At 33.6% G+C, this 72,089-nt stretch overlaps 1 long non-coding RNA gene across 1 annotated transcript; it reads right to left on the minus strand.

The window, feature by feature from the left end:
- Positions 1-24,965: 24,965 nt before the first annotated feature.
- Positions 24,966-46,997, minus strand: LOC104001882 (uncharacterized). Its single transcript, XR_673878.4, has 5 exons — positions 46,926-46,997; positions 30,641-30,666; positions 29,676-29,814; positions 28,343-28,402; positions 24,966-25,446 (listed from the first exon to the last, which is right to left on the minus strand). It is a non-coding gene; the product is annotated as an uncharacterized LOC104001882 (long non-coding RNA).
- Between the last annotated feature and the right edge of the window lie 25,092 nt (positions 46,998-72,089).

Here is a 72,089-nt window from a genome sequence, read left to right on the forward strand (position 1 = left end):
TGCAGAATGGGAGAAAATATTTACAAACCATTCATTTGACAAGGGGTTAATATCGAGAATATTTACAAGGAACTTAAACACATCCACATCAAAAATAACAAATAATCTCATTAAAAAGTGGACAAAGGATCTGAATAGACATTCTTAGAATAAGACATACAAAAGGAAAAAAGTTTATGAAAAAATGCTGAACATCACTAATCAAGGAAATGCAAATCAAAACTGCAACAAATAACAAATAACAAATGCTCATGGATTTGAAGTCATATTATTACTGAAATGTCTATACTAGCATAGCAATCTACAGCTTCAATGTAATTCTTATCAAAATATCAATGACATTTTTCACAGAAATAGAAAGAAACCCTGAAATTTGTGTAAATTCTCAAAAGACCCCAAATGGCTAGAGCAAAATTGAGCAAACGAACACATCTGAAGGCATTACACCATCTCATTTCAAATTACACTAAACATCTGTAGTAACTAAAACAGCATAGTACTGGCATAAAAACAGAACATAGACCAACAGAACAGAATAAAGAATCCAGAAACAAATTCACTAATTTATGGCATGATTACTACTGTCAAAGGTGCCAAGAATATAAATCGGGGAAAAGACACACTTCAATACATAGTGCCCAGGAAAACTGGCTATTCATATGTAGAAGAATGGACCTAGTTCCTCATCTTTCATCATATAGAAAAATCAAGTCAAAATTCATTAAAGACTTAAATGTAGGACCTGAAACTGTGAAATGACTAAAAGAAAATATCAGGGAAACACTACAGGACATTGGTCTAGACAAAGCTTTTTCGGGTAAGACCACAAAAATACAGGTAACAAAAGCAAAAATAGACAAATGGGATTACATCAAGATAAAAAGCTTTTGTACTGCAAAGGAATTAATCAACAATGGCAGAGAAAACTTAATGAAAGGCAGAAAAATTTGCAAAGTATCCATCTGATGAGAGATTAATAATAAAGCTATGTAAGTAACTCAGTTCAGTAGGAAGAAAAGCAAATATTCCAATTTTAAAATGAGCAAAAGACTTGAATAGACATTTTCCAAAAGAAGACATACAAATGGCCAACAAGTATATATAAAAATACTTAATATCACTAATCATCAGGTAAAGGAAAATCAATAGAATGACTATTATCAAAAAGATAAAAAATAACAAATGCTGGTGAGGATGTGGAGAAAGAGAAACATTCCTACATTGTTGGTGGAAATGTAAAGTAGTAAAGTCATTATAGAAAACAGCATGGTGTTCCCTACAAAAACTAAAAATAGAGCAATTGTATGATCTAGTAATCCCACTGCTTGGCATATATTCAAAGGAACAGAAATCAATATATCAAAGAGATATCAGCACTCCCATGTTTATTGCAGCATTATCCACAATTGCCAAGATATGAATCAAACTAAGTGTCCATCAAAAGATTAATTGGTAGAAAATGTGATATAGATACACAATAGAACATACTCAAACATAAACTAGGAATGAAATCCTATCATTTGCAGCAATATGGGTGGAACTGGAGGCCATTATGTTAAGTCAAATATGCCAGGCACAGAAAAACAATTATTGCATAGTCTCACTCTTATATTCAAGCTAAAAATGTTGATTTCATAGAGATAGAGAGTAGAGATGTGGTTACTAGAGTCTGTGAAGGATAAGGGGAAGGAGAAATAAAGAGAAGTTGGTTCAGGGATACAAAAATGCGTTTAGACAGGAAGAATCAGCTCTAATATTCAATAGTACAGTAGAGAAATTATAGTTAACAATAATTTATTATATACTTTAAAATAACTAAAAGGTTGGAATTGTAATGTTTCCAACACAAATAAAAGATAAATGTTTGGGATGATGGATAAACTAAACACCTTGATTTGATCATTGCACATTATATGCATTTACTGAAATATCACACGTATACAATAAATATTTATAAATATTAAATATCAATAAATTTTATAAAATGAATTAAAATTTCTGAAAGGATATAGGAGTATTTAGTTTTTGTATTTCCTCTTGAGCCAGTTTTGGCAAGTTGTATTTATCAAGAAATTTTCAAATTTCTTCTGAGTTTTAATGTTTTCGTTACACAGTTATTCATAGTATTCTATTTACACATTTTTCTATCTGTAAAATCTCCGTTGATAACCATACTTTGATCCCATTTATGGTAATTTTTGAGCTTTGTTTTTTCTTTTGATTAATCTAGCAATTAATCCACTTTTTAAAAGTTGTTTTTAAAGAATCATCTTTTGGTGTTGCTAAATTTCTCTGTTTTCTATACGTATCTCTACCAACTCCTTCTTTCTACTTATTTTGGGATTGTTAATTATATTCTACATATATTTTTCGAGACAGGGTCTCATTCTTTCATCCAGGCTGAGGTGCAGTCATGGCTCACCGCAGCCTCAACTTTCCCAGGCTCAGATGATCCTCCCACCCCACCCTCCCAAGTAAATGGGACTACAGGCACGCACCACCATGCTGAGCTAATTTTTGTATTTTTTGTAGAAATGGGGTTTCACCATGTTGCCCAGGCTGGTGTGGAATTCCTGGCTCAAGTGATCCTCCTGCCTCAGCCTCCCAAAGTGCTGGAATTACAGGTGTAAGCCACTGTGCCTGGCCATGTATTGTATATTTTAAGACTGAATGTAAGATCATCGTTTTTTGATATTTCTTCATTGCTATTTTAAGTTTTAAAGTATGTTATTAATTGCTTCATTTCTCTTTTAGGCTTTATAGCTTGCTATGTTTCCAAATAAGCACTACTTTAACTGCATTGCATAAATTTTCATATATTATCTTTTAATGATCATTCAGATCTAATTATATTTTAATTCCTCTTTTGATTTAACCTATGAGCTATTAATTATTTAAATGAGAATTAATATATGTATTTTTAGAGTTTCCAATATAGCCGAGTATCATTTATTTTTTGAATTTATGTCTGTGTTGTCAGGTAATACACATCACATGATTTTTATATTTTTAAAATGTATTTAGGAGTTCCAGTTTCTAAAACGTTTTATGTCTTTAAGTGTATCATGTGCACTTGAAAAAAAATCTGCATTCCGTAGTTGTTGGATGGAGCATTCTGTTTGATATATGTCAATCAAATCAATAATTTTTATTATTTCATTTATATCTTTTATGACTTCCTAAATATTAGTATAATGGTTCTGTCAATTGCTGAAAGATGCATAATTTATTGCTATCCTTCCATTCAAGTCTGCGAATTTTTGCCTTGTATATTTTACGGCTCTACTATTAGCCTTATACACATTCATGAATGAATATTCTCTTTTATCACTGTGTCCCCTTTATCTCTAGTAACACTGTTTGTCTTGCAGTCTATTTTATCTAATAATGACATAGCTTCTGTATTCTTAGGCTTTTTTTGTTGATGGCACATATTTTGCATCCAGTTATTTTTAATTTAACTCTGTATTTGAACTAAAATATGCTGCTTGTATACAGTATGTATAGCATGGATGTGCTTTTTATGCACTCTGCCGATCTGTGCATTTTAGTTAGTTGTGTAGAAAATGTAATTATTTATAATGTTAGATTTACATGTATTATTTTATATTTGTTTTTTATGCATCCATTTGATTTTTCTCTTCTGCTCACCCCGTCTCCTTTCCTGCTTATTTCAGGATTATTTAAGTATTTTTATTATTCAATTTAAAAATTATCTTTTTGGACATATCTCCTTTTGTTGCCTTTTTTGGTTGTTCAAAACATTACAACTACGTAATCTTTCATGATCTGCATATAGGCAATAAATTCTGCTTCACATGATGTAGAAATCTAGTTATTTAACCCCTCCCTAAATTGACATGTGTCTTACTTGTCATGCAAATTAGATCTAGGGATGTTGGAAACTTCGCCGGACACTAATTTGTGCTTTAAATAATTAAACATTTTAAATTATTTATTTATTTATTTATTTTTGAGACAGAGTTTTGCTCTGTCGCCCAGGCTGGAGTGCAGTGGCACGATCTAGGCTCACTCTAACCTCTGCCTCCCAGGTTCAAGCGATTCTCCTGCCTCAGCCTCCCAAGTAGCTGAGACTACAGGTGTCTGCCACCATGCCCAGTTAATTCTTTGTATTTTTAGTAGAGACAGGGTTTCACCATGTTAGCCCGAATGGTCTCGATCTCCTGACCTTGTGATCTGCCTCCCTCGGCCTCCCAAAGTGCTAGGATTACAGGTGTGAGCCACCATGCTGGACCCATTTTAAATAATTTAAATGAGAAAAAGAAGTGTATTATATTTATACAGATAGTTACTATCATTATTGTTACTACTTCATTTCCTTTTGAGAGTATAATTCTCCATCTAACAGTTTGTCTCTGGCCTGGAGAATTTTCTTCATAGCACTTTTTGCAGTGTGTCTCATGATAAAAAATTCTATTAGATTTCTTTAATCAGAGGATGTCTTAATTTGGCCTTTATTTCCCCATGTGAGTAAATTCTTCATATTTGATTACCCAGCATAGAGTACCCTAGTATTTATTAGTATTCGCATTCATGTTAGGTATTATTATTTTGTTCAGAGTTTTTAGTTGTAATCAGTGGAGGGGATGATCTGTATTGGGATTCTGCTATAGCAGAATCTGTTTCTAGTATATTTGAATCTCTGTATACCTGTTTAAAAAATGCTATAGGACACATTTAAAGCAGTGTGTAGCGGGAAATTTATAGCACTAAAGGCCCACAAGAGAAAGCAGGAAAGATCTAAAATCGACACCCTAACATCGAAATTAAAAGAAACTAAGGAAACTACAGCAAACAAATTCAAAAACTAGCAGAAGGCAAGAAATAACTAAGATCAGAGCAGAACTGAAGGAGATAGAGACATGAAAAACCCTTCAAAAAATTAATTAATTCAGGAGCTGGTGTTTTGAAAAGATGAACAGAATAGATAGACCACTAGCCAGACTAATAAAGAAGAAAAGAGAGAAGAATCAAATAGACACAATAAAAAATGGTATAGGGGATATCACCATGATTCCAGAGAAATACAAACAACCATCAGAGAATACTATAAACACCTCTATGCAAATAAACTAGAAAATCTAGAAGAAATGGATAAATTCCTGGACACATACACCCTCCCAAGTCTAAACCAGGAAGAAGTTGAATCCCTGAATAGACCAATAACAAGTTCTGAAATTGAGGCAACAATTCATAGCATACCAACCTATAAAAGTCCAGGACCAGACAGATTCATAGCCGAATTCTACCAGAGGTACAAAGAGGAGCTGGTACCATTCCTTCTGAAACTATTCCAATCAATAGAAAAAGAGGGAACACTCCCTAACGCATTTTATGAGGCCAGCATCATCCTGATACCAAACATGGTAGAGACACAACAAAAAAAGAAAATTTCAGCTCAATATCCCTGATGAACATTGATGCAAAAATCCTCAATAACATACTGGCAAACTGAAACCAGCAGCACATCAGAAAGCTTATCCACCACAATCAAGTTGGCTTCATCCCTGGGATGCAAGGCTGGTTCAACAAACACAAATGAATAAACGTAATCCATCACATAAACAGAACAAATGACAAAAACCACATAATTATCTCAATAGGTGCAGAAAAGGCCTTCAATAAAATTCAACACCCCTTCATGCTAAAAACTCTCAATAAACTAAGCATTAATCGAATGTATCTCAAAATAATAAGAGCTATTTATGACAAACAGACAAACACACAGCCAATATCATACTGAATGGGCAAAAACTGGAAGCATTCCCTTTGAAAACCGGCATAAGGCAAGGATGCCTTCTCTCACCACTCCTATTCAACGTAGTATCGGAAGTTCTGGCCAGGGCAGTCAGGCAAGAGAAAGAAATAAAGGGTATTCAAATAGGAAGAGAGGAAGTCAAATTGTCTCTGTTTGCAGATGACATAATTGTATATTTAGAAAACCCCATCGTCTTAGCCCCAAATCTCCTTAAGTTGATAAGCAACTTCAACGTAGTCTCAGGATACAAAATCAATGTACAAAATATCACAAGCATTCCTGTACACCAATAACAGACAAACAGAGAGCCAAATCATGAGTGAACTCCCATTCACAATGGCTACAAAGAGAATAAAATATCTGGGAATACAACTTACAAGGGATGTCAAGGACATCTTCAAGGAGAACTGCAAACCACTGCTCAAGGAAATAAGAGAGGACACAACAAATGGAAAAAACACTCCATGCTCATGGATATGAAGAATCAATATTGTGAAAATGACCATACTGCCCAAAATAATTTATAGATTTAATGCCATCGCCATCAAGTTACCATTGACTTTCTTCACAGAATTGGAAAAAACTACTTTAAAATTCATATGGAACCAAAAAAAGCCTGCGTAGACAAGACAATCCTAATCAAAAAGAACAAAGCTGGAGGCATCGTGCTATGTGACTTCAAACTATACTACAAGGCTACAGTAACCAAAACAGCATGGTACTGGTACCAAAACAGATATATAGACCAATGGAACAGACCAGAGTCCTCAGAAATAATACCACACATCTACAACCATCTGATCTTTGACAAACCTGACACAAACAAGCAATGGGGAAAGGATTCCCTATTTAATAGTGTTGGGAAAACTGGCTACCCATAGGCAGAAAACTGAAACTGGACCTTTTCCTTACACCTAATACAAAAATTAGCTCAAGATGGATTAAAGACTTAAACGTAAGACCTAAAACCATACTAATCCTGGAAGAAAACCTAGGCAATACCATTCAGGACATAGGCGTGGGCAAAGACTTCATGTCTGAAACACCAAAAGCAATGGCAACAAAAGCCAAAATTGATAATGGGATCTAATTAAACTAAAGAGCTTCTGTACAGCAAAAGAACCTATCATCAGAGTGAACAGGGAACCTACAGAATGGGAGAAAATTTTTGCAATATATCCATCTGACAAAGAGCTAATATCCATAATCTACAAAGAACTTAAACAAATTTCCAAAAAAAAATCAACAAGTGGGCAAAGGATATGAACAGAAACTTCTCAAAAGAAATCATTTATGCATCCAACAAACATGAAAAAATGCTCATCGCCACTGGTCATTAGAGAAATGCAAATCAAAACCACAATGAGATACCATCTTACACCAGTTAGTAAGGCGATCATTAAAAAGTCAGTAAGCAACAAATGCTGGAGAGGATGTGGAGAAATAGGAATGCTTTTACACTGTTGGTGGGAGTGTAAATTAGTTCAACCACTGTAGAAGAGAATGTGGCGATTCCTCAAGGATCTAGAACCAGAAATACCATTTGACCCAGCAATCCCAGTATTGGGTATATACCCAAATGATTATAAATCATTCTGCTATAAAGACACATGCAAATTTATGTTTTTTGTGGCACTATTAACAATAGCAAAGACTTGGAACCAACCGAAATGTCCATCAATGATAAACTGCATAAAGAAAATGTGGCACATATACACCATGGAATTCTATGCATATATATACCATGGAATTCTATGCAGCCATAAAAAAGGATGAGTTCATTCCTTTGCAGGGACATGGATGAAGCTGGAAACCGTCATTCTCAGCAAACTAACACAAGAACAGAAATGAAACACCGCACATTCTCACTCATAAGTGGGAGTTGAACAATGAGAACACATGGACACAGGGAGAGGAACATCACACACTGGGGCCTGTCAGTGGGTGGGGGGATAGGGGAGGGATAGCATTAGGAGAAATACTTAATGTAGGTGACTGGTTGATGAGTGCGGCAACCCACCATGGCATGTGTATACCTATGAAACAAAACTACATGTTCTGCACATGTACCCCAGAACTTAAAGTAAAATAAAAAATAAAAATAAAAAAGCCCTAGACCTACAACCTAGATCAGCCACCACCCAGTACCAAATCATTTGATGCCTATAACTTATAAACAATGTACATGACTACTTCTCTTTCCCAAATAAATAACCACTTTAAAATAATATATTTTATTCATGATCGATATAACCAGACATTTTGATTAGCTTTGCAAGTATGTTTTATAATCTTCATATGTTCTTTTTTAAAAAGTAAGATATAGTATACTCATTCTTAGTTATGTAAAATCTGAGGCTGATAAGATACATCTTTACTAATAACATATACATTTATAATCTTCCAAATTATACATATATTCGTTATATATTGTAACTTAAATATGTTGAAAAATTGTTTCTTAACATAATACGATGATTCAAGGCACATAGTCAGAAGTGTTTATTTTAACGTTAATTAAATTAAACTACATTAATTTTAGAAATTATCAGATTATTATCCATTGCTGTATAAAATTGTATGTAAGAAAACTTTTCATAATATTAAATATTCTGATTTATATATTAAAGGAGGTTTTTGGATATGATAAATCTTCATATTTTTAAATAAAATAAGTCTATCAGCTTATATAAAATTATAGGTAGACATAAAAATATATTTCTTATATACATATTGGAAAAATCTTTGTTTTATACTATAATTTGAATTACAAAGTATATATTTCTTTTTAAAATAAGTTTATTATTAAGCATATATATGAATATAAATGAAAGACCCAAATAAAACTGCCTGGAAAGTGACTTCAATTAGAAATGAAGAGGAAGGGATAAAACCTGAGGAATTTGACTGAGCCGTGGAGAATTCAGTGAAAAGACAAGAAATAGAAAAGGAGGCTGAGGAATAAGTGACAACGTTGAGAAAAGCAGAGGGGTTGGTGTTCTTAATAGCTATTAAATAAATAATGTCTGACAGGAGGGTGGTAATTACCTTTGACAAACATGGGTCCAGTAGGGTAAAGATTAATACTGTCTATAGAATTTTAGGATCAAAGAAGACATGAGACTTTTACAAGAGCTGTGTTTGGTACCATGCTTCAGGCAAAAGCCTGATGGGACTGTGTTTGAGAGAATAGGAGAATGGGAAAGAATCCACATATATATTTGTCAGACAGATATTTAGGTTTTAAGATCAGCAAATCTCTCAACCTGTGTTCTTAGGACAATTCTGTGCCTAGAAATACTTTCTTAGGTATTCACAAACTTCAATGTGAGTTGATAAGTTTATTGTGTCCATAAATTCCCCTATGAGTTTATGCATATATTTTCATTACAAAATAATATAAAATTATATAAGCATATGTTCTATCATCTGAATGAGCAACTTATAATTTCGTACTGCTCTGCAATTACAAGACTCAACTTGCATTTCCGTTTACAATCACTTTAACAGGATGTTATTCATCTTTAAATAGTGATTTAATGTGAACAAAAGCAAGGGGCACTTAGAAGTAAAATGAGGCATTCTAGAACGATTGATGATCACATGAGGTAATGTACTGTGCTGGATTAACATAGGTTTTAAAGTAGTCTGATTAGACAAGTAAAAATGGAAAATATGCATTCAAAACTGAAGTACATGTAGACTATATTAGTCAGAGCTACAAACATTAGGGGTTATCTGTTTATCTTATGTGCTCTTTACAACCAAGACTTATACTGTGTTAAGATACAGAAAGTAATACAAAGGAAAGAAAATGAATTATGTCAACACTAAGCAAAATAAAACTGACAGCTATATTAATATCAGAGAAAATTGGCATTTGACAAAAAGCTTTAATAAAGAGAGAAATTTTGTAATAAGTTTCAATTTACCAGAAAGAAATTACAATTCTAAATTTATATAAATTTAAAACAAATTTAAATAAAGAAACAAAAACTGTCAAAATTAAAAAGAGGATGAATCAAAATTACATTCAGAATGAGCAATAACACACACCTCTCAGTAATTGAGAACTGCCAGAAAGTAATTACTAAGTAAATATAGATTTGAAAAATATAATCAGCAAACATATATATTAAAATAATGGACATACATAACTAGCCTACAATAAATATATTTTTAAGTACATATCATACGCTTATAAAAATTTACCATAATGGGCAAATATGGATCAATTACAGGTGGATGAACTCACACTTTTGTCAGAGATCTTTCCTTAAAATTATACTTATATATTGTTTTAAAGCAGGGAAATTAGTGATCCTAAGTGATCCTCTCACACACACTCTCATGCACACAAATCTGAAGTAATGGTTATCTTTAAGGATAGAGAGACAGTGATTGCAGGGAAATTCTAGGAAATGTCAACAAGGTCCTATTTTTTAACCTTTGTTATTGTTACATGAGCATTTTATTTGTGATAAATTATTGAGCAGTGCATTTTAATTTCATAAAATTAATGTGATTTGCTATAATTCAAAATAAAATATTATGCAAATCAAACAATAATGGGAGAATGTTCAAAATTTTTAAATTTTCCTATTTTTAAGGTTTAAATTATGAACAGTTTTCATAATGTTTCCTAAAGTGCCATAGGAAAGCACTCTCTAGAAAATGAGTGCCTCTTTATTTGTGATAACTTCTAGGCTTCAGATAGTGTAGTCTGCATTATCTTAAGCTTAGTCACTGCATCATTTACTATAAGCTTGTTTCTTCCTCCAACTCCTTAATATGCTGCTAACATCAGTTTCAACAATGACCTCCCAGATGTTCATTACAATAAACAATTTCTAATGTTCTTACTGAACTCATTCTATTCTATTCTAGACATTATTATTATTATTATTATTATTATTATTATTATTCTATGAGACATGATCTCGCTATGCTGCCCAGTGTAGTGGAGTGTAGTGGCACGATTATAACTCACTGCATCCTGGAACTCCTGGGCTCAAACCATCCTCCTGCCTCAGCTTTCTGAGTAGCTGGGACCACAGTTATGCACAACTACACTAGGATAATTTTTTATTTTTCTTATTTTAGTAGAGACAGTGTTTTGCTCTGTTGCCTAGGATAGTGTCAAACTCCTGGTCTCAAGCAATCTGCCCTTCTTGGTCTCCCAAAATGCTGGTATTACGGGCGTGAGCCATCACACCTGGCATCATCTACACTCTTTCTAGAATTTGAAACTGTTCAAACTCCTTGCTTTTTGCTGGTTGTTAAGATACTATTTTTTTTCCTCCTTTTCTCTCTCTATTTGTGTTACTATGACCACCTAAAAAGATTGATCTTCTCCTGCTCCTATTTACACTACCATTTAGAGTTTCAGCCTAATCTTTTCTCCTCAGAGTCCACACTCTGCCTCGTCAGGAACAGACAAAAATTAAGCAAGCCCTCTAAGCAAGGTGCTACTCATGAAGTCCGAGTATGTGCCCGAATGCCTTCAAGACATCTCTAGATGGCTTTCCCGTAACAGCAGTATGTCCACATGTAAATACCTGTCTGTCTTCCAAGTCAAGTCCCCAAGATAGAAGACTAGGTAACTTCCCCTTCTCTTCTTAGATTATTGCTCACCCCTCTATCAATTTTATCCTTGAGATATCACACCTCATACTACTTCTTAGATGTGTATATTAGGGAAGTTATAGTTTTCATTTATTTGTGTGATTACTAAAAGAGAGTAGTGAATGATATATTGTTTATTTATGCAGTATTCCTTCCAATCCTTCTACTAGCAAAGCTCCACTTTTTTATATTCCAACCATGAAGTTTGAACTATTACTATATGCTTTACACCCTTCACTCTCAGATTACAGATGATTAGCTCAGCATTTAAACAAGCTGGGCAAATACAATAACTTCCCTGAAATTTTAAAGAAGATTTTATTTAATTATTGTAATAACACTTAACATGATATCTACCCCTAATGCACTTTAAGTGTACCATACAGTGTTTTAAGTATAAGCACAATATTGTTTAGCAAATCTATTAAATCTCTCTTTAGCCAAACAGCCACAGAAGATAAAATAAGCTTCCTGAGCAGTCTTCTTCCCCAAGGAGGAATATCACACATTTTTCTTTAAGATTAAGAATATGCAAGAAGAAGCCAAGAAGAGGAGAGGAGTGCTAGGTAGATATGTAGATAAATAGATCCTTTATTTATGTAAACCAAATGTTTCCTGTAACTGAGCTGTATGGCTGATTGTTCCCCATTCGATCAAAACATTCTGTGATTGAACATTATACTTTTATTAAGTTTCCTTGTTATTTTCTAATATATGTTGAATCTGGCTTCTCTGTTTTGCACCCAAAGTATTACTGACTGATCCAACTTCCTATTGTGTTTGCAATCTGCCTTTTTCTAGCATAGCTACTTTGTTAACAAAAAAGTTTGCTTTAAAAATACAAATCTGATGGTGGAATTTTCCTAAGCAAAATATTGCAGTAGCTTGTTGATACTTTTATGCTATAATTAAAAATATAACTATGACATAAAATGATATGAATTCGGGTTCCTGCTTGTTGCAGTCAAATTTGTTTTTGTTTATTCCCTGTGCAACAAATATTTAATATGAAATTTATAGTATAGCAGGCACTGTCCTAGTGCAGGGGAGTCCCATGTTTTTATGAAGTTTTGCTCTAGTGGAATGTCCCATTTGTGTGTATTTGGCATATGTGTATGTGCATGTGTTATATGTTTATGTATACACATGCAGGCCTGTATACGCACATATATATGTGTATACATGTTTGTATGCATACATGAACTATATATGGATTGTGTGCATAAATACATGCATGCATACTTCTATGTATACATGTACATGTATGAGTGTATGCATACTTGTATACATATATGTGTGAGTAATATAGATGACAGTGTTTCTTTCACTTGTCCACGTCTTATTCTTTGTCTTTTTTTTTTTTTTTTCTGAGACAGAGTCTCACTCTGCTGTCCAGGCTGGAGTGCAGTGGCGTGATCACAGCTCACTGCAACATCTGCCTTCTGGGCTAGGGTGATCCTCCCACCTCAGCCTCTTGAGTAGCTGGGACCACAGACGTTCATCACCATGCTGGGCTAATTTTTGTATTTTTTTGTAGAGACAGGATTTCACTGTGTTCCCAGGCTGGTCTCGAACTGTCATAAGCTCAAGAAATCTGCCTGCCTCTGCCTCCCAAAGTGCTAGAACTGCATGTGTGAGCCACAGCAAAGGGCCCTAAACTTTATCTTTATTCACACTCTTCTATCTCCCAGAATGTATTTTGCTCTTTTGAACTACATAGTAAAACTTGTCACTTCTTCCCAATAAAAAATTTGAATATTTGTAGCTATAGAAGAACTAGTCTCCCAATTCTTCAGAGCTCCCGTGCATATATGTTTGCTCTGACCATATTGTCTAACATAGAGTAATTGCATATATATTGTGTAGTGATTTTTAGTTTACTTCATACATCTTTGATTTTATACTGAGAGCTTGAAAGCGAGTAATGTAGCATTGTGCTCCTGGTATATTTTCCAATGTGGAGGATAGGAAAATTTACAAATATGCCAAATATGTTTGAAAACATATAGAAGATAGGAAATTAGCTATAGAAAATTATTATGTGTAATTTATTGATGATAAGATATTATAGAACATTCAATGCCTAATGATTGAAGAGCAGAGAAAAAAATGAGAATATGTTGGAGCATATTTGATATTCATCTATATCCTGAATAAAGAGTCCACTTTGGCAAAAACATTAATATGAGTTTTCTAGGTTTCAATGCAAGTGGAGCTGCCCATCAATAAGTGAAACATGCATATTGATAACATGGGCATTGTTAGTTTATACAGGTGATATATATTTCAAATATATATATAACTCATTTTATATATATATAAATATATATAACTCAGATTTCTGGATTACAGCCAACTGCTTAATTAGACCAATAATTTACTTACAAAATACCTTAGTGGTGATTCCTCATGCCCTATTTTTCATTTAGGAGAAAGTGACAAGGCGAACATTATTTTCCTTTACAGGGAGCCTGTAGTAAGTATGAGAAACCCCAAAATTATTAATTTCTGATCTGATACAGACAAGTTTACATGGCTGCTGTTCCTCCTCACTGGAGGAGAGGGAGAATTCTTACCTTTCTTAAGTAAACAAGTTCTCTATGGGAAAACGGAGATTGTTTTCCAGGATGGCAGAAAAATGCTCCGTGAGTGATAAACCTGGATATCTCCCTGGAAATCTCAATCTTTAACTTCCAGGACTTGTTTGTCATGTGCTTGTTCTTTCACTCATGTTGCCTATGTATTTCACTCAAAAAGATCTGATCAGGCAGAAACAAACATTTTCACATAGAATGGTTTTACAGCATACAAAATACCCATAATATTTTTAAAGTATTCATAAAATTAAATGTTGTTGTGTACCTTCATTTACAGTTGACATTTCAAGAGTTCTTTCAAGTACATATAACATTTTTCAGAGTCACAAAGACACATGACATTTTTCTTCACTCTCATGAATGTTTTATGAAATTTATAAAATTCAGATAAAAATCTACATGGGAATTATACACTTATACATCAAGAGAAATCCCAATCTCATAGATTAAAAAATCAGAAGTCCTAGTTATCAAGAAAAACAAGGAACTTATTTTGGAATTAATATCATTCAATACTCAGAAACACATAGAAAATGAAAGGCAAATTTTAGAAAATTAAGATTATAGAATAAAATAGCTAAAGGGTAAATAAGTGTATATGGCTATTGTATATTTATTTCACACAAGGATTAATTTACTAAACACTTTTTGTGTCTTGCATAACAACCTCTCTCCTCAATACTGGGAATTCAGTGATCTATAAAATACTTTGTCACAGTAGGATGCACATTTAGAAAAGAAAAATGTTAATCATGTGTTGCAATTTTCCATGCTACTTACATATAGGACTTTCATTTGTTTTTGTTTGTTTGTTTAGTAATAAGTTTCTCCTTATTACTCAAGGAGAAAACATTAAAAATTGTTGAATATTTTGAAGACATTCTTTCTTTTGTTTTATCCAAGTGAGAATTTGTGAGCTTACTTTCTTCAGTGAAATGGTGTTTCTCTGTTTTATTATTTCTAAAGATGATTTGTATTAACATTTATCCTATTTGAATTAATGATATTTTGTGCGTAGAAAGAGAGTAGCCAACATTTCTGTGATGACCTCACCTTTTTGTTTGGTAGGTAATTTTGATGTTCTTTTTCACAAATATAATCTATACATGTTTATCCTCTTAATCTGAAAGAAAAATAAAGAAATAGATATCTTTTGATATCAGGCTAAGATGTTTCATGATTACATTTCTGAATAAGTTGTAGACTATTCTGTATGAAGTAAAACTAAGGGGTAGTATGAAAAAAACTAGTATAGATATTACCAAATATGCTTTCAAAAATAATTTTTAGCTTTTTTTAGATCTTTATTTATTGTATTTTCTGAGCACAGTCCTGTTTCTAATGTACTCCTTGGCATGACAATATTGTAATATTAGTACCAAAACTTTCAAAAGCTATTCCACAGAGAGGTAGTAGCATAATGACCATAGAAACTAAAAGTGTACCCTAAGGAACAAATTCCATACATTCGAATTTCAGCTCCACTACTTCCCAGCTTTGTAACTTTGACAAATTATAGAATATATTACTTTGAAGTCTCAATTCTCTCCCCCAACCTCTCCTATATAAAATGACAATTGTAAAAGTACTTAGAGCAGAGTTATTATATAGATTTATTAAGGATTAAGAGATTAAGAGAGTTAATACATGTAAACTGTCTAAAAAGCTCTAAATAAATGTTGTTTCCTATTGCATTCTCTTATGCCATCCTAAGCCCCAGTGTTATTCTTTGCATTAGGCTGGTAGGAGAAAAGATAAGGAAGGCTATGTGTCCAGTTAGCTGTCTTGGAAGTTCTAGTTTCTAATCCTCACCTTCTATTGATTAATATATCTGTTTCTTATTTATAAAGTGTGATACTTCATCTTTTGGCACTTGATTTTTAAACTTCCTGTTTCTATATATCTACAGAACACTCTGTAATGGTCAGTTTTATGTGTCAATTTGGCTAGTTCTAGTTTCTAGTTGTTTAGTCAAACATCAATTTAGGTGTGACAACGAAGGTATTTCATAGAGGTGACTGAAGTGTGTAATTAGATGACTTCAAGTTACTTGAAGTCTAGAATATCTCCTCGATATTCTAGACTTCTAGAATATGTCCTCGATATTCTAGGCGGGACTGACTCAATCAGTTGAAAAGCCTGAAGACATCACTGATGTTTCCATAAGAATAAGCAACTTATGCTTGTGCATAGCTGCTTTAGCTTGTATCTGACAGTTTCTGCATGCCTTTCTGATGAGGTACTTGCTGGATTTCAGACTTGCTTTACCAGCCTATACAATAGCATAATCCAATACCTTGCAATGCATCTTTGAATGTTTATTCTACTAGTTCTATTTCTCTGGTTGAATCCTGACTGATACACAATAATAAATTGACTTGCTATACTACTGGACTCTGAGCAGTTCATGTACTTCAACAGTCAATTTCCTAAAGCTCAATGTAATACTTTTCTGGAATTGCAGTTATACTTGAAATATTCTTTTTAGAAACTGACTTTGAATTTATAATCAACACTTTCTTTCCAAGACAAAAAACAAAACAAAACAAAAAACTGATGAACATATAAAATCTGCTTTATCAGGCTTACATGCCTGAAATAATTAACTGATGTATCTGGTATATTTTACAAATGCTCTCATTTATTTCTCTCTCTTTTTCTTTCTTTTTTTCTTTATAGCTGCAGCTTTCAAAAGATAGGCTTTATAATGAAGAGAAAAATGAACTTACTAACACCCAGTGCATTTAATCTCACTTGATTTGTAAAAATAAGGCCAAAGACCTGTGATATTTTACTTCTTATTCTTTTAGAGAGAGAGAGTCTATATTCATTACATTGATGGCGATAATCAAGTTTATTATGTTTATTTTAACACTACTTTCTTAATAACTATAAGAAGTAAATTTATTAAGAACTTAGTATTTACTAGGCAACGGGCTTAGCATTATATGTAGGTTTTCTCTTAGAAATAATCTTTTCAAATATTGTTTTTTGACAACTATGAATGTCAAAATCATGGATGAATTGCTATTCTTACTAATTGGACATTTATATAATATGAGCACAGTACGCTGAACAACATACACATAAAATGCAAACTTTATTGTAAGGTGTGGGGTGCAGGGAAGGAAGAAAGAAGAAATGAGGTGAGCAGAGGGAAGGAGAAAAAGAAATATTCTCTTTCCTTTGTAAATTACCCAATCTCAGGGAAATTCTTTTTTTTTTTTTTTTTTTTTTTTTTTTTTTTTTTTTTTGAGACAGAGTCTCACTCTGTTGCCGAGGCTGGAATGCAGTGGTGCAATCTCAGCTCGCTGCAACCTCCACCTCCTGGGTTCAAGCAATTCTCCTGCCTCAGTCCCCCAAGTAGCTGGGACTACAGGTGTGTGCCACCACGCCCAGCTAATTTTTGTATTTTTAGTAGAGACAGGTTTTCACCACATTGGCCAGGATGGTCTCAATCTCTTGACCTTGTGATCCACCCGCGTCGGCCTCCCAAAATGCTGGGATTACAGGTTTGAGCAGGGGAAATTCTTTATAGCAGTGTGAAAAATACATGTATTTTTACGTGTATTTAAATAAATGTAATAAAGACTAATATATGTATATACACATGTGTATATATATATGTAAATGCATATATATGTACTGTACATGTGTATACATATACTTACTTTCTGTCTGTATTCAATGAGAGGAACTATGAGAAAAAAAAATTCTCTTATCAATTAGCATATCCAGCAACCAGATCTTGCTTTCTACATACTACTTTCTACTAAAAGCAACCCTGAAATTAAATAGAGAAATGCCTGATTCCAGGACTGGGGCAGGGAAATAATCATTAAACATTTGTTGAAACATATGCTGTTAGACTCTCCAAGAGCAATACAAGAAGCTGTAGCCAAACTGCCTTCACGTATGGGACATAAAATCTATGATGATGAAGAAAGATTTATGCTATTTGAATAAAGAGGAAGTGTAAAAAATAGAATAATGGAAAGGAAATTGGAATAAGAAGGTGCTAAATCAACTGGAAATAGTCAAGTTATTCCTAAAGAAGGGGATAAAACCAAAGGATATTCAGGAGCTTACTACTAGAGACTTTTTCACACATTAACACTGTCTGTGAGGAAGGCAATTACACCAGTTCAAGCAATCACCCTTGACTAAAAGGCTCCATTATACCATCTTTATTTATTCCAGATTGAATAAATTGAAATAAAATTTTGCTGAAAGAGACTAAGAAATTAAAATATTAGCTCAGATGCTAAATTCAGCATCCCTGTTTAGTTAATGGAAGAAAAACATGATTAATTGGAGAGCTGGGGATTTTTTCGTCTGAACTGCAATAAAGAATATAGAAAAGAAGATACAGTTGAAGTCAAAACGTTGGGATTGGGTGAACAAAAGCTTTTGGAATTATTGAATCCTACTATCCAATATGCTCTACTATATGCCGAATAATGGAAGAGCAATTGCAAACAACCAAAAGTTGAAGTTGGAAGATACACTGATTATATGGTTTAAGGCACTATGTTTATAATAAAATTATAGGTTAAAAGATGTGAAAGTAAAATAAATTTGGGGGCCCCCAAATCACTAAGCTAAAGGGAAAAAGTCAAGCTGGGAAGTGTTTAGGGCCAACCTGCCTCCCATTCTATCAGACTTCAAGCCCTCTACTCACTGAGATAAATGCATATCTGATTGACTCCTTTGGAGAGGCAAATCAGAAACTCAAAAGAATGCAACCATTTTTCTCTTACCTACCTGTGACCTGGAAGCCCCCTGCCTGCTTTGAGCTTCCCACCTTTGCTTTGAGTTGTCCTCCTTTTTCTGGATCGAACCAGTGTTCATCTTACCTATGTTGATTGATGTCTCATGTCTCCCTAAAACATACACCACCAAATTGTGCTTTGACCACCTTGGTCACATGTCGTCAGGACCTCCTGAGGCCGTTTCATGAGCACGCATCTTCAACTTGGCAAAATGAAATTTCTAAATTAACTGAGAACTGTCTCCAATTTTCAGAGTTCACAAAGATAGCAAAGTAAAATATAAGCAACCCAGCTATAACTTGTGGTAGCATCACCTATGCCTGACTGCTTAATTTAAATAAATATGATGTGTGAGGAAGATTTAATATTATTATATTTGTGTGTTAAAACAAAGTTACAAATCCCTCACCCAGCTTTACTTTTCAGGCTACATTAAGAAAATGCTCATTTCTGACAGACATGAAGCATTATTAAATCTTGGGAGGAGAATAAGATGACTATTTGTATTTACTTTATGAAAGTGTCACTCTTTCCTAAATATCTCATGTCTTTATTTTACTTTCACAGAGAATCTGAAAATTGAAATAACAAAAAACTCACGGTAAAATACTTTACATACAAATTCAGATATATCTGTACAGTTCAAATATTAGCTGAAGAAAACTATTATTTAGCCTCACATTTAAATATTGTCCTTGTATTTTTTTCAATAATTTGTTTTATTGACTATATTTAAGTAATATAGTCAAGTGAGATCAAAGTGTATCACATTTCCCTAGTTCTGCATAGACACTCTGAGAGAGATTTTGCTTCTATTTCATTTTAGAAAGATGTGGAGATAGGTAAATCATTTACCAGTTTTTGGAATTTTGATAATTTCTCTACAGTGAAGGAATTGTTTCTCCCAGTCTTTATTTTCCTTCTTCTTATATAGTCAAATCAAAGTTACTCTGAATTAACCTCTAGAATTTAACATATTTCAAGGTGTAGAGCTCCACAAGACCACCTTTACTTTCCATGAATACAGATTGAGAGGTAAGTGCCTGAATCCAACACATTAGCAAAATGTAGGATTGGATAGATTAAATAAAGCATATGAGCCCCATGAGGCATGGTGATATTTTTACCATTTTTTAGCTTACTGTGTAACTAAATAACGTAACATATTTTGATATCACTTCACTATTAAGTGTTCCAAGATAGCAAGCCACTTTAATAAGATTCGTTTGATACTATGATTATAAACATATGAGTTACTTTCATGTACATATTTCTGTATATAATTTTGTAAGAATATGAAGCCAAATAAAACATTTTAATTAAAGATAATACTTCAATATGATAGACATTGGGTTATCTTACAATGAATTTCTACTAATAATATAAATTATGTATAAAATACATATTTATGTATACATTTTATTATGTCCCAACACTACTATATTTGTAAGACTGCTGAGTTTTATACAAGCTCTTTTAAAATTAGTAAATCAAATGTAAAGGTGATATGTATGTATGTATCTATCTATCTAAGTATAATTTTGAGTGAACTATAAGTGAACCCAGAGTGAACTTAAAAGAAAATTTATTGTTTTGTTTAACAATAACAAAACGTTTAAAATATTTTACATATGCAACTATAGGTAAACAAAGTCATCATGTGAGGCCACAAATAGAATCATAACTTTCTAGAGAGGACAAAGATCTCATCTTCTTTGAATATTTTACATAGTACACAAGGAAATAATACATTATCTAACTCTTCTGTAAGTCTCAAAATAAAACCAAATGACTATCACTAATTAAATGCTTTTTATTATTAATTATTCCAATAATGAGGCACAGTTAAATAAGTAACATGAAGTAACTATCCTTTGTATATCATAATACAGGAATAGGTGATAATATACAGAAAGTTACAATTAATAATGAGATTAAGAAATTATGATTCTCCTTTTAATTCTCTACTTTGTAAAGTAATACCAAGAACATTTTTCCCTTACACAAAGATTCAGAAGATTTATGACTTCTTTGCTATCTCTCACTAATCTTAGAACACAATGTGGTAGAAGATATTACCATTCATTTATGGAAATATCACCATCTCATCATATCTCGTGTGTGTGTTTGTTTGTTTTGGCTAAAAATGTATTGAAAGAGGATGTAACCTCCTGTAGTTTAAAGTTGTGAAGTATAAATATAATTAATGCCACTGAATTACATATTTAAAATATTTAAAATGGCCTACTTCGTGTTATATGTATTTCACCACAATAAAATAAAAAAGGAATGTAAATTTCTATTTAGTGTCTGAAGTACATGTTTATTTCAGGGATGTACACAGTGAAGATAAGGGTTTGTAATTCCTTGCATTGATTTGAGAGTAACTGATTATTATGTCTTATAATGAATTTGTCATAATTTTAATAATTGTTTAAAACCTAAATATTTGGGTAGTGTGATATATTAGTATTAGGTGTTAGTACTACATTTATATTTTATCCTATTATTATGCACCTTTCATGCTTTGTTCATCCAATAAGCCATATGTTAGTGTGTATTTCTGAATGGCTACACTAAAATTGGTGAAGGGTCAAACTTTTTTCTTTTTAATGTCAGAAGTAAGGCAGGCTTTGTAACACCTAATTGTGTAGCAAGTAAGTTGATTACTAAATATTGTATCACAAATTTTACCCTTCATAGGTTTATGAGCAAATACAATTCTTTAAGCATAACTGAAAAGTAATACACGAATGAAATTTTAGTTATAGTGATTATAGACTCTATACAATCAATATCCAATCAATAACTTAATAAGGAATTAATTATTTTTAAAACAGTCTAACTTCAGAATTACTACTGTCAAACAAGAAGGTATTTTAAAAATCGTCTAAAGATTTTTAAGAAAAATATAGACATATAATACACACCCTAGTAGTGAATGATATAACCTGCTCATCATTCTACCCTCTCAGTATCACCACTAGCAAAAAAAAAAAAAAAAAAAAATAGCATACCTCAGTAATGCTCATGAGATTAGTCATTTTTATATTGAAATGAGAAGAGCTATGAGAGTCCTATAAGAAAATGCAATGTTGATGAGGGAGAAGGCTCTGAAAACCTGCAGTGGATAACAGAGAAGAATAAACTAGAGTAACACAAGACCACCTAGAATGAGTCACATATCTTTGAGAAAAAATGTGTGCCTCTATAATCTGCTAAACTTGGAGGATCAATGTAAATTTACCAAGATTTAAACATTTAGGAAAGTATCCAGCCAATAATAGTATATGCCATATATTTTCTTTCCTGAATGAATTCTGACATAATGAAAAATTACATAAATTGGGAAGGAAAATAAAATCAAGCCAAGGTTGTAAACTCTATACCCACCACCTCTCCCCCAACACACACACACACATAGAGAAGCTCTAAACATAGTTACTATTGTTTTGAATTCCTATTTCTCTTCAAAATGGCAACTGATTCAAAGAATATGTCAAAGGCCAGGTTGATAAATTTGCTACTAGAGCAGTGATTAAAATATTTCTGAAAAAGGTTTTCTTTGTTAAAGAAAGAAGTAGAAGGATATAAAAAGCTAACTGAGGGAGGTAAAGAATAGAAATAAGTTCATCCAGTGGAAAGGACATCAAAATTTTGTAGCATTTCTTTATTACAGGTGGGTGCTCATCAGTATTCAAAATCTGCTGTACTGAGTAAACAAAGCCAAACATGAGGGCAAACCACACAGGATTCCAGCAGGTTGCTGGGCTTCTTCCTGTTAACTGTACACTGTCACATTAACAAAGTGAACAATTAGAAAGGCAATAAAATCTCAGACAGAGGGAATATCATGATCATAAAAATAAAATGCCTAGTACAGTGCTGTATATCATTATTATGTGAGTGTGACACTGCGGTTTCCCCCAGCATATTAATTATCAAAATTTAATTATAAAGTAAGGAAAATTTAAACAGACTTAATAATGGATGAAGAGATAGGAAAAGCTTTCGAAGAATTATATCCAAGGTAGGCAAACTGCCAACATGGTACTAGAACAATTTTTTTTATCATTTTCATGGCATAGAAACCATTTTCATGTTGCAGAGAAGAAATTTAGATGAAAACATTCCCATTTAATGTATTGATATTATTGAAGTTTAATATCAAATGCTGACAAAAAAAGAGATTAAAAAATTAAAATACAGATTTTTTATAAGAAAAAATGGTGGTGACTTTAAACATAACAATAATAATTTAGTCTTTCAACCCATTGTGAATTACTTTCTAAATAAGTGTAGTAATATAATTTATCTTATTAGAAAAAAAGGCAAAATGTAAAATGTCTTTAATGGCTATGAGATACTTAAAAGCAATTTTTTTTTGTTTTTTGTAACATGACATCTAAAATCCTCAAAGTAAATTAAGAACATTGGAATAATTCCGTTTTTAGTTTTTTTTTTAAACGTTGCCCAGGTTGGCCTCAAACGCATAGCCTCGCCTCCTTGTGCGCCAGGACAACTGGCCTGAGCACCTCAGCTCCCTGAATAATTCTTTAACATACCATTCATGCATTTGAAGCCAAAACACAATTACTTATTTTAAAGACAATTATCCAAGTAATTGTGTAACTCATACACAAAATAAAGAAGCAAAAGTTATAATGAAAACATGTTGCGCGCCCTTGGATATTATCATATAACTTGTTTTTTGACATAATCACACCCAAATAAAATATTTTTAATTTTTCACAATTATTCTAATTATGAAAATAATAAGAAAATTTAAAAATCTTTTTTGAAAACTTGGAATTTAGCACTTGTCTGCCATATATTAGGGTCACAGAATTGCTCAATTTGTCTTAAGAGTAATTTGTGTAGAACTCAAAATTTTGTGCTCAGAACACTACGAATATTAAAAAAAGTCAATGGTGCGAAATAGGAACAATGGTAGTTGATTGTGGGCAGATGCAATAAATTGTCATCTGTGCCCTCTCTTCCCCACCACCCCAGTTGCTATGTCTATATGGCTAGCAATACTTGCACAGACAATTCACTGGAGTTAACAAATGGTCAATGAAAAGTACCAGGTCTAAATTCAAAGTCAAGGGCTATCTGGTATCTTTATACCAGGCACCTTTATATTAGAGGGCAAAAAGTGACAGTATACCTCTCCAACTGAGTTATATTAGTCAGATCAAAAAGAGCAAACATAGTTTTATCAATGAATATATTCCTTCTGAGGCTAGAAACATGTTTGTTTGTTCCTTCACAAAATATGTATTTTATGATGTAATACGGACATGGCCCTTAATAGCAGAATCGGAAATTGAGTTATGTACTCTAGTACTACTCCCGAGGTAATATGTTGAGTATATCAAATTTAACATTACCAAAAACAAAAGTTTAAATGTACTGTGGCTATTCTATTGGTTAAGCTCCCTTTTTCTCAGATCTATATTCAGGTAACTTTTTTATTATTTGTGTCTACATGTTTCTGCTAAATTTAGTAAAAGTTTACAACTGAACACAGCACATAGTGCATGTTAATCTTTCATTCAGCATTTGATAAAGTTAATAAAATAAACAGTTGCCATTACACTGCAAAGTTGATTACTAGGGAGTAATTAATTAACTACCAACACTCTACAAAAGCCCTCAGGAGAGTTGGCAAATTTGCAGATTTCTGAGTGCTTCAGCAATGCTTAACTTCAAAGAGATATTAAAATGCTGCAACCCCTGATTTCATTCTGACTGTCCTTGGAAAGACTCCAACAAATTGGCTAAAAATCCTACCACAGGAAGCCAAACATATTCTATAGTCTGAAGAACAGAGTAACATTTTTGCTGAATAGAGCACTTACGGCTTTTCACAAAAACATGATTCTCTAATACACATCTAATAATGCATAATCTATCAATATACACATAAGAAAGCTTTTCAAATTTTAGCATCCCACATGGTCTCTGCTGTGAGAAACAATAATGCACTTGTAAAATGGATGACATAAAGCCCTATGCATATTTTAAATGAGACAAGAAGATATTTATATAGTTGATGATGTTTGCTATTGTAATAATGGCATTATTTTTTCAATACACCACTCGAGTGCTATTGAGTATACAATTCCCTTGAAGCCTTTTCTTGTGTTATAGAGACTATTGCAGGACCTACTTTAACACTTACAATAATTTGAAATTATAAAAGAAACACATTCTGAAAGCTTTATTAAATAAACAGTACAAGCCACTCTATGTTGAAACCTATTTTTCCATAACCGGCACTGGATGAGTGATATCATTGATACATAACATGCAAAGGATGACTTTCTTCTTGAGAATGAGTTGGTTTTCCTTTGATAGAATCCATATTGAATGTGATGCCGTAAAATGAGTCATTCAGTGGGACCCAGACAAGTGCCCGTTCTAAAACAATTACGTTTTAGGATCGTTTAAAATGTTGACCTTCACAGCACATACACCCTTTTGCTCAAAAGCTTCTATATTAGTCTATAATTTAGGTAATTGTAACATTCCATGAAATATGAGAGAATAAAATGAAACTGAAATTCAATACAACAAAAATGTATAGGGAGAGAATCTGCAAATCAGCTCCTTTCATCTTTCATCTTCAGGTAGTGCTCTTGATCTCAGCCAAAGGCCAAAAAGTGATCTGTAGGGAGTGTAGAGATATGAAGCGGAGTTAATACTGTCCATTCAACCCTGCTTTATTACTTGACTAAGGTTGTGAATTTCAAATAAAAAAGTACAAATTTTAAATGTTGCTATTTAATAAATTGTGTTTAAATGTCTATGTGGGCCGGGCGTGGTGACTCATTCCTGTAATCCCAGCACTTTGAGAGGCCAAGGGCGGCGGATCAACTGAGGTCAGGCATTCGAGACCAGCCTGGCCAACATGGTGAAACCCCGTCTCTAATAAAAATACACAAATTAGCGGGGAGTGGTGGTGGGCACCTGTAATCCCAGCTACTCAGGAGGCTGAGACAGGAGAATCACTTGAACCCGGGAGGTAGAGGTTGCAGTGAGCCGAGATCGTGCCACTGCACTCCAGCCTGGGCCACAGAGCTAGACTCTATCTCAGAAAGAAAAAAAAAGAAAAGAAAAGAAAAGAAAAGAAAAAAGTATATGTGAAAGTGTGGGCCAGGTGAGGTGGCTCACGCCTGTAATCCCAGCACTTTGGGAGGCCGAGGCGGGCAAATTGCCTAAGGTCAGGAGTTTGAGACCAGCCTGGCCTGGCGAAACCCCGTCTCTACTAAAAATACAAAAATTAGCTGGGCGTGGTGGCGGGTACCTGTAATCCCAGCTGTCCAGGAGGCTGAGGTTTGGTGGCGGGCACCTTTAATCCCAGCTGTCCAGGAGGCTGAGGCAGAAGAACCACTGGAACCCGGGAGGCAGAGGCTGGCAGTGAGCAGAGATTGTGCCACTGCACTCCAGCCTGGGTGACAGAGCAAGACTCCGTCTCAAAAAAAAAGAAACTAAAGAAAGTGTGTGCTAGTGTATGTGTGTGTGTGTGTGTGTGTTATAGTGGAGGTTTCTATTCATTGGTACATCATACACAAACGTAACGTTTTAGAACAATAATTATTTATATATTCGAAGTGAATTTGATAAGCATTTGTTAATGAAATGACTACTAAATATAATAGATGGTGTGATTGAGTTATATCCACAAACACATTCTCATTAGGGATTCATCAATGCATAATAGATGAAAGATATGTTGTGGAATCAGTATTTGGTACCACTTCCTGCCATCTTATTTCTTGATTGTCCTGTTACCACACAATGCCCTTCAAAGAACTGTAGTGTTCTTTTAATATAGTTCCCTTTAGTTTTCATAGTTAAGGTTCTGTTGTCATGTCTTTAATTTCATAAAAGTAAATGAAAATTTCTGCTCTCTTCTTTTAATATATTAACTATTTTTATGCATAGTCTACTTCTGTTGTTTTTGTACTATTATTATCTAATAGGATCTACATCTTATGTAATTACTTTGTCTTTACCAACTCCATTTTGAGGGAATATATTTCATTAGATTTCAGTAAAGCCATTTTTTAATATGATTTGTTCCTTCCCATTATCTGTCAATCAACCCTATTTTATAACAACTTTTTAGCTTTGCATCAAATTGCCTACTGGCTACCAGGAAAATAATAAGCCTTACCAGACGGTTCAAAACTGGCTAAGTTTAAGGTGAAAAAATGCACTGTATCCTCAGATTCTGTGTTTAGCTCTATAACTATCTTTTTCCATCTTGCTCAGTTACTACTTTTCCTTCTTTTGTTCCTAGCTATAAAATTTCCCCAAAGATTTGTGTCCAACCCTCTATCCCTTTCTCTTTTCTCCCTAATGTCAAGAGATCCAATATTTTCTAATTGTAGACATGCTAATTGGTAAAAATAATTCTCTGTGTTTTTCATGTTCCCTGGGAGCATTCTACAAGCTATGAGTGATATTCTATTTGGGCATATAGAGTATTGATTTTTATAATTGCATACAATCTACATTTAATATCTTCTATATCAAAGTATATGCATAGATTAAATGAAATTAAATGAAATAATCCTCATTTGCACAATTTAGTTTTCAGATAAGCAAAATTAAACATCAAAGTCATAGATTCTTTCAAGAGTTAAGTTACTTATTTGCATTACAGATATTTAATTACTGTTAAGCTTATATAAAGTTTAAGAAATAAAAATGACTTCAACAAAAAAGTTTAAAAATTAGTAAAACATTTCATGTTATAGAATTTCCTCATATATTTGAAGCAAAAACTAGCATAAACATATTATAAAAGCATTACAGTTTTAGTGGTAATTTATAAACTTACAATTTTGCATACTATCAAATTATAAAATTTCTCCCTTAAGGCTTTGCTTAATGGTAAGTTAAAGAGAGAAACAGTTAAGCCAGGTATTATAAAAATAATTTGAGACCTTTAATTCATTCAAGGGTACTGACTTTATTATTTTTAGAAAAATTTAACTTTAGTCTCTCGAAAAATAACTATCATCAACTGTGTGTCATCATGGCACATTATTAAATAAAGTAGAAATGGCCTTTCATTTTCTTGGGGCCAACTCCCAGACTTAAATGCTTCAGAAATTAGGATAAATGATCATTTTGAAGGGAGAAATTTTCCCATTGCAAAAGATATATTCAAAGCTTTCTTATAGATATTACTTGCTTTGAAAATGAAGTGTCTGATGAGGCTTGTCTGTAATTAGAAAACATTAGATAAACTCTTCCCATTGTAGAAACATATTGGAACAACTATTTCACAGTAAATCAGAATTTCACTATCAAGTTATGTGATAAGCTCTTCTGTATTACTCAGTAAATCATGAAGTGTGACAATAAGGACACTCAATAAGCTCTAAGAACTGCATAATAAATCAGGAAATTTCACAGTAAGTTGCACAATAAGCTCCACTGTATTAGTCTCTAAATCATGGGCTTTCACAAAAAGTTATATAAGAATTTCTTTCTTCTTTACCATGTCTACTATTATTATGGGGCATCCATCAGTTAAGGATAAAACTTACCAATAAATGGAAGTCTTTCACTGTAGCCATGTGTTATTGAGAAAAATAGGTATAATTTGTCTGAAATAGAAAAGCTATTGTTTTATAAATATGAATAAATAATAAAATTAATTCCAGCAACAATGTTAGCTTATGACTGTGATATAGAATTCATTAATTTATACTAGATACTATATTTTAAAACTATTTAAAATTAGTTAATATTTACTTTTTATAACAAATAACATATATAAATACATAAACATAATTATTGACAAGGGAAAGATGTAAGTATCTAAAATAGAGTAAGTAACCACAACTGTAGTTCATTTTTACTATGTGTACATGTGAAGAGAAAGAGAGATGCTTATATTCAATAATCCACAATGTATGTTTATTCTCTAATCTTGATGGTAATAAAATGTAATTAAGCTTTTGATAAATTGAAAATTTGCTGTATACTGTGGTATGTGCCTGAAGTCCCAGCTAATCAGGGGACTCAGGTGGGAGGACAGCTTGAGCCCAGGAGTTCAAGTCCAACCAGCGAAACACAGTAAGACTTCATTTCTAACAAAAGTTGAAAATAATTTGAAACTTTATTTGAGAGATACAATATGTCTTTATGTGAAATAGAAGTTAAATAACTACTGAATTAAGATCTTAATTCCATTGCTTAAATGATAAGTAACTAAATGTAATTAACTACATTATTTAAATGTCAATTTATTTTTAAAACTACCCTTAGAAAAATCTATTAATTATTTTTTCAAGAAAATATTTTGAGAAAATAACAAAAGTAAGTAGATTTAGCATAAACATGGGACTTCCCAACTAAATACTACTTAAGACTATTTTATCTTTGTAATGGAAAAAAAGCCAAAATGTATTTTTAAAATTTTAAATGCAGGTAATTTAAGAAAGTAAGATTTATACAAAAAACAAGATTTGTTCATAATTCGATACCTAGAATTAGAAAATCCAGTTACCCCAAATACGATAAGGCAGATGTTCCTATAATAATGACAACTAGGATTCTATGTGAAAAATAGGAGGACAGGGAAGTTCTTACTGCAAATGTCAACATCACTGGGGAGAGAGTTCTGTGGAATTTAGGCCCTACTTTCATGGGGAATGTTTAGGGAGTTTTTTGTTTATTTATTTGTTTGTTTTTTGAGACGGAGTCTCGCTCTGTCACCCAGGCAGGAGTGCAGTGGTGCCATCTTGGCTCACTGCAAGCTCTGCCTCCAAGGTTCACGCCATTCTCCTGCCTCAGCCTCCCAAGTAGCTGGGACTACAGGCGCCCACCAACACGCCAGGCTAATTTTTTGTATTTTTAGTAGAGACGGAGTTTTACCGTGTTAGCCAGGATGGTCTTGATCTCCTGACCTCATGATCCGCTCGTCTCGGCCTCCCAAAGTGCTGGCATTACAGTCATGAGCCACCACACCCGGCCAGGGAGTATTATTTTTAAAGTAGTATTGAACTGCTGGCCCCTTAAACAGAAACACATACATAAACACAGATAAATTGTTATCTTATGATACTCTACACAAATTCTTCTCCATGTTGATAAGCCACTGAAAATAGGAATTCTGAAGAAATTCAGATATCATCCAAGAAGAATCACCCCTACTACATCCATTGCAAGCTAAATTCTTTGATAAGAAGAAGTCCCAGATCTTACAACATTTTACCCTGGGCCCAGTTATTGTTGAATAAAGTAAATTAACAGTAGTTACTTTTTTTATTTCTTCCCTACATCGAATATTTAAGGTTTTTCATCTCTTTTTATTTTCCCTCTTTTGATTTCCTTTAAATTGCTTGAGTTAAAAGAGCTCAATTTAGTGGGATCATGTAAGCCCCATAGAAGATTGAAATCGACTATAATTATCCTAAAAATCTCAATTTAAAAGCTTCTTTCAATAATTCTTAAATATTGTCAATTGACCCTGAGTTTGAGATAACTGTCTTTATGCAGATAAACAGCATAAATGGATTAATATCTCATCTCCAATTCTGCTTATTGCATTAAAAGAAAGACCAGTAACTACTTCTGACACCTATAATCTTTACATCTTTTGTTTTTGCAATTCAAAAAATAATCTGATTGTATCCTAAAGATAAATAAATATATAGTAGAGTTACATGGAATGATAACATCTTGTTTTCATTTATTGATATTGGATAAGTTTTTAAAACAGAAATTTTAGGAATTCCCCTCTCAGAAATAAAGCAACACATTCTAAATTACAAATGAAAACATTGGTTGAATTTGTATGTAAAACTGTACATATGTAAGTTGAAAGAAAATTCACTTACCTTTAAAATTATATTTTCTAAAATCCCTAAGGAATAGAGGAAAAGCTAATATCAGCAGAATATAAACTTGTTATTAATCATTATTACAATGTTTGAAAAGCTTTGAAACATTTAAATAAAGCCCACTACATATTCATCTAGTATTAATATACATAAACCATAAAATATCTAAATATTTAAGTCAACACAAAAACTCTAAAGTTGATGCCTTATTAGTTCATATAGAAGATATTAAAATCTAGAAAGTAATCATTAAACTCTGCATGAGTTGATGTCAAGAATATTAATGAAGAAAATGGCATAATTATTATTCTCAAAGTCCCACATGTAATATTTCTATTTCAGCAAAACTAGAAAAGATGTCAAAACTACAAGCTCAGAATTTTGAAAGATTTTTTTTTTTCAAAATGTGTGGAACATTGCAGCATTTAAAAAAAGTAAAACAAAGCCCCTTACTCAAAATAAATATTTGGTCATTTGCATTTAGTTTCAATATTTCATTCAGCATAATTAATCATTAAAATTCAATCCATACACATCTGCTTCCAGCCAAGATAGATTAGCTCCATTTTCCCTAGGTTGTTTCTCTTACAAGTAGAAGACCCAGGACATAGCATAATAATATAATCAAGAAGACTGAAAGTTTCAAACAAGTAGGTAAACTTCATAAGGACAGAGGAGCTTGAGGAATCACACAGTGTTGTATTCCCTAGGTTTTCTCTTTCCCTTCTATTTTTCCTACACAGAGCATCATAAAGTTCTCTGTCCTATAACCACTAGGCATAAAACAAACAAACAAACAAACAAAAAAGCTCAAAAAAAAGTATGAGAAAAAAAAGCTCCATATTCCTTTGCTTTACACTGCTTTTTAGCCGAGATGTGGGAAAATGGTGGCATCACCACAGACCTCTTTTGGCAACACTGATCCAACTGTAGCCAAGCACCAGCATAACAATCATACCCTATTTATGGTTTTCATGCCAAGAATAAAGTAGATCTTCAAACTCATCCACTTGCTTGGTAGAAGGAGACAAGATGGCTTCTCCCACTATGTAGGTGCTAGCAAACTGAATGGGGGCTGATCTTCTCGAGGAAGAAAAATGGTGCTCCAACTAAATGCTTAAGTAGTGTCACTGGAATACAGTTAGTGATGTGAAGAACCTCTGTAACAGGCCAAGCTAATCTTGCATGCTGCCCAAAAAAGCCAATGCACTGGGAACAGCAGGTATTGCAGCAAAGAAAGTTTAATTAACACAAGGCCAGCCAGGCAGGCTAATGGGATATTTATCTCAAATCTTTCTCTGGAAAGCTCAGAGGCTAGGACTTTAAAGAATTATTTGGTGGGCAGGAAATGAAGAAATGGGTGCTGCTTATTGGTTGGAGATGAAATCATAGGGATGTCCAAATGGTCTTCATGTGCTGAGAGTTTCTAAAAGAGGGTTCCAAGACAGGTTGAGCAAGTTTCTTGGTATGAATCATGGGTCTGGAAAGAGTCAGCTGGTTTCCATAATGCAAAAATCTGAAAAATATCTCAAATACCAATCTTAAGTTCTGACAACAGTGTTATTTTCTATAGGAGCAATTGGGGAAGTTACAAATCCTGTGACCTCCAGCTATGTGATTCTCAAGCAGTAAGTGATTATAGAAAGGCAAGATAGAAGACAATGACCAGTTATCATTTTACTATGCTTACATTTTAGCAGAATTCAGGGCTCTCCCATAATCCTATTCTTGTGAACTTTCATAGTCTTACAAAGATGGTTTTAGTCTCTGAGCAAAGAGGGGTTTAGTTTTGGAAAGCGACCATCATCTTTGATTTAAAATTAACAAAGGCAATTAGCTTGTGAGGTTAAAAGCAAGATGGAGTCAGTTAGATTAGATTTCTCTCACTGAGATAATTTTTGCAAAGGTGTTTTTACTTCCAGTCCCACTCTATAACAATGAGACCTAATAAAGCATTGCAAGCAAGGGCTAATTACCACTCCACTTCGCAGTACCCTTCCATATTATTGGCAGGCACTAACAATGAGCTGAATCTCATCCAGTAGGCATCATCAAGACTGAACTCAAGACTCAAGACTATAGCACTGAGGGCCAGTAAGAACGCCACTTGTCTTCAACCCTGTAGTCAACTGATTGCAATAGGGAGCTGACCCTCTACCCCTACCCAGCAGCAAAAAAAGTAGAATAAGAAAATGGAAGATAGATCTAGATGACATTTTAGTTTCATCAACTTCCTGTGGTGACAATGAACTCAGCAGAGAGCTGAACTTCTGCCTCTACCCTACTGCAAGAAATAAATGATCAACAAAATGAAATAACAGGATCTAATTGCTCTATGTAGAACATGTTAGCCAACAATTTTTTTAGTGCTCATAAAACATTCATCAAAGATAGAAGACATTATATTCCATAAAACTGTAATTAAATTTAAAGAAGTTAAAATTTTATAGCATTTTTTTCTGACCACAATGGAATCAAACTAGATTTCAAAAACACAGAAACCCTTGGAAATTTTCTAAAATATTAGAAATTCAATAATACACTACTAAATAATGTATAGATCAAAGAGATAGTCTCCAAGGAAATTTAATAATATAAATAGGACTGAATGGAAATAATAATACAGGAAATCAAAATAACTGGGATGCAGCTAAAACAGTGCTGAGAGGTAAATGTATATCAATAAATGTTTACATTTTAAACGACAAAAGCTCTCAAATCAATCATCTAAGTTTCATCCTCAAGAAACCAGGAAGAAAAGAGCAAAATAAACTGAAAAGAGGTAAATAATAATGATTGATCAGAAATCAGTGAAACTGAAAAAATAATAAACCAGTGGAGGAACAAAACACTACTTCTCTGACATAAAATAAAATTTATAAACCTTTAGCAGGAAGAACAATAAAGAGAGAAGACATAATTTAACATGTCAAGTATAAAATAGAGATATCACTGTAGACACTGCATTTAGTAAAAGGATAATAAGTGAATATGAAGAGTAACTTTACATGCATAATTTCAACAACTCAGAAGAATGGACCAATTTCTTGAAAACTAAAATCTACCAAAACTTAGCCAAGATCTAATGAACAGTGTAAACAGTTCTATAACTATTGAAGCTGTTAAATTTAAAAGTGAAATCTGTTAAAAAAAAATTGCCAGAATAAGATTATTTCAATGGTGAATTCTATCATACAATTAAAGAATAATTAACTACGCTCTTTTTTTTTTTTTTACAATCTATTGTAAGGGAACACTTCCCTACTATTTTGTAAAGTTACTATGACTCTGATACCAAATCTAAACAAAAATGATATTTTTAAAAAGCAAAGAAAACTGGAGAACAATGTCATCCATAAACATAGATGATAAAACCATCAACAAAATATTAGCAAATCCTATCGAGAAATGTGCAAAAAGAAGGATACCCCATGACCAAATGAACTTTATTCAAGTCATGCAAGACTTTGTTAACAGTTGAAAACTAATGAAATCTTCATAATAGTGGGCTGAAGAAAAAAATCAGAGTAATCTTACCATTTTACATGGTACTACTTTCCACATCCATTTCAGAATGATTTTTTTAAAATTAGAAATAGAGGGAAACGTCTTTGACTTGATGTAGCGCATCTACAGAACACCCACAGCTAACATTATACTTAATAGTGAACGTCAAATGCTGTTTTTCTAAGATTGGGAACAAGGCAAGGGTGTTTGCTTTTGCAACATTTCTTCAACATAATACTGGAAGATCATGCCACTGTGAGAAGGGGAAAAAAAGAAAAAAAATCGTGCATACAGATTGAAAGAAATAAAGCTTTTTCTTCAGATGACATGATTGTCTATGTAGAAAATCCCAAGGGAGATACACACACACACACACACACACACACACACACACACACGCACACGCGCACACACACACACAATCTCCTAGAACAAATACATGAGTTAAGTAAAGTCACAGGATATAAGAGCAATTGTATAAAGAAATATACAATTGATTAAAAAATACAGTTGCTACATAAATTGATATATGAATATAAATTAATTTATTTCTATATGCTGACAACAAACAAGTGAAAACTGAAATTAAAAATGCAACATTATTTACTAGTGTTTCAAAGAAAGTAGGTAGCTCTATACTTAGCCAAATATATATAGTATTTATATGCTAAAAAGTATAAAATCCTGACGAAATAAACCAAAGCAGTCCCAAATAGAGAAATATAGTGTGTAAATGGATAGGAAAACCAAAATAATTCATAAGTTCCTATATCTGTCCATCAAAATATCAGTGATGCTTTATAAAGCACCGAGAAGCTCATTCTAAAATTTATATGAAATAGCACAGAACCAAGGATAGCTAAAATTATCTTGAAAAAGAAGTGGTATCAATTGCTCTGTCAGATGTTAAGCCTTACTGTGTAACTACAATTTGTAAAAGAATGTGGCATTCACGAAGGAGAAGCCTCAGTTCAATGAAACAGAAGCAAGAACCATGAGAATAGAGAATCCAGAAAGAGTTTCAAAAAATTAGACCAACAGATTTTAAACAATAGTGTAAAAATGATCCCATGGAAGAAGGAGAAAGTTTTTACTACATAGTAGTGGAGTAATTGGATATCCATAAGTACAAAATCTTTTACAAAAGATCCATTAACTAAAACTCACATATTTTATAAAAAATTAACTAAAAATAGGGTCATGGGCCTAATTTAAAATGCAAAGCTGAAAAACTTTTTAGAAAAAAATGAAATAGTAAAGAAAAAAATCTTATGGCTAAGACATAGGGCTAGGTGAAGAGTTCTTGGTCTTAACACTAAAAGCACAATCCATAAAATAAAAACTGATAAACTGACATCCACAAAACGAAAACTTTTTTTTTTCTGTGAAAACTCATGTGAAGAGAAAGAAAATCTAAGCTATAGACTGAAAGAAAATATGTTCAATCCATATATCCAACAAATGTATTTCATCTAAAATATATAACAGACTCTCAAAACTCAACAGTATAAAACCAAATTGTCCAATTAGAAAATGGGCAATAGATGAAGAGAAATTTTCCAAATAGTGTATACAGTTGATAAAAAGCACATAAAAAAGATGTTCAACATCATTAACCATTAGGGAAAAGCAAATTAAAGCCATAGTGAGATATCACTACACATTTAGAATGAGGAAAATCAAATAGGATTAACATCAAATGTTCATAAGCATATGAAGTAACTAGCTGGACCACTCTGACATTGCTAGCCGGAATGTAAAACAGACCAGTCACCTGGAAAAGGTTGTTGCAATTTCTTACACAACTAAACATTTGTTTATAATATATTCTGGGAATTGTACTTTGGGCATTTAATTCAGAAAAATGAACACTTATATTCATTAAGCTTGAAAGTAAATATTTATAAGCACCTTTGTTCATAATAGCCAAAAACTGGAAATAATCCCAATATCCTTCAATACATGAATAGTTGACCAAACTGTGGTATATCTATGCTATAAAATAATACTCAGTGATAAAAAGCAACAAAAAGGATATAGCAATTTAGATAGATGTTAAATAATTATTCTGACTAAAAATGCTAATCTCAAAAGGTTGCATACTGTACAATTGCATCTATATTACATTCATGGAATAATAAAAATACAGAGATTCAGAGCAGGTTAGTTATTGCCAGGGATTAGGAAGCAGAGGTTAGAAGCGGCTAAGGTTACAAAAGGAGATCCTTATGATGCAGCTGTCCTGTATATTGACTGTGAGGGGGTGGTAAAACAAATCTGCAGATGGGACAAAATTGCATAGAACTAAGGCCACATACACACATATCCATGCACACACACGCAAGAATTCATGTAAATCTGGTGAAATCTGAATAAGGTGGATGGATCAGGTCAATGTCAATTTTCTGGTTTTGATATTATACTGCTGCTATGCAAGAGGTTACCACCATAGGAAACTGGGTGAAGGGTATATAGATTTTCTCTCGGTATTAGTTCTTCCAACTGAAGGGGAATCTATAATTATGTCAAAAATAAATAAATAAATCCATCCCGTGGTGACACAAATGTAATGCATAATAAAATCATGTAATTTTTACTGTTTGATGGGATATTGCTTAACGCTAAGAAAATCATTTCTGTTTACCTACTTTTATGAAAAATATATGCTCTTGAGAAGAACTTCTCACATTTTCTTATGTACATTCCTGTGTCATCAACTCATGAAAGGTAGCAAGTGATGCAAACTGATGTGTGAATTGCCATAAAACAATACCTGAAATATTTAAATCAAATAAAAATTTGTTACAAATTTGATTTCAAAGATATTTTGCTTCTATTCCAGAGTTGAACTGCCCCTTAGAGCAGTGATTACATTTTAATAGTTTTTCTAACCTTTAATATATAAATATTACATATTATATTAATATATATATTCTTACTTAGATAATTACTTAAAAAATAAATTCAGTTTTCAATTACTTTAGGATAACCTGGTGCAAATAGTCCCCTGTATGTATTATGTGCCATGGTTTTCAACCCTGCCTCTAAACCAATAACCTTACTTTATTCTATATTTGAACATCATATTTCATTTATTTGCTGCATTTTTGTTCTCCAAAAAATTACTATTGTTCTATTTAGTGCTAATTTCCCTTTTTTCTCTAAAATATTTTAGGGATTGATGTGTATTTAAAACCTTGTCATGATTATGAGGGGTGAATGACTTATAGTTTTATCTTGGCTTGAAAATCAATTTTATCTTCCTGTTGACTGCATTTTATGTTTTCTTTACTCTCATCCTAAAAAAAGTTCCGAAATGAAGCCAAGTTATGATGAGATGTCCTCTGAAGTAATCAAATATTACACTGAGAGTCATCCATCACAGAAGGCCCACAAGTTTTTGTTACCTATATCCTTGGAAAATGTGAATTAAGTAATTACAAATAAACAGTGGACAATATCATTTATGCTGTTTCATTGTGTTAACTTAAATGGCTGGTTGGCAGCTCTAAAGCTGGGCCAGAGACAGGGGAATGCCATATATTTGTATGAGTGATTCATAATTTGAGGTCAATATCGTGCTTCAAATACAAATGACATATCTAATGTGGAATGTAAGAGCAAAACCATATGTCCAAATTATGTATATTTCCGTTTTATTTTGGGCGAGGTCAGTTTGATCAATATACATAGCTGAGCTTTAAATACAGAATGGAATCAAGAAATTAGGTTTGGTAAAAAGAAGTTTTAAAGAAAACAAGGTGGTCAATTCTACATTAATCATAGATTACATCAAAAGTCATTCAATGGAAACAGCTAAGAGAAAAATATCTTAGTTAATTCTTTGTTTTAAAGATATTCTATAATTTATATTTCATTACTCTTTTATTGTAAATTGGAAGGTAAAATATATGTTTCTGTGTGATGTGGGCATGTGTGTGTAGAAGTCCACTGTGCCTTGTCAATAAAACATCACGTAGTAATTTTAAATAGGGTTTTCTTTCTGATGAGCTCTAAAATCATCACGATTATATGCAAAATATGAAAGTAGTAAATAATATAAAATAAACCATTATGCGGCTGGGCACAGTGGCTCACGCATGTTATCCCAGCACTTCGGGATACCAAGGCGGGTGAATCACTTGAGGTCAGGAGTTTGAGACCAGCCTGACCAACATGGTGAAACCCATCTCTACCCAAAATACAAAAATTAGCCAGGTGCCATCATGGGTACCTGTAAGCTGCTCGAGAGGCTGAAGCATGAAAATCACTTGAACCCAGGACACGGAGGTTGCCATAAGCCGAGATCGTGCCAATGCACTCCAGCCTGGGCAACAGAATGAGACCCTGTCTCAAAATAAATAAATAAATAAATAAACAAACCATTATGCTTTCTTAAAGGGCAGATAAAACATTTCTCTTAAAAGTGAAAAATATACTGTAGTTATAATAAAAATTTATTTTTCTTTTGTCCACATATTTGTGCCATGGTCCTCAAACCTTTCAGAATATCTAGCCCATGTATTGATTCTAAGATGAAAGAAAAAATTTTGTGAATGAATATTGGGTACAAAAAATAATTATGCAGTTGGGGTTATCAGCCTAATTCAGTGGATCTACATAAGAAATAACATGGGTATCTCATGTGACTTAAGAAACTGCATTCCCACCAACAGTGTATAAGCATTTCCTTTCCTCGGCAGCCTCACCAGCATTTGTTTTTTGACTTTGTAGTAATAGCCATTTTAATGGGTGTGAGATAGCATCTCTTTGTGGTTTTGATTTGCATTTCTCTGATGATTAATAATGCTGAGCATTTTTTATATGTTTGTTGTCATTTGTATATCTTCTTTTGAGAATTATCTGTTCATAATTTTTGCCCATTTTTAATGGAGTTATTTGTTTTTTGCTTGTTGTTTTAAGTTCCCTAGAGCGTCTAGATATTAGGCTATGGTCAGATGCATAGTTTGCAAATATCTTCTCTCATTCTGTAGGTTGTCTGTTTGCTCTATTAATAGTTTATTTTGCTGGGAAGAAGCTCTTAATTTAATTAGTTCCCACTAGTCTAGTTTTGTTTTCACTGCAATTGCTTTTGGGGACTTAGCAAAAAAACTTTTGCCAAGCTCGATGTCGAGAAGAGTATTTCCTATTTTTGTCTTTCAGGATTTTTTACATTTAAATCTTTAATACATTTTGAGTTAACTTTTATATATGGTGAAACGCAAAGGTCTGGCTTCAATCTTCTGCATATGGCTAGCCAATTATCCCAGCACCATTTTTTGAATAAGGTGTCCTTTCCCCATTGCTTGTCTTTGTTGACCTTGTTGAAGATCAGATGATTGTAAGTGTATAGCTTTCTTTCACAGTTTTCTATTTTGTTCCATTGGTCTATGGGTCTGTTTTTGTACCAGTACCATGCCATTTGGGTTAATTTAGCCTTATAGTATAATTTGAAGACAGATTGGGTGATGCCTCTAGCTTTGCTCTTTTCACTTAGGATTACTTTGTCTGTTTGGGCTCTATTTTGGTTCTATATAAATTTTAGAATAAATTTTTTCCAATTCTATGAAGAATGATGTTGGTAGTTTGATTGGAATAGCACTGAATTGTTAGATTTCTTTGTGCATTATGGCCATTTTAAAAATATTGATTCTTCCAATCAATAGTGGAATGTATTTCCATTTATTTGTGTAATTTCTGATTTCTTTCAGCAATGTGTTGCAGTTCTTGTTGCAGAGATCTTTCACCTCTTTGGTTATATATATTTCTAGGTATTTCTATTTTTTGTGGTTATTATAAGTGGGATTGTGTTCTTGGTTTCACTCAGTCTGGACATTGTTGGTGCATAGAAATTCTACTGATTTTTATACATTCATTTTATATCCTAGAACTTTATTAAAGTCGTTTATCAATTCTAGGAGTCTTTTGGCACAGTCTTTAGCATTTCCTAATTATAGAATTATATCATCAGTGAAGAAAGATAGTTTTACTTCTTTTTTTCCTATTTTGGTGCCTTTTATTTATTTCTCTTGCCTGATTGCTCTGGCTAGGACTTCCAGTACTACGTTGAATAGGAGTTGTGAGCATGGGCAACCTTGTCTTGTTCCAGTTCTCAAGGGGGATAGTTCGAGCTTTCGCTCTGTCAGTATGATGTTGGCTGTAGGTTTGTCACAAACAGCTCTTATTATCTTGAGGCATATTTTCAATGCCCGGTCTTTTGAGAATTTTTATCATGCATCTTATCGAATGCTTTCTCTGCATCTATTGAAATGATCATATGGTTTCTATTTTTGATTCTGTTTATATGGTGAATCACATTTACTGATTCTTGGATGTTGAACCAGCCTTGCATCTGAGGGACAAAACCTATTTGTTCATAGTGTATGAACTTCTTGATATGCTGCTGGATTTGATTTGCTAGTATTTTGTTGAGGATTTTTGCTTCTATGTTCATTTGGTATATTAGTCTGAAATTTTCTTTTTCTGTTGAGTCTCTGCCAGATTTTGGTATCAGGCTGTTGCTGGCTACACAGAATGGGTTAGGGAAGAGCTCATCCTTCCCAATTCCTTAGATTAGTTTTAGTAGGATTGGTACCAGTTCTTCTTTGTGTGTCTGATAGAATTCAGCAGCGAATCCATCCTCCAGAACTTTTTTGCTTGACAAGTTCTTTATTAGTCATTCAATTTCAGAAGCCACAGTCTGGAGGTTTCTCAAAGAACTTCAAACAGGGCTAACATTTAACCCAGCAATGCCATTACTAGATATATACACCCCCTCCAAAAATCATTTTACCTAAAAGACACATGCATTTGTATGTTCATCACTGTGCTATTAACAATAGCAAAGACATGGAATCAACCCAAGTGCCCATCAATGTTAGATCGGATAAAGAAAATGTGGTACATATAAACCATGGAATACCACACAGCCATAAAAAAGAATAAAATTATGTCCTTTGCAGCAACATGGATAGAGCCATAATCCTAAGCAAATTAATACAGGACTACCCAACTAAATACCATATGTTCTCATTTATAACTGAGAGCTAAGCATTCAGAACATATGAGCATAGCTACAGAAACAAAAGACACTGTGAATTACTAGAGGGTGGAGTGAGGGGAAGTGGGTTGATGAACTACCTATCAGGTACTAAGCTCACTACCAGGGTGACCAGATCTGTACTCCAAACCTCAGCATCATGCAGTATCCCCATGTAACAAATCTGCACCTATATACCCTGTATCTAAAATAAAATTTGAATTTTTTTCAAAAAATAAAATTCAGATGACTTACCTCCTCCAAAGAATTCCACCTTCAGCCAATTTTACCTCAGTTCCACAGTGGAACTTATATGTTATTAAACTTAGGCACCTCCTTAGCTAGATAAATCTTGCCATTCCACTGCAAATACCAGAGTGTTAGCATACGTTAAACAAATAAGAGTTCCTTGGGAATAGGCAGGACCTCTTGTTATGGTAGGAAGATAAACAGGCTCAAAGTTAATGCATAGGACTCCCTGTGTACAGACAAGGGTCTAAGTGCTGATCAGTGTCCAGAGACAAGATTGGCGCCATCTTTAAAGAATAAAAATACAAGTCTGCGTTCTGCTTGGTGTGCTAAAGAGCAAGTTGATGCATTTTCTCATGTATTTGATCAGCCTAGACTTGGTCTACAATTAAACTAATAAACTACTATTAAGTGAATTCTGAAAATAATACTGGAGAATATGTATAGTTTTATGTAGAAAAAGTAAATTAAATTAATTCCTCTAATTTTTCTGTGTATTTTTAATTTATTTTCACTTAAAAATGAGACTAGCCAACTACCCTGTGATTGTAATTTTAGGTAATTAATTTTACTAGAGGAAGGTAGATTGCACATAACAAGAACTGATTACTTACAATACAAATAAAATTATTTGAATATGTTATATTCATATATAACCCAGGAAATTTAAAAAAATGAGTGTATGTTCTGATTGGTGTGCAAAAGGGCAAGTTGATGCATTTCCACATGCATTTGATCAATTATTACCAACCTTTGAATAGACACAGTGAAGGGAGGTATTTTTTAAAAATCTTTGTTAGATAAATTTGGTCTGTACACATATTTCACTAATAATGTAGTTCTTAAATTACGCTGCCTTAATAATATATTATATAAATGAGAAATTAAAATAATAACCTCAAAAAAGCATCTTTTGTAATGTTTGAATCTATAGGTTAAAGTAATACTATGCCAAAATTTAAACTAAGCATTTTAGATGGCCCCAAGTTACCAGTGTACCAACAAAAATTATCAGGTTGGAAGATTCTAGATTTGACCTCGTGTAAGTGTTTAAGAGATATCCTTAAAGAAGACTCCAGATAAATCACAAGGAATAGAAAGGGTATTTCTGCTCGCCTCATTTCTAGGCTGATCTTTTGCACTTTTACAGCCACCCACGGTAACAATTTGCAGTCTTATACTCCCCTTCCTTATGCTGAAAACATGTTTGCCCCCTTCATGTGTGTTAATGTGCCTGAAATCCCCAAATTGGATGGAAGTAAATGGGCTCTTTCAATATCACTTTTCCCCTTGGGATAATAGTTTATCACAGTCTTGTGGAAACTTATGTTAACAGTTTACTTAAGTAGACACAACAATCAGCAGTTAAAGCTTGGCTTATTGGGGAGTGGGAAAGACAAAGAAGTAGGTAATAGAAAAATCGGATTGTTTGGTTTCCCTTTTCTCTTCCTCTTAGCTCCTGGAATGAATGCTCTTACAGCTCAGACGTCTCTTTTTTTAAGACGAATTGTGACTATACTGAGACCAGGGCTTATCAGTTTTTGTATCCAAAGAAGTCTTTATATTTATAAATCGATGCTTTAGGTTAAAGGCAGCTTTCTATAACTGTGGGTTAGCGCTCTTAAAGTGCTTATCCAAATTCCTATTCTACAGGAATGAGAATTTACATTTCATCTGTGTCTCCCAAGATTGCCACAATGGTGACCTCACTTGTGTCTAATAATTTTTTTATTACTAAATTTAGCACATTAGAAACAGGAAATTTTGGCCTTTTCTTTGGAGTTAGCAAGTCTGTTACTTCCATATGCTTAAGCATTTGTTACTTGCTCTCATGCCTTCATCCCGTTTAATTAGCTAATTCGTAAATTTTAAACTTCATGTCACTCTGCAAAGCATGATAAAATCTCATGCTGTCCCTCCCTTTCGTCATTCTCATCCCATGCTGCTGTCAGAGGCATTTTATAATTTCACATCAACACAAGAAGGGTGAGTACAATACAACAAGATACTTTGAGAGAGAGACCACAGTTACATAAGTTTTTACAGCATATTGTTACAATTGTTCTTTTGTTTTTTTGTAAGTTATTGTTGTTAATCTCTTATTATTCCTGGTGCATTAATTAAACTTTATTATAGGTATGCGTATGTAGCGGAATAATGGCATCTATAGGATTTGGCACTATCCATAATTTCAGGCAATCCCTGGGGGTCCTGGAGCACATCACTCATGGATAAGGGCAGATGACTGTATATTATGCTACATGATTATTATTCAGAATAAATAGTATACTACATATGTTTTTACTTGAATCTTTTAAATGTTATATTGTGAAATAAGAATGTGGAAAGCTGCATAGAATCAAACCATACAATTTAGCCAATAATTATGAAGCAAACACCCGAGTAAATACTATTTACTTCCAGAATTTGCCTTCACCTGTCCTGTCAGTTATAACTCGTCCCTCCTCTATTTAGCTAGTCACTATAATGGATATATTTTTCCTGCGTAGCTCACTTTTAAGCATAATAACACCTGGCAAGTGTGTTTTCAAATAATATATATACATATGAATTGCAAATTAAGCTCTAGCAAGCTATTAGAAGCTAAATTACTACTATCACATCTTCTTATAATCTAGGCACATTACAGGGAAAAGTATTATTTATCCCAATTGAACCTGATGAAATTGAAATTGTTCTCCATAAAGTATCATAATTTACAGAGTTGTAAATTTTAGAACCAGTTCTGACACCCAGTCTTCATGCCTCTTTCACTCATTTCTTTTTTTTCCTGACAAAATAGAAAGACAATGTTGTAAAAAGAAACTGCATTATGAATACAAAGGTGTTCTTGGTTCTCTTCCAAGGTCAGCTATCATCTTTGCTTTGTGTACTGGGTAAATCACTTAATGTTTTTTATATAGAAATGAATATAAAGTTAAATGGTAGACATCAAACTACCTACTAAATTAAGTGACTGTCAAAACTGTGACTGTTATTTTTCTCTTAAACAGAAATTCTAGTGAAGGGAAAAAATAATTATTAAATATAATACTGATTATGGTGATAACTATCATTTATGAATTGCTTATTAATTGTCAAGCTTGCTAAGTACCGTATATACAGTTTATGATTTATCCTTATTGACTTAAAATCAAGAATGAAATCCAAATCCACTCCATCCAGATTCCTCACTTTTATCAGTTCTCCCGAATCATCAGCTGTATATGTCTATAGCTGTATCTATATTTATTCATCTATGTATCTAGATACCTATACATGTGAATACACAAACCTATACAATAAAATAGGAAAAATTTTATACAGTTTAATTTTTGATTAAGATAATTATATACATTGTATATGTGCCTATAAATGTGATTTTTACTGCAAAAAACATTCTAGATTATTTATTAAATCAAATACTTGAACTATTTTAAAAGTTAATTATAGTTCCATATGTGAATACATTTTAAGAACTAAAAGAAATGAAAGCATTTTAACTTAAATGATGTGTCACTAAACCTATTTATTAAGCTATTATCATGTAGTAGCTTTATAGTTGACAATCTCTTTAGAAAAGCATGTGATAACCAGTGATGTGGTCAAGATTTCAATAAAAAGCATATTCCTTTCATTAATATGTTTATAGAATGTCTAATATTGATGAGGATCTTCTATGTAGAATTATATGTAAAAGGACTTATGTCTTATTTTACCAAAATAAAATAGTGTTTCAAAGGTACTGTTATAGTTTGGCTGTGTCTCCACCCAAATCTCATCTTGAATTTTAGTTCTCAGAATTCCCACGTGTTGTGAGAGGGACCTGGTGGGAGATAATTGAATCATGGGGACGATTTCCCCCATATTGTTTTCATGGTAGTGAATAAATATCATGAGAATTGATGGTTTTATAAGGGGTTTCCACTTTCACTCCTCTCTCATTCTCTCTTTGCTGGCTGCCATGTAAGACATGCCTTTCACCTTCTGCCATGATTGTGAGGCCTCCCCAGGAACCTGGAACTGTGAGTCCATTAAACCTCTTTTTCTTTATAAATTACATAGTCTCGGGTATGTCTTTATCAGCAGCATGAAAACGGACTAATACAGGTACTATTCAAAATCAATAATTATTTCAATTGCTTACTTAATTGACTTTGTTTAATTTATGTGATATTTAAACAGCTTGATAGTTTTTATTTGAGCTAGTTTATCTGCTAGTATTTTTATGTTTTTATGTATTTCATGGTAATTATATATTTCTCCTTTCTTCTTTTTCTTCCTGTCTCTCTTCCTTCTTTTCCTATTTTACTCCCTCCCTTCCTTCATGTGGACAGAATATGGTGATCGAATTTAATTTGAATTTTAAGTGATAATTGTTAAAATTAGTTAAGATTCAATTAAATATTACAGTAATTTAACCCAGTGTTTACCAATATTTGGCTATGTAGCAGATAACTATGTTAGCAAATAAATCTGTGACCTTAATTCACTCTTTCAATAAATAAAGTTTTAGGAAAATCATTTCTTAAAAGAGTAATTAAAAATAGGAAAAAAATGTAATATCCCCCTCCCTTGCTTTTCTGCTGTATTCGAACTTTCATTGCATTCTGCCCTCATTTATAACTAGATAAAATGAATATAATTCATTCTTGCTAGCTTTATTATTAGAGAGTTAAGTAGAAGAACTAATGGGAAAAAAAAATAACAGCACACCGTTCCACTATTTACTGTTTCATTCTTGGGATTTTGTGTAACTCATTATTTCTAAGTTTAAAACTTCCCAAGCCATTTTTCTAACAACCTTGGCCAGCGTGCTTGAGGTAGGTAATCTGCTTTAAATTGCTTTGATTAACTCATGAAGAAATATTCTCAATGCATTCAATTGTATTGTGTATTTATAAGCTCTAGTGCTCTACCATGAACTTTGAATTAACAAAACTATAGAAATGAGCTGATAATGCCCTTAATTTCTTAAACTATACCTCTTATTTCAAGACTTTCCCATCAGTGCTTTTAGAAAAAGATACAATGTCTCTGATTTTTATTCACATTTTCCTAGAATAAGAACACAATATGCATTTATCTTTATTTTCAACATCTTTCTTAATATTAAAAATCACAATTTTTGACATTTGTATGCTACCTTAATTTTTACAGTATGGCCAGCATGTTATAATAGGTACTTTAAGGTATCTCCAAGTTACAGGTCTACAAATTAACACAAACAAAAATATTCAGCAATATTTCCCTAAAGAAACCATTTAATCATGGTAGCGCAATCAAATCTGTTAACTCGTGTAAGCCTGCATATTTATTATAACTATTTAATTTTAGAAATCAACAACCCTCCATGAACATTAAAAGTGTCATCCACACACTTTTAACAACTATATTGTTGCCATAAGCATCAGGTGGTTGAAAGAAATCACCATAAGGGAGCTTTTATGAATTTTCAATGGACTCTATGCTTCATAAAATACATACCTCAAAAATATGTGACAGTCTTTCTGTCCTACTACCACTCATATTAATAATCTTCTATCAAATGTTTGGTGTCCCATCTGTCCAGATAGAAGCCACATTGTAAAGAAGAATCATGGGCCATGGCTTCATTTTGCCTAGATTCAAATCCCCTGCATTTCTTATTGTATTGAAAACCTTACTAAGGTATATAGAAAGGAGGTAAGCACCTGTGAGACATATCTGTCTCTTTGTGTATTTTATCTAAATGTCTTTAATGCTATTATTTTAAAATGAGTTTTTAATTTAAAGTAAATATGTCAACAATTTCTTCATGTTATAACATATGTATCTATGTAATCCTTGTGCACATCTCCTTCAGCACATACATGACCATTTCTCAAGAGTACATACTGGTGGAACCATAAGCAAATAATTAGGGAAATAAAAAGGAGGAAATGAATCTGGAGAGAAATTGGAAGGCAATGAATTCCATCCTTTTAAACTGAATTTTGAAAAACACCAAGAATAGCCAAGCATATGTAGAATTCAAATAAAAGTATATTCAAATACAGTCATATGTAGTATTCTAATAAAAATGTATTCAAATAGAGGCATATGTAGAATGCTAATAAAAATATATTCAAATAGAGGCATATGTAGAATTCTATTTGTTTACTAATTGTAATTCTAACTATGTAGGAGAGAACTTAATCGAGAGCTATAGTTTAGGGAAATATTAAGTGTTAGGAAAGAAAGCAAATGATAATGGGCATTTTTATTTTCATGGAGATGTAAAAAAGTAGACTGCTTTAAAAATATTTAGCAATAGTTGATGTGTGGATAATAGAAAACGTGAGAAATAAGCTTAGATTTGTTGAAAGAAAGCATGAAAGTATACTACAGACATGATATACCAGGCTAGTGGAATCAGTATATTTTCATCTTAGAAAAAAAATAAGTCTAGGTATAAAATAGACTAGATTTGAGGGTCAGAGTCCAGACACAGGACTACCTATATTTATTTTATTTAAAAAAAAAACATGCACATGGCATTTATCATGCTTCAAGGACATCAGTAATAATCTGTAAGTCATAATAAATATTCCATACATCACCATAACAACAATGTGAAGTAAATCAAGCAGAGGAGTAGGCACAGGCATATATTGCCTTTAAACATGCTATGCCCGTGTCAGTATTAGCAAGAATGAAACAGGAGCACTAACTCAGAAACCTGTGCAGTACTCCTACTTGGACAGAAGCCAGGCTGCCTTAGAAAGAGGGCATGTGAGTGGTGAGAAATGGATGGATATTAAATATATAACTGAAGTGGAATAAATAATAACTGATGCTGAAACTAACAAATAACTGTAGCCCAAACTTTATAAACATATGGCTTTTCAGAAGCTGTGTGCTACCAGATGGGAGACTTTGCGCTATGCACATGTTAATTAGGTCCTAACATCTTCTGGTTAGGCAGAAATTTCTTTTTCTTTTTCTGTTTTTCTTTTTTTAATTTTTTTAATTTTTTTTTTTTTTTTTTGAGATGGAGTCTCACTCTTTTACCCAGGCTGGAGTGCAGTGGAGCGATCTTGGCTCACTGCAACCTCCGCCTCCCAGGTTCAAGGGATTCTCCTGCTTCAGCCTCCCAAATAGCTGGGACTACAGGTGTCTGCCACTACTCCTGGCTAATTTTTTTTGTATATTTAGTAGGGACCAAGCTGTTCTTGAACTCCCGACCTCAGGCGATCCACCCGCTTCAGCCTCCCAAAGTCCTGGGATTACACGCGTGAGCCACCGCGCATAGCTCAGAAATTTCTTATACAACATTACTCTCTGGCATTCTCTTAAATAAGCCGTGGAGTACATTTAGGAACATCTACCAACAAATCTGTCACACCTGGTTTTTCTGCCAGCAACAGAACAGATCACAGCTTCTTGGCTGAGTCCATTATAAAGTAGTTTGTGTTTAGGGGGCATGAACAAAATAATTTTCACTGTTATCTTTAAATATTGGATTCACACTCAGGAAAGTGAGAATGTCACACTGTGAGACACACAGGAGACAAAATTGAATGAAGGCAAAGGCACATAACATCTCCCATCTCATTTTCATTCCATGGCATATGCTCATTGAATAAAATAATTCATGAATCACGTTAAATACTTGTCTCTGTTACATTACCACTTCTTTCATCCTTTCCTCTCTCTCCTTCCATCCTAACTTTCGTTCTTTTCTTCCATTTTTTTTTGTTGTCTTCTCTTAGTACATATCTTAAATACATGTACACTAAATGCATAACTCATTTAACCTGAAACCCAGCAGTTTCTCTTAAAAATCATTAGTATGTATAGATAAATTTTTTATTAAGTTTTTTTAGTCTCTTCTACTTACCTGAGTAATATCTGATTAACTGAACACTGAGTTCCTACATCATTGCTATGTGATCAAATAGATACCCGTTATCTACAAGCTGTCTTTTAGAACAACAAATTATTTTTCTTCAATCAGAAGTTAATGTGGATTTAAGTGAATTAAAAAACACATGGTTTATGTATTGATATCTTTCCTTATTATGACTTCTTTCACCCAACATTTTCCACAATGGGCAAGGAGGCAACTGGAACATGAAACATTAGGATAAAAAGAAATGGTGAGCAAGGGAACTGGAAAACACTGTCTGCATAGACCATGTCTTTAGGCAGCTGTGGATGACTTTCCTAAAGCTGTCTCATTGTTTCTCTCTCCACTATTATAGAGTGTATTTCAACACATTTCAAAGTCTATGAGCCAACAAGATATTACAAAACACAGAGGATACTCACTTTTCTAATTTAGTAAGGCAAAAAATTCAAAGATTGATTGATTTTTCTGATAACAAAAAGAAAAAAGTTATCAAAATAGCAATTTTGGTATTTCATAAAAAGTGTATCTAATACTCTTTAAAAAAAAAAAAACAATTTTCATGGGCCCAAGAATTTCCATGTTTGAGTGCACTGTTTGTCTCCTCCTGGGATGGAACAGTTTATCTTCATGATTCACTCAACAAAGATACATTCTGAAAAGTGTGTCATTAGACGATTTTGTCATTGTGCAAACATCATAGAGTGTAATTAAGTACACCTAGAGAGTATAGGCTACTACACATCTAGGCTGTATCCGTATGGTTTAGCCTGTTACTCCTAGGCTGCAAAGCTGCACAGCATGTTACTGTGTTGAATACTGTAGGCAATTGTAACTATTTGCATATCTAAACATATCCAAACACACAAAAGTTACAATAAAAATATAGCATAAAATACAAATAATGGTACACCTGTATAGGGCATTTACAATGGGTAGAGCTTGCAGGACTGGAAGTTGCTCTGGGTGTCAGACAGTGAGGGGTGAGTGAATGTGAATGCCTAGGACATTACTGTACACTACTGTAGACTTTATAAACATGGTATACTTATGATACACAAAATTTATTTAGTTTTTTCTTCAATAATAAATCAACCTTAGCTTATTTAAACTATTCTTACTTCATAAACTTTAAAACTTTTTTTAAAAAACTTTTGCCTCTTTTGTAATAACTCAGCTTGAAACACAAGTTATACAACTTAACAAAAATATTTTTTCTTTATATTCCTATTTTTATTTTTGTATTTAAAAAAAGTTTAAACTGTTTTGTTAAAAACTAAGACCCAAACACATACATTAGCCTAGGACCACATAGGGTCAGAATCATCATTACCACTGTCTTCCATTGGCACATCATGCCCCACTGGAAGGTCTTCAGGGACCATATGTATGGAGCCGTCATCTCCTATGATAGTAACGTTTCCTTCTGGAATACCACCTGAAGCTGTTTTACAGTTCACAATTTTTATAAGTAGAAAGAGTGCACTATAAAATAAAAATAAAATATACTAAATACATAAACTAGTAACATCGTTTATTACCATTATCAAGTATTGTGGACTGTCCATGATCTCATGTGTCCTGTTTTTATACCACTGGCAGAACAATAGGTTTATTAACACCAGCATCCCCACAAACACATGAGTAATGGATTCTGCTACAAAATTAAGATGGCTATGATGTCTCAAGATACTTGGAATTTTTCAGCTACATCATAATCTTATGAGACCACCAGTGTATATACAGTCCCTACTTGACTGAAACGTCATTATGCAGCATATGACTGTGTGAATGGGCCATCAACAGGCCTAATCACCGATTTATGGCCTTTCTCCCTTAGCAAGAGCAGTAGCAAGGATTTACCCTTACATAAAGCTTTTTAATATAAATTATATGTAAAAATACAATTAAATATATAAGCACATAGTGGAACTCATTGACCAATCACGAGCATGATAAAAATTCTGCAACTAACAATAGTGAGTTGCCAGGGAGGCAAAATATACTTCCAAATCCTAAATTGAACCAATGATATCAAAGAAGCTTGATATTAGATAAATGATAGAATAACCATAGCTCAGATATCTTTTCTAATTATAAAAATAATGCAAATGATGTAGAAAAATATTTTTATTGTAATTATGTATCAAACTTTTATTTTTTGCTTTCTTTTTGGACTATTGAATTATACTGTGTTGTAGTTTTGGAAAAGCTCTCAAACTGTGTTTTCCTTGTGATCTCACACCAGCACAACAACATAGAAGACTTCTGTGACCTCAAAATATGTGGCAATATCTTCCCACCAGCAAGCAAGCAATCAGTTTTGCAGTGGACAGCAACTGGGTTTTCTCCATTCAATTCCAACACTGTCTACCTGGAGATAATGTCAGATCCTACAGGCTGGGGTCTCAGTCCCCCAAACTGACCCTTCTTCAGACACCAGTAACAAGTTTAAGCCTCTGCAACTTCTGACCAACTGGCTTCAAGTTGGGGTTCCTACAACCCTCTTTATGTTTAATTTACTGGAGCAGTTCACAGGACTCAGAGAAGCACTGACATTTACCAGTTTATTCTAGAGGATATTCTAAAAGATAAAGGTGCAGAGATACACAGGGCAAAGTATGGGGGACAGGGCAGCATTTATATGTCACCTCTGGGTGCGCTGCCCTCCAGGAACCTCCATGGGTTTGGTTATCAGGAGGCACTCTGAACCCAGTCCTCTTGGGTTTTCATGGAAGCTTCATGATGTCAGCATTCTTTCTCCAAGGGTATGGGGCAGGTTCTTCTCTAGAATGGGAGTCTTATGACCTGCAATCAGAAAGGCAGGCAGCGGAAGTTTAAAGTCCTGCTATGGGGCAGGTGAAAGGAGGGTAGGAGTAGGTCAGAGAGATTCTCATTCCTGAGGCCTGCTCTTGAGGCCAGGCACATGCAACATCAATTATAACAAGGGCTATGGGTGCTAGGAACAAGGAACCGGGGAAGAAAAAGCAATGTTATGTATATATCCTTACACCACAATTGTGTTATATTTTATCAATTATTTTCAAAAGAAGTCCATTTGGTAGGTACAATTATATTTATGTTATATAGAAAGAAGCCGCAGCAGAGACTTAAGCAATTTACTCAAGGACACGCAACTGTTAAATATTAAAGAAGTAAAACCAAGAAAAGTACTAGGATTAAAGTACTCATAAATGTAACCACAGTAATTATTCAATATTTATTTGCATCTTTTAGTATATTAACATTCTGGCCTCCTTCCTGTCCTGTTTAACTATCTCCTTAGCACTGGCCCCTCATATTTTTATTCAACGTATGTATTTTAAAATGTGTGATTACAAACTGTTGCAGGAAGTCAGGGACCCCAAACAGAGGGACCGGCTGAAGCCATGGCAGAAGAACGCGGATTGTGAAGATTTCATGGACATTTATTAGTTCCCCAAATTAATACTTTTATAATTTCTTATGCCTGTCTTTACTGCAATCTCTAAACATAAATTGTGATCATTTCATGGACACTTATCACTTCCCCAGTCAATACCCTTGTGATTTCCTAGGCCTGTCTTTACTTTAATCCCCTAATCCTGTCATCTCGTAAGCCTAGGAGGATGTATGTCACCTCAGGACCCTGTGATGATTGCGTTAACTGCACAAACTGTAGAGCATGTGTGTTTGAACAATATGAAATCTGGGCACCTTGAAAAAAGAACAGGATAACAGCAATGTTTAGGGAACAAGAGAGATAACCTTAAACTCTGACCGCTGGTGAGCCGGGCAGAACAGAGCCATATTTCTCTTCTTTCAAAAGCAAATGAGAGAAATATCGCTGAATTCTTTTTCTCAGCAAGGAACATCCCTGAGAAAGAGAATGCGCCCCTGAGGGTGGGGGTCTCTAAAATGGCCCCCTTGGGTATGGCTGTCTTCTGTGGTCGAAACTGTAGGGATGAAATAAACCCCAGTCTCCCATAGCGCTCCCAGGCTTATTAGGAAAAGGAAATTCTCACCTAATAAATTTTGGTCAGACCGGTTGCTCTGAAACCCTGTCTCCTGATAAGATGTTATCAATGACAATGGTGCCCAAAACTTCATTAGCAATTTTAATTTCACCCCGGTCCTGTGGTCCTGTGATCTTGCCCTGCCTCCGTTTGCCTTGTGATATTCTATTACCTTGTGAAGTATGTGATCTCTGTGACCCACACCTATTCATACACTCCCTCCCCTTTTGAAAGTCCCTAATAAAAACTTGCTGGTTTTGTGGCTTGTGGGGCATCACGGAACCAACCAACATGTGATGTCTCTCCTGGACGCCCAGCTTTAAAATTTCTCTCTTTTGTACTCTGTCCCTTTATTTCTCAAACCAGCCGACACTTAGGGAAAATAGAAAAGAACCTACATGAAATATCGGGGGTGAACTTTGCCTGATATCTGGCTGAATTTCCCCTGATAATAAACCATCTTAAAAGTTGCATAATCATGTTTTGTTCTTAATGTGTAAAAATCTACTAAAATATTTTTCAAAGGTTTCTGGTGACATTTATGTTAAACCCTTAGAGAGAAATTAATTGAGATTTGACTTTTTAAAAATATCTTCAAATCTCCCCTTAAATATTTTAATTATTTACATATAACATCTCTATCACACTGTTATAATAGCATATAGTATTTATTTTAATATATATGAATAATATATACAATATATTCAATATATGCAATAAATTTTATACATTATATGCTATACATTATCTATAGTGTATAATATATAAATATAAATATCAAATAAAATACATTTTAAACATGTGCATGCATACAATAACTGTTTTAACTATTATACCAGAAGATCCTACACATGTATGATATTGCCTATTTCATTCATTCTCACCAATGTTATTATTTTGTCTTTGACTTAATTTTAAACTTTATAAAAGGCAGGTTTGTTTGTTGATATGGTTTGGGTTTGTGTCCCCCAGTGTTGGAGGAGGGGCCTGGTGGAAGGTGAGTGAATCATGGGCAGATTTACTGCTTGCTGTTCTTGTGATAGTGAGTGAGTTCTCACTAGATCTGGTTGTTTAGAAGTGTGTAGCACCTCCCTCTTTGCTCTCTTCTTCCTGCTCTGGCCATGTAAGATGTGCCTGCTTCCCCTTCACCTTCTGCCATGATTGTTAGTTTCCTGAGGCCTCCCCAGCCATGCTTCCTGTACAGCCTGTGGAACCGTGAGCCAATTAAACCTCTTTTCCTTATAAATTACCTAGTCTCAGGTAGTTCTTTATAGCAGTGTGAGAATGGGCTAATATCTTTGTCTTAAAAATAGGAAGTATTCATAAGAGTAAAGTTAAAATAATATAAACAATAAAAGTTTAGATATTGGGAAAATGTGTCTGTATATAGAAAATTAACATTACTATTTTTAGCATTTTAAATTTATTTTGTACAACATAAGCATGAAATCATACTTCATATACTGTTTTGTAAAATGAATTTCAAATATGTTATATTTTTTATTAAATTCAAAAGTCAAAGCCAAAATATAGAAGACATTTTTCATACATTACACAGATTAATGAAAAAATCCATTATTGAAGATTGAGGTATCTTGTCCCATTCTCCTCCTCTGTCAACCCATGTCATCATGTTGTATTCATCATATACATGAATGACTTTATAATCTTACTACAAATGCAATAGCTCCCTAAATTACATTTGCACTAAATTTACATCATCTCACTGATCATACTTTATCATCTTCCTGAAACAATGTTTGATATTGATGATGGTGGATGAAAACTTTTCCTCTTCTCTGTTCAAAATTAATAGTATAAAATACAAACTAAGATGGTGATTGAAATGCAATGTTACATTGACTCAGGGCTCTAGTTTTAGCCCCACTGAAAAATGTGCTGAGGTGTTAGAACCACTCCAGATTTACCCAGTGATGGGCTGAGAAAGTGAAAAATATCTCCCTGCCTGTTATCAAGGAAAGTGGGTTAATCCTTTCCCTAGTTTATTTAAAGAATTGTACATTATTGGCATGACAAAACAATTATCAGGTTAAATGCAAGAGAAGCAATAGTCATAAGAAGTGATGATTAGTGAGCAATAACATATATTAGCCTATGCCAGCATACAAGTACAGATACATGAAAATTAGAATTTCAACATCAAATAATGCTCTCTGAATACAGCATTAAAAAATAAGTGGATGGCCAAAACTTTTCTCAACATCTTAAGTGATTGCCCACCTATTATTAAAAGTCACTTTATATTTCCTCTTGTGGGTAAAAATATTGTTGAAAGTTTCTCAATTGTGGCCAATGATTGTGTTTTGTAATGAGGGAAATAACAGTGTCTAGAATGTCATTCATTTGCACGTGACAGAATTAAGAAAAGAAAGATAAAAAATATTCTTGGACATATCATAAAACTCAAGTTAAGAAAAATGGTTGAATATCAAGGACAAATGTACATAGGAACCAGGTTGTTGCCTATATTTCTCTCTGTGACTTCCTCTGTCTTAGCTCTCATCCTTTCTTCTTTGTTGTTGTTGTTGTTGTTTTCTTTTTCTGGGTTCTGGAACTCTCAATTTTTCTAGTTTATAAAATAGCAAATTACACAAGTTATCCTCAAAGCTTTGTATCTGACAAGCCAAGATACCAAATTCTCTCTGAATCCGTTTGAAAAGTTCTTATTTAGAACTCTGATTTATTATAGTACAGCAGCCACCAATTGCAGATGGCAAAAACACTTTGCAAGTAAACTAACAGGAAATGAAGGGAGAAAAAGGGCAAAGTCAGGAAAAGTTGTATTGTGCAGATAATGTCATTGTTTGCATGAAAATCTGACATCAGATAATCAAAGCATAAACTCATCTTAACACTTATGCTCTTGTTGCCACAAATGACTTTTAACAATATTGAATGCATTGCAATGATTCCACATAAAAGGCAATTACATGCCTAAATAAGGAACACAATCCAAATGAATATCCAACTGTAGTAACTACAGGGGTTGAGGGGTGGCTACTATTGTGAGTTCACACACTTACTTCGGCTTTTGGTCTAATGGTTCTGCAAACTAAGGTCTTAATGACGATATTTTACCACCGTCAAGTACCATGTATGCAATAGGCGGTTAAAGGAAGATCGCTCATAACTTTCATATTTACCAAACTGGGAAATGAATAGCAGTTTTGCAATGGTCTTTATGCTAGAAAATATGTTAAATGGATAAGGGCTCTGATGTACATAAGAGAAGTAACAGTCAACAGACACAAATTATTGACCTCCTCCTATTATTTTTTTAATAAGCAAGATATTGAGAAGAATAGCTAATTGTAGCTTATTTTGCCTTAATTGATGAATTTCTGTTTATGTAGATTCTTGTATCTAGCCTTTCCCAAAAGGATAATATTAACAACTTCTTGTTCATAACACTTGGTGTTTTGTTGGACTCATAACCCTTTTAAACATCAGTTGACTTATTTATTTTACATTGTGGACTTTATTAACACTGAATTTCATAATTATTCCTTAAACATACTATTTGAATCCCCCAAATACTTTTTTTTTTTTTTTTGAGACAGAATTTCGCTCTTGTTGCCCAGGCTGGAGTGCAGTGGCATGATCTTGGCTCGCTGCAACCTCCGCCTCCCAGGTTCAAGCTATTCTCCTGTCTCAGCCTCCCGAGTAGCTGGGATTACACGCTCCAGCCACCAAGCCCGGCTAATTTTTTGTATTTTTTTTTTTAGTGGAGACGGGGTTTCATCATGTTGGCCAGACTGGTCTAGAAATCCCGACTTCAAGTGATCCACCCGCCTCGGCCTCCCAAACTGCTGGGATTACAGGCATGAGCCACTGCACCCAGCCGAATTCCCCAAATTCTTAAAATCACTATCTAAAGCTGAGGCATATGCTTTAAGCTTTTATTGTTAGTGGAAAATGTTGATTTTATTTTCATCTTATCAAGCCATAAAAAATTGCTTCAAAGGGCATGGATCTAAACAACTTTAAAAGATATGTTTATCTGGTATGACTAATATTCTTTGTGAAATGTCATCACAAAGATTAATATGCATTCTAATCTAACATTGTTTAATCATAGTGGAAAAATACATAAGGACTGGTCAGGGTGAGATGTAGCACACCTCAGAAGTAGTTTTCAGATCACTTTGTTCCCACTCCTGAGGCTCCCCTGAGATATCTTAATTCCAATGCATAGATGTCCATAATTTCCTAGCAAGCATTGTAATTTCAGGTATAAATGCTGTGTAGCAGTGTTTCATCATGTTTCATGATTATCTGAGTCTCTTTTTTAGATCAGTGATTCTATCTAAAAGTCTTTCCACCTAACAAAATCACTGATTGTTTGCTTTGACTATTTTAAAGCAAGGCATCGAGGACGGGTGTTTCTCTTCTGTGAAGGCTTCTTAAAGGCTAAAATTTCCAGAAAAGAGGGTCTAAATAAGTAATACCATACAAGCTCATTCTGTTTTGTTTTGTTTTTGTTTTTGTTTTTGTTTTTGATATGGAGTCTCGCTTTGTCGCCAGGCTGGAGTGCAGTGGTGCGATCTCGGCTCACTGCAACCTCTGCCTCCTAGGTTCAAGCAATTATCTTGCCACAGCCTCCTGAGTAGCTGGGATTACAGGCACATGCCACCACACCCAGCTAATTTTTGTATTTTTAGTAGAGATGGGGTTTCACCATGTTGGCCAGGATGGTCTTGATCTCCTGACCTCGTGATCTGCCCGCCTTCACCTCCCAAAGTGCTAGGATTACAGGCGTAAGCCAATGCACCCAGCCATATTGTATTTTTTTTAATTAAAAAGAGTACAAGATGTTGTATTAATCAAGGTTTGATAAAGAAACAGAACCAATAGAATATACATGTGTATTTATGTATGTGTATGTGTATATGTATATGTGTATATATCAATATATGGATATATACACAGAGAGAGGGATCTATTATAAGGAACTAGTTCTCCCAGTTGCACAGGCTGGCTAGTCCAGCATCTGCAGAGAATAGCAGCAGACTGGAGATCCCAGGGAAGAGTTGATGTTGCAGCTCCAGTCTCCAAAAGGTTGACTGTAGGGAGATTTTTCACTTCCTCAGGGGATTTCTGTCTTTTTTTTCTCTTAAATCTTTTGACTAATTGGTTGAGGCCCACCTCTATTATGAAGAATAATCTGCTTTATTCTGAGTCTACTGATTTAAATATTAGTCTTCTCTAAAAAATAACTTCACTAACAACATTTAGACTAATGCTTGATTGAATATTCTGATATAGCCTAGCCACATTGATAGATAAAATTATAGTAGCATAAATTTCCTAAGTAATATAAATCTCAAATATTTCATCTCAGAATCTCAAAACACTTGATGATCGACACCCAAAGCATCTATGAAATTTGTATTGCTACCATGTATTTATAGTTGCTGAAAATGAGGAAAAAGAATCTATTCTGGTTTTTTAGGTGTAAAACTTAAAACGAATCAAAATCACTGAGACTAAATTTACTGGCTAAGTTATACCTGCAAACGGAAAGAAAATGAAAAGAAACAGTTGTGTTCCAGGTACTTTGTCTTCCATAGTCTGTTACCAAAAAGATTTTTAAGAGCTTCAGAAATCTGTTCTAGTATAAAAATAAAGTCAAAAGGCGTCTGTAAAACAACCATTAAAAGTGTACAGAAGAAATCTGTAAATTCTTAATATTAAAGGGAACCTCACCAAACTCATAGTATAGAAAAATGCCCATCTTACTGGATCTTATTATTGGAAGAAGCCGGATTCTCTTTGACTCAATACAATATAACTAATCTGAGCATATCCCCAATTGCCCAAGAACACCCAGAAATAATAGCTGATTCTGTCATTTCTGAGCAAGACAGTCTTGAGAACCCCTCAACATCCATTTAGGGTTGTTACTCAATTTTACCTCCCAGTAATGCCTGCCATAATTACATTTCTTAGAATCTGGACAGCAAAGCAGAAATAAAGCTTTCTTGTTTTATAATAAAGATTGTGTTTTTTCTTTCCATATTACATAATTTTTCTATACTCAAAGATGTTAAGGTGAGGATGTGCTGTTTCAAGATACAGAATCACATCTGCTTGAAATTGCTTAATAATTTCATCCAACCCAGAATATTGTAGAAGACAGAATTCATATTTTTTTAATCAAAATGAAAATAAATTAGGATATTTTGAGTTTCTATCATTCAGGTGAATATTTGTAACTTCAGTTATTCCAGTTCAGAGTGCACATATGTGCTTTCTACCTCCCTCCCTAGATATTTTAATGTGAATACATGATCTGAGAATTGTGTAAGGTTTTTAAGTTTTTATAATTTCCATCCCTTCATCTTGCATCTGCCTAATAATAGTCTCTTGATCACTCAGTAAAAACAATTTAAGTTGCTCAGATTCAGAATGTATTTCTTCTCTCCTACATTTTTTTTCAGCTCCACTGATTTGTTGGCTTACAAATTTATCACTGTTTCAATTCCTTCCACACTATTCTTCAAATTCAATGCTACATTTAAGAATTTTCCTGTGGTGGAGGCAGCATTCTTAATGGGGCAAATGCAGTGCTTCCATTGTTTTGAGGACAAATTGCACTGTATTTACAGAACCTCTAGGTTCTTTTCACAGAGAAAAGCCAGAAATTGATTATATTTATTATACCTGGTATTCTATCCTGTGTTTTCTTGTTGTTTTTTCTCATCTGTAGTATCTTATCAATTTCAGTCAAATTACCAAGCTAGAGATTTTGCCTGAAGTTTTCGTCTGGGTGGTAAAAATGGCAGATAGAACTGAAAAAGGTATTATCTAGAACTTTCCATGATATATTGATGCAGGAGCCACAGAGATTGTGCCCATAGTTGAGTCTTTCAAGTAATCCAGAAGGGATTACTTGGGCCATTGAGTCTTTCAAGTAATCCAGAAGAATGTCCAGCTAAACTCCTCTTGGAGGTTTGCAAGGGCTGTCACAAATTCCACTAAGCCATGACCAAATGGGGTGGGCTACAGAAAGCAAGGCCTCCATCTCTAGAGCTCAAGGCTGAGTGAAAATGGTACCTCCCCGGAAACCTCAAAGACTGACTGGCTGTAGGTTTCACTGGTCCTACCAAAGTCTCATTTAGGCCTCTGCCTCTTAGCTCCAGAAGCAGCTTGCATGTCGATCACATATCAGCCCACCTAAAGTTAAGTGTGATGACTTTCTTCAAGAAAGTAGCCAGAGGTCCAAGAAAGTAATCATTTCTTTACAATATAGACATCTAAGTACACTAACTTTATCTGGTAATGGGACAAACTGATTGCCTGGAGTAAATGGCTCAGAGACTTTGGCCTGAGGTTGTGCAGAAGCCTCTGAGTTATGTTCAGCCCAGGACTGGTGAAACCCCAACACGCCCCTGAGGATGGGTTTCTGCAAAAACGGTGCACACACAGTCCACACCATGATTGAGGATTACCCTGGAAGTAGCCTCTATAGTCTTTTGAAAATCATGCACACACACACACACACACACACAAGCACACACACACACTACTCACACACACACACTAACACGATACAACTAAAACATGTAAACCTGAAAATAAATTCAGCCACAATCTTCAGAGGAAGAAGTTTGCCACCTTTGCTTTTATCCTTGACCCACTTTAGTCTATTGCCAAAAGTAAACCAGATTAATTGCATTAAAACATGTCATGTTACTCTTCCAAGCCCATGATATTTAGTGTGGCCATTGGTCCAGCAACACGTTCTGGAGACAGATTTATGCCTACTGAATCAGAAATTCTGGAGAGAGAGCTCTGCAATATTTTTGACTGTCCTCTCAGGTAATTTTAATGCAACTAAATGTTAACAGCCATTGCTCTCCACAAAATATTGCATTGGGTCCTCATAAAGTAAACACCCTTACAATTCTCTAGAACTTAATGATATTTTTTCTTCTCATACTTTTTCTCTGCTTGTTAACCTCTCTACATGCACTGCTTTCTTGGCTGTTTGTTCCTTAAATAAACCACTTTCCATAACATGTCCTTACACTGTACTTTTTCTTTCCATTGCCTAATGTTTTCCCCAGAGATCCACATTCTTCAATAGGCCACCTCCTGACTTCAATGCCACCCTTCCAGTGAGTCTCTTTTTACCTCAGGCCTAAAATTTACACCTTCCCACTGAGCATCTCTATCTTCATTCCTTGTTGAAGATTCTCCTTAATACTCATCACTACTTACCATGCTCTATTTTCATTTAATTTTCCTAGTAATTGTCTACTCCCTAGAATGGATCCTGAGGTCTGAAATCCTTGAAAACAGATTTGTATTTATTGTTTTTCATTGTTTGGCTCATTTTTGAGGTCCAAGAATATCTAGTAATGGCATGGCAATGCATGATAAATTGGTGTGTCATGACTGAAGATAACATTTTTCATAGATTAAAAATATATTCTAAAAATTAATATATCAGATATTTATTTTATAGTACAATCGGATGTTCTGTCTTTCAAAATATATTTGCTGTATCTATAGTTTACATTTTAAAAATGCACACTTGCTCTTAAATGTAGGTTTTCTACTTGGGAGTTTAGAATGGATATTACATAATTGTGTTTTATACATCACCGAAATATTGCATATGAAATTCCTTATAGTTATAACAAATTTATGTGTTTTAGTTTTCATTTTCCCTGTTATATTTTCATTTTTTCATCGTACAGTGAAAAATCAATACTTTATGAATTTTTTTCTCATTTTTTTCAGAAATTCTTAAGGAATATTGGAATTATAACATATTTTCTCATTTTATGTATTTAAAAGTATGTAGAACATGTCCCATATTAGAGAAAAACGTATTATTTCAGTGGACAAAGTGGACAATTATGTCAGCTAAGATGTTATTCACAAAGAGAGTAAATTCTTTCAACTTTTTTATAAAAATTATTTTTGTTCAAAGGTTAGTTTTTACCCCTTAAGTTTATAAACTATCTTTTATATGTGACTTACTCTGAAATTGCTTTAACATTGTATATTAGAAACTACAAAGCATGTTAATGGCTACTCCCTAAAGAATTATTTTTAGGACTCTACCTAATTTTACTAGTCCTGAAATAGAACAGTCTCTTTGGACAAGTAAAAACCACATGAACTTGGACTGAGAAATTTGAATTTTAATGAATTCACTGCCCATGCCTTTAACGAAGTCATTTAATCTCACTGGGCAGCTGATTCCTCATCTACAAACTTAACGTTTTGGTTTCTAGACTTCAGTAGTTTGTTCTAATTTTATCTTCTTAAAAATTGCTACTTGTTTTAGACTTAAATTTGCCTTTTTCCCCCCAAATAGATTTCTGTGCAAAGTATAGATTTCAAGCTTGTTCATTTCATTCTTTTGGCACCTGAAATGTTTATTACCAGGGATTATGAACAAAAGAGCTTCCCGAAGAGTTTATGTTGGCTTTTTTTATTGGTCATCCTGTACACTAAATATGTATCTATCACATTAGGCTTATTAATTTTTTTTTAATTCTCAGTATTTATCCATTTTCAGAAAGTTTATTCTGACCAGATAGGGAAATGTATGTTAATATATTTTCTGTTTTAACAGTTTGGATTCAAATGGTTTTGTAGTTCAAACTTTGCAGTTCATTATGGGACCTCTATTAGGTTCAGTAATGATAGCATACTTGCTGTATTTCTTCTAGGTTTTTTGTTCTTTTTCTCCAGTTATATGAAATAAATTTTGCAGCAAAACTCGTTTTTGCTAATTACTTTTTTTCAAGGATCATCTTTTTTCTTTTATTATTATTCTTGGAAAAAGTTGAGGGAAGGATGAATAAAGAGGTGGATGGTCAGTTTCATCCATGAAAATAATATTATATCTGCAGACGCTAAATAACGTAAAAACAACAGTGGCACAAGAACAGATAGTCATATGAAATCACATTGCTCCAAACTTTTTAGGAGACACAAATATTTTTATAGAAAATCTGGAGGATGAGAAAAAATATTTTATTTGTTTGCTTGTTAAGAAAATGCTTTGTGTGACATACAATTTTAACTATAAGTGATTTTCTTTATAGGAAATGCTAAATGAAAAGGATAGGTGTTTTATGTAGTTCTGAAGCCCTGAGGTTTCAGTTATATAAACAAGGATTGAACAAAAGAATATATTAAAAACATATAAATTTTATTTATTTATCAGAATTATATGGTGCCTTTTCTTTTGCCACGTCAATAAATATATTGCTTACTTCCAGCATTAAGGCCAACTTTCCTTTGGAGGGACCATAGAATTTCTCCAAGTGCTGCTATTAGTTACTATTGCTAGTTCCTTTTTGATCACCTCTGTAGATATTATCTGTCTGCAGTTCTTTACTTATCAAAGTAAGCCTTGCCATTTTATCAACTGTAGGTATGTCTGAGGGATAAAAGAAAAAAAAAAACTCAGAATATACAATATAATACTTTCGTTCCTCATCTTTTGAATTTATTCAGAACTGTTTCACCTGTAATAGCAACTGTCATAATGGTTCCCATGTGACTAATTATTTTCCTATTGCAAAAATATTAATTTTCATAAAAATTCTATTTAACAAATGAAAATTCTTACCAAAAAAACCCATATCTAAATGGTCTGATTTTGAAACATATTTTTCAGCAATGTACTTATATTTGTGAACTGCCTATTTTTTTACTGCTTAAATAATTATGTGCTAAACTTTTTCTTAAATAATTATGTGGTAAACTTCATGTATTTATGACTCAAACTTTCTGACAAGATTTTTTAATCATCAACAAAGAAATGGCAGATGAAATAGCTACTTTAAACATATGCATACAATTTTTAATACAATCAATAGTGGTGGTAATGAATAAGCTAACTTCTTAATCCCAAAAGTGTTTATTTTAACATTTAGTCTGTATTTTGTGTTTACTTAGAATTAATTTTTAAAATGCAATCGATTTCTTTTTCTAAGAATAAGCCTTCTTATCCTACCTATAGGTACAATTACAAGACCTAAACTAATCCATTATGGTTCTTCTCAAGAGTGCTGTAGGTGGTGACTATTGAGGAATAGACAGAGATTGAGGATAACATGAAGGAGAAAAGTAATGAAAGTGACATAAACTAAACTGAGTACCTAGAGGCACTCACAGACCACTAAATGAGGATAATTATCAATTTATGAGAGATAATGACTAATAAATGAGGGGTATGATTAACTTAATGTACCTGAATTATCAAAGATTTAAAGAGAAAAAAGGAGACTACAAGAAGGACATTTTAGTTTTGGTGATCAAAGAAGTTCATGGGAGGAAGTGATGTAGACCAATAAGGAGATAAATGAAAGATGGGAATGTGAGTAAAGATTGGGCTGCTGGGGAAAGAATTCCAGAATGAGAAAGGAGAAAGCACATTTTTTCCTAAGTTGGGAAGGATTCTGATTATGCATGACATTGACTTTTTTTTTTTTTTAAGCATGGAAGGGTGCATAGTCTCTTTTTAAATCTTTCATTCCTTTCTTGTGCTTTTCTTTCTGTTCTTTTTTAATATTGTTATTTCTTTTACTCTTTAACAAACATTTGAGGGTTTATTTTTCTGAGCACATACTTAACTATGTAACATGAGTTTTATTGTATAGTACCTTTTTTTACTGTTCTCATCTATAAAATGGAGATAAAAATAGCACACATTGGGCAGGGCGCGATCGCTCACGTCTGTAATCCCAACACTTTAGGAGGTCGAGGCAGGTGGATCACCTAAGATCAGGAGTTCAAGACCAGCCTGGCCAACATGGTGAAACTCCTTCTCTACTCAAAATCCAAAAAAAATAGTCGGGCATGGTGGTGGGCGCCTGTAATCCCAGCTACTCAGTACTGAGATAGGAGAATTGCATGAACCCGGGAGGCGGAGGTTGCAGTGAGCTGAGTTCATGACATTGCACTCTAGTCTGGGTAACAGAGTGAGATTCCATCTCAAAAAAAAATAAAAAATAAAAAATAAATAGCACACTTTTTCTAGGGTTGTTGTGAGGATTGAATGAGTTAATGAATATAAAGGGCTAAAAAGACAGACAGCATTTGATATGGTTTGGCTGTGTCCCCACCCAAATCTCACCTTGAATTGTAGCTCCCATAAACCCCACATGGGAGGTACCAGGTAGGAGGTAACTGAATCATGGGGGTGGGTTATTACTGTGCTGTTCTTGTGATAGCAAATAAGTCTCATGAGATCTGGTCCTTTTATAAAGAGCAGTTCCGCTGCACATGCTTTCTTTGCCTGCTGCCATGTAAGATGTGTCTTTGCCTGTCCTTTGCCTTTTGCCATGATTGTGAGGCCTCTTCAGCTATGCAGAATTCTGAGTCTATTAAACCTCTTTTTCTTTATAATTTACTCAGTCTTGTGTATTTCTTCGTAGCAGTATGAAAATTGACTAATACAGCAATATCAAAATTGTTCACTGTATGTTAGCTACTTCCCCTTTCCTCTTTCTCTTCATTATTCTTAATAATATCCATGTTTCATTATGCATTATTTGTGCACTATTTTTCATTATTTGGTTTCACTTAGTGCACATTGACAGATCATGTTCTTATATTTACATTTTGTAATTTTTGAAATCTAGATAGTATTTTTACTCCACTATAACATCCATTTAAAAATTAGAACACGTGTATTTCTTTATACTGGCACTTCACTCACACTATACTATTTCTTTTGTCACCTCCAACTACACTATCCATTTTAGCTTTATTCGTATTCATAAAAATTATATTCAGTTCCATAACAGAAGCCATTTAGCATTATCCCTATAGTTAAATATTTTTTATTGCCATGTAAGCAATTATCCCAAAGCTTCATGGTGTAAACTTGCAAACATTTGCTACTTGTCCATTTCTGTGGACCAAGATTCCAAATGTTGCTTAGCTGAGTGCCTCTAGTTCCTGATCTTTCATAAGCTACAGGCCGGAATGCAGTTGTTGACAGGATTCCACACCTGATGGTAGGCAGAAGCCCTGAGTTTCTCACGGACTCAGAGCCTCCCCACTTACGCATCTCCTTACTGCAGCTCACATAATGACAGCTGGCTTATTTCAGAGCAAGCAGGGGAGAAACAGGACACAAGAAGAAAGACATGGTCTTTTTGCAGTCTATACTTGAAATTGACTTCTGCCATACTCTTTTCATGAAAAGGAAACATCTAAATGTAGCCCACATTCAAAGGGAAGGAATTACTCAAGGGTGTTAAGTACCAGAAGGCAGGGACCATTAGGAGGCCTCTTACCAGCTGCCTATCCTATTGCAAGTGGGTACAGCACTCAGCGCTTGATCTGTTGTCACCACAGAAACAGCAAGTGTGCATTATTTATTTTGACTTTTCTTATATTTGTTCCAAGTTTTCACCATCAAATAGGTCTTCCTATTTTGAAACTTGAGATATGAATTTTATATTTTAGGATTTGTGCTTTATTGTTACATTTTGCCTCACCTCCTGACCAAAAAAAAAAAAAAAATCCTAGGTAGGGTAATTCTGGAATCTTTGCATAGTCTGAAGATATCATACCATTCTTTTATGAATCTTGATGCTGAGAAAAATTCTATCTCAAGTTAACCTTATGTTTTCATTTTATATGGTTTTCTTTATAGACATAGGCCATCTGTATGCTAAAGAAATGGAAGTAGGGCAATGATCTAGGTCAGATAGAAATTTCAAGTTACTTAGAATATCTTATAACAGTTTCTTTACAAGTCAGTTTTGATTTTTACCCTGAGGGTATATTAATGATAGTAAACATGGACTGAGTAATTATTAAGAGGCAGATATTGAGCTCAGTAACTAATCGACATTATTTTAATTGCCATGAAAATTCTATATGAGAGATACTTTTTTCCTCCAATTCTACAATTGATAAAAAAGGACCAAGAATGTATTATACAGAATTATTTAAACTAGACATGCTAGAGCATCCAAAATATTTTAGAAATATGATGTGACCCATTTACTCTCTATTTGATAACAACTCTAGAGGTGTCTATAGCAGTACAATCAAACATATTGAGAAACATATGAATAAAAATATTAGCATGTCTGTATGAAACATTTGGATATGCATAGGTAACAGAGTTAATAAAATTTTAAATTTCCTTTTAAAGGACACCAAGTAAGTTTGTACCAAACCTTTACAATCTTTGATATGTTAAAGCTACTGAATTTTGGAATTGCAGAGAGGGGGATGTTAGCATGTGAATTTAGAGACCTGTGTGCAAAGGCTAGCAGCTGGCCAGTGGTTTCCCGGAGATTTTAAGCCAAGTAGCCTAACTTCAAGATCCACATTTTTAAGTGTTCCATATCAGTGGTTTGGACAAGTCTGGTGACACTCAATTTGGAGGTTTTTCTTCCACTTAGAATTCCTCTCACCTGGAATCAAATACTGCTTCTGAGACTTACTAAGTGTTTGTGACTTTGAGCAATTTGCTAACTCTTTTCGATAACCCCGGGTGATGAAATGTGGTACTTGCTACTGTGGCCACCCCAGATATCCTTCAATACTAATTGTGCTACTTTAAGACATTGTTTAACCAAGTCCCCAAAGCTCTTATCTCAGGAGTCAAGTGGTCTGAATCCTAAGACAACACTTAAAACTGATGATTCATTACTGCCAACTTCATTGCTAATTTCCTTGCTAAAATAAAAGCATTCATAATGACTTCCACTACACGTGGATTCAACTCACTTACCTTTTAAAAGACTGATATGGTTTTGTTGTGTCCCCACCCAAATCTTATCTTGAATGTAGTTCTCATACTTCCCACGTCATGGGAGGGACCTGGTGGGAGATAATTGAATCATAGGGCGAGGGCGATTGCCCTCATGCTATTCTCATGATAGTAAGTTCTCACGAGATCCGATGATTTTATAAGGGGTTTTCCCTTTCATTCAGTTCTCATTTTTCTCTTTCCTGCTGCCCTGTGAAGAAGAACATGCTTGCTTCCCCTTCTGCCATAATTGTAAGTTTCCTGAGGCTTCCTCAGCCATGCTGAACTGTGAGTCAATTAGACCTCTTTCCTTTATAAATTACCCAGTCTCTGGTGTGTTTTTATTAGCAGTGTGAGAACAGACTAATACAAAGACGGTCATGAGGTAGTCCCAGTTTCTGAGAACAGTTTTAATAACAGAAAACTGAGTAGTAAATTTAAGAAGTATTATTAAGATGTGTGTAATTAAATATGGTTGCAGAAACAAGTTCTAAACAAGTCCTACACTTAAAATACTAATTTCATGCAGTAATGCTTATATTCATTTTTTCTCTCTTGCTTTTTAAATTTAATATTTAAAATATAAGAATAGTTTGAGCACTATGCCACAAGGAATGTTTAATGTCACATTTGATGTATGTAGTATTATGAATTCATTATGTTTGTTGATAAAGGTCAGGGAAACTATGTGACTTTGCTCATCCCTTCCACTTTCACTGAGTACATCACTCTTCTGAAACCGGTGTGTAACTTTTCTATTCATAGTTCTGTAGTTTTACTTCACACATACAAGTGTATTACAGCATTATTTGTAAAATTTTGTAAACAACCTAAATGTTTATCAATATGGGAATGGATATCTAAATTTAAAAATTATGCATATAATTATTAATAAGTATTTTTAAAATATATCTGATTGTATTGTTTACCCTTTAAAAATTCATGAGTAACAATATAGGAAAAAGGATTGCCAGGTTTGCTGATAATGTTATCTGCCTTATCAAATTTGATTAGAATTTTTTTAAAGCCAAGGAGTTTCCTGTAATTTATTCAGAAAGCATTCTTCACAATGACCATTAACTAAAACTGCAAAAATTATGTTGCTAACAGAAGAAGTGCAATTGGAAAACACTGACTGTAATCCAACTATGCCATAGGGTAACAATATTTAATTTGATTTGCCTTCTCCAGCAACGTAAATTATGCTGACATGGAAATATGGGAGCAGTTTTATCAACTAGATTTATATTTGGCTTAGCAGAGCTGGAAGTCATGTAATGATGTCCATCCAGATGACTCGAGGGTTAAAGTTTAAGTATATCTGGTTAAATAATTTGATCTACTGCTAAATGTTATCCATAGATTTTACAGTTTTCTGGTTTGGGTTGTGAGATTTCAGAGAAGTATAGATGTAAAATAAAAATCAAACATTTTCAATACTTTTTTTATTTACTTGTGCTTTTCCTAATTAATTGAGGAAGAAAATTTGTAGGACTCGTGCTATCAAATTTTAATAAAAAAGGAAAAAGAACAAATTAGTATTCATGAGCCTAGAGAAATCCTTAATATTTTTAATCAGTGAATGCCTATACCACAGAGAAAATCATGCTGATATACATAGAAACATACTAATTGCAGATTTCAAATAAATGTTCTTTAAATCTTCATGAATAAAAAAAGTATGTTGTGTTTTCAGAATCAGCTATTATTTTTAACAACATCCAGTAACAGGTAAAATTATAATACCATATTATTAGGTTGTATTTATATAAAGAAAATGTCTCTTTACTTCCAGTTTCCCAGGTTGCTACACATTTTCATTCATCATCTACTAAGAGGACCTTTACTGGTTTGCTAATTATTTGGGTTGCCCTTATTGTGGCTAAGATTGGGCACTAGACCTAGGTGGTCCGAATCTAAAATGCAGCCAGATTTTTGTCTAAGCAATTGCAGTTTTTATTGCTTGATTGAATCTAATTCTTGCTTTCTTCTTTCTTTCATGATGTAATCTAGAAGCATTGAAGGAATTTGCTAGTTGGAAGTGGAACAAGAAAAATGGCTTGAAAAATGTTAAACTGGAGCACTTAGTTAAAATATTCCAGTTTGTTGTCATACAGTTTTGCTTTCCATTGGCATACGTTTAAACGTGTATAGAGTGGGCTGTATAATTTTATATGGGTTCTGTTCTCATATCCTTATAATATTTCTTCTTCTCAGCCAGCATAAGAGATTAATTCCTTTTGTAACTAAAACCACTTATCAAGTAGCCTCTGTTTTCACTGCTTAAAAAAATGGGTTTTAAGGAATACATTCATAAACAGGGAAAAAATTCAAACCATGTGTAGGTCAGAAAGTAACCATCCTTCTACTTTCCAAGTCCATGAGTTCAGCTGTCTTAATTTAGATTCCACAAATAAGTGAGATCATGCAATGTTCGTTTTTCTGTGCCTGGCTTATTTCACTTAACTTAATGATTCCAGTTCTTGCCATGTTGTTTCACATGACTGTATCTCACTCATTTTATGACCAAATAGTACTCCACTGTGTATATGTACCATATTTTATCCATTCATCTGTTGAGGAACAATTAGGTTGCCTCCAAATCTTAGTTATTATAAACAGTGCTGCAGCAAACATAGGAGTGCAGGTATTTCTTTGAGATTCTGATTCCCTTTCTTTTGGGTATATACCTAGCAGTGGGATTGCTGGATCATATGGTACCTCTATTTTTAGTTTTTTGTTTATTATTTATTTTTAGTTTATTTTAGTTTTTTGAAGAGTCTCCAAAAGTGTTCTCCATAGTAGTTGTATTAACTTACATTTCCACCAACAGTGTAGTGGGATTCACTTTTCTCCACATCTTCACCAGCCTTTGTTATTACCCACCTTTTGAATATAAGCCATTTTAACTGGGGTGAGATGATATATCATTGTATTTTTGATTTGCATTTCTCTAATGATCTGTGATATTGATCACCTTTTCATATATCTGTTTGCCATTTGTATGTCTTCTTTTCAGAGATGTCTATTGAAATCTTTTGCCCATTTTTGACCAGATTATCAGATTTTTTCCTACAGAGTTGTTTGAGCTCCTTATATAATCTGGTGATAAATTCATTGTTGAATTGGTATTTTGCGTATTTTCTTCCATTTTATGTGTTGTCTCTTCACTTTGTTGATTGTATCCTTTACTGTGAAGAAGTCTTTTAACTTGATGTGATCCCATTTGTCCATTTTTGCTTCGGTTGCCTGTGACTGTGGTGTATTGCTCAAGAAATCTTTGCCCAGAACAATTTTCTGGAAAGTTTACCCAATGTTTTCCTCCAGTAGTTTCATAGTTTGAGGTCTTAGGTTTAAGTATTTAATGCATTTTAATTTCATTTTATATATGATGAGAGATAGAGATCTAGTTTCATTTTTTTTGCATATGGATAACCGGTTTACCCAGCACATTTATTGAAGAGACTGTCTTTTCCCCACTGTATATTCTTGGCACCTTTATCAAAAACGAGTTCACTGTGTGGTGTGTGGATGAGTTTCCAGGTTCTGTATTCTCTTCCATTGGTCTATGTGTCTGTTGATATGCCACTACCATGCTATTTCGGTTATTATAGCTCTGTAGTAGAATTCGAGGTCAGGTAATGTGATTCCTCTAGTTTGGTCCTTTTTGCTTAGGATACCTTTGGCTGTTCTGGGTCTTTTGTGGTTCCATGTAAATTTTAAGATTTTTTTTCTATTTCTGTGAAGAATGTCATTAGTATTTTGATAAGGATTGCATTGAATCTGTAGATTGCTTTGGGTAGTAGGGACATTTTAACAATATTGATTCTTTCAATCTATAAACATGGAATAACTTTTTTATTTTTGTGTGTCCTTTTCAATTTATTTCATTAGTCTTTTATAGCTTTCATTATAGAGATCTTTCATTTCTTTGCTTGATTCCTAAGTATTTAATTTTATGTGTGGCTATTATAAATAGGATTACTTTCATATTTCTTTTTCACATTGTTCATTGTTGG

The sequence above is a fragment of the Pan troglodytes genome, chromosome 14 (genome assembly GCF_028858775.2).
Source record: "Pan troglodytes isolate AG18354 chromosome 14, NHGRI_mPanTro3-v2.0_pri, whole genome shotgun sequence".
Lineage (NCBI taxonomy): Eukaryota > Metazoa > Chordata > Mammalia > Primates > Hominidae > Pan > Pan troglodytes.